The following is a 61,295-nucleotide window of genomic DNA, read 5'->3' on the forward strand; positions in this document are numbered from 1 at the left end:
AAAGTATAAAAGCACACTGCAACATATAACCTTGATTTTCCAGAAAATGCAAGTATGTGACTGTATGTGTTAAACATAACAACAAGCCAATATATGAGAGGCCATTCAGAATATAATCAGTGTCATTTGCCCTGCCAGTCTAAATTTAGTTGTCCAAGAAAACATGCATTAAACAAATGCTTTCAGTTTTTTCCTTCATTCTTTGATCCTTGAAGTGATGATGTAAACTTCTGTAGTAAATCATAGTATTGTGAATAATGCACAGCAAATTCTCATTGTCATTTGGGGACTTTAATAGCATTTTAATAAAGTTTTTGGAAGTGATTTGCTGTCTTTTGTACCTAGGAAAAAAAAGGACCATATCCCCTGTGCTTCTTTATTTTGTTGATCCAGAAGAAATTAATTTTACAAGCTTGAATTCACATACTGAGGAGGCATGGAGTCCTGCCATGTTTCTCATTAACACTTTCCACATGCCAGAAGGATGAATAAGTTTGGTATAAAAATTGAGGATATAATATCCTGATCTGAGAAAGCATCTGAGCATGTGCTTCTATGGCTGAAGTAACAAAATAAAGAATGAAGGCTGAAATTATATTTTTTTACCATCAATTAATAAAAATGCTAATTGACTCTTTATTTTCCCTGTATTTTCAAAAATTTATTTTAATATTAAAGAAATACAAATATTGCATCTTTTATGAGTCTGTCATTAATGCACTTTTTTTATAGTTCACATTTCTAAGAAAAGAACGGTTCCCAAAATGTTAAGTATGAGTTTACATCAAGTCTGTTTAATAGATTCTTTACATCTCATGTTGAAGAAAGATGAAGTAATTTTCATTTGCAAATGTGAGATGTTTATCAAAAAGCATTGCTTCTTGACTAGAGTATTATTTTGTTCTGACCATGAGGGGGTGCAAATGCCTGCAAGTGTTTATGTCTGCATGGGAATGCAATGTCTTGGTTATAAATATTATTTTTCTGACCAACAGATATTTCCTGGACTGATTCTCTCAGACATTAAGCCTGCCAAAAGAATGAAGTTCAAGACAGTCTGCTATCTGCTTGTTCAGCTCATGCACTGTCGCAAGATGTTCAAAGCGGAGATCCCTTTCTCCAACGTCATGACGTGTGAGGATGATGATAAGGTAGTCCATGTGGGCTGAGTGCACTCTTTGGGTATCAATTCCAGGACTGCCTCAAGCAGACCATCTTTGAGAACATAGGGGATGATGTTATGAACTGATAAAAATTATGGTGTTCCTGCTGGAGCTAGAAAAATCTAATTCCCACAGTAAAAACCAAATTCAATTATAAAAGCCCTCAAATTTGGAGCTGCTCTTGGAAAAGCCAGCATAGGTGTCCTATGTGGCTTCTATTAAGGGCTTTTTTCACAGGAGCTGGAATTTCTGAGGCTGTTTCCATTCTTTTAAACATATATTCTTTTGCATATTTTGTCCATCTCAGTCTGAAGTTGATGGTGACAAATGCAAACCAACAGAATAATTTTGTTTCTCTAGATAGTTCACTGAAATATGAAAGGCAACTGATTAGCCAAAACCCCTTTTGTCCATAATACAAATCCTAAACATAAAAGTCCCTAATACAAATATAAATTCCACTTTCTTGGATGCCTGGTAATTCCATACATCAAAACTCTTTACATACTAGTAGCTTGGTTTGCTTCTCTTCTGTATATGGATCTACCTGTAAATTTATGGATAAAATGGTGAGAGTTGCTCATTCCATTTTCTTTGACAGCAGGTAGCAATATTACACTGGCCACTCCACCACTGAGTGGCGGCATGTGAACACTGGAATCAGTAATTCAGTTTGACTGATTGCTTCACATTTTTTTTCCTTTTTTTAAATTTATTGAAGTCTCAGTCTAAATCTTACTTTCAGAAAGCATTTGAACTTTCATATTTTGAGTTTTGTATGTGTTTGTGTTTCCTCTGAAGAAAAAGGGGAGAAAAGTCAATTAGTTACTTTTAAAAACAGTTTCCGTGGAGACTTTCAGAAACACCAGATTTTATTTTGAAATTGGCCATGTACAAGGCCAATTGGGATTTAGTCTTATGTTTGCATATTTAAAAAAAATAACCCACACATTCTTTGAAGGATATGCAATACTTTACATTGTGTCTTGTGTACATGTATGTATAAATATGGTAGTATACTCAGAAAATACCCATGTGGATTTCTTAGTGATCTGATGAAATTTTTTTCATGCCAGAACATTGGCATTGAAGTTCTACAATGCTATCTGTAGCAGAAAGTGTTGTTCTGGGCTTTTTGTAACTTTTATGTAACACATCATGGATTTGTGTTATATGATGCTAATATAAATACACTGTGTTACAATGTAGGGTTTCTTTAGAGTTTTCAGTACTCAAATCACATAAATAAAGTAAAACACGTGGGGGCTTTAAAGGCTTTGAAGCCAGCATGTTTCTGAGAAACATAAATACTGGATCTTGATCATATGTAAGACATGATGTAAGTCTACTGTGCAAAATAATAATAGAGGTAAAAATAAGAGACCTAGAGGAAATAATTATATGTAAGAAATAGCTTTTTTATTAAGAATAGAAACTTTAACCCTGTTTCAATATGGCAGAATAGATAATTTATTCCATATATCAGAATAACACCCATATTCATCTACCCTCATTTCAGGTTTTGATGCAAAGAAACATTTATTTAAATACTGTTTTCCTCCCCCCTGTTGTTATACGATAGGCTTAAATTTTAATTGTAAAAAGACGTATTTCTGCTGTAACTAATGCAATATGTATGCTAACTAATTATAGTTTATTGAGAGCAAAATTGTCTACTTCTGACACAGAAATTCCTGTTTCTATTATTTTCCTAAAAGCACTCAATTTCCTTACAAATTACTGATACAAATGTTTCTTCAGTAAAACAAATTTCTCTCAGTTTAGAAACACTAAAAATTGGTTGGCAATTTAAGCTCTCTAATCAATGTATGTTCCTAAGATTAGTTTTCATGTTGAAACAATTAGCTCTTACACTGAAGACAATTTACCAGGTAATGGGATCTGATAGCTTGAAGAAAAATGTAACCTTATAATTGTTTACTCCTGGTGTAACCTCCTGTCTACATATAAAGCCAGCAAAGCAAGGCTTGAAAAGTTACTTTATCTTTGTGAGGGTCCATTTTTCTTCTCAAACAGAAAAGTAAGGTATCAGTCAGCAGATAACCCTTCTCACTATTTATAAGGATTTAGATATAATATAATATAATAATAATAAGCTATGTAAGCTAATCAACTGCAAGAGTTCACAATGTGTTCACTGATGAGGTACTCCTAAGAATTTCTTGTGAAACAAAAAAGGAAACTGCTATTCCTGCAAGATTACTTAGATAGTGATCACCATCTTTTTAACCATCTGGATCAAAAGAATATGTTGTTTAGCCTCTAGAGTGGGTATTTAGGACTGAGTATTCTGAAGAGGGAAATTTTTCTTCTTTAACATCTTTCTGACAGACTCTACTTATATCCTGAGTAGACTTGTTATTTCATGTTTTGAACTGTCTTGAACTCTGCAGATGCTAGATAAAAAATATTCCTTTAACTTTACAGAAATAGTAGAACTTACTTGAGCTTTGTTGTCAAAACTCTTCTGGAAAATAGGCTTGACCCCTGTCCAGTCACAGAACAGATCTAGCCATAACGGTTTAGATTAAAGTGCCCTCAACTGGAGGTTGCCACCAGTGTGGCTGAGATGCTGCTCACTATGTACTGAGTGCTCTCTGTGAAAAGTGAGACAGCTTGTTTAAAATCCCTTTCAGTTATGCTCTGTGATAAATCTTTTCCACTGGAAAGGACTATGAGTAATTACCTTATAGTTGGGCTATCTTAGCCTTGGAGGAATCAGTTAGGCATGGTTTAGTTCTGTCAATTTGTTGGATGGCTCTGTCTGGATCTGCAAGTGCAGTTGAGGCATACTCAGGAGGTCTTAACAAGACAGGCAATTGGGTGAGTTAAAGATAACAACACTTGCGATTTCAGACTCTCTGTAGTGACACGTGGTTGTGGTCATTGTCCAAGACTTTAAGGTAAACTATCTTTTTAAAACATGTATTGTTACCTAGACAGTAGGACTTTTCTTGTGTTATGAAGAGCCTAGTTAGCCTGTCGTCAAGATGTCCAGAGCTCCATATCTTCTGTCAAGAAAACAAACCAATGTAAAACCATTTTGCAAGGTAAAATAACGCTACTGGGTACAAACTGATTATTTCCTCAGTGACAGAAGAGTGTCAGGGCCATATGTGAAAAGAATTTCCGGATTAAAATCTTGGAATGAAGTAGCAGTTTTCTCTTTGATTTGAATGATATCAGGATTTCAGGTAAGGAATTTTAAAAAGGTGACATTCACACAGAGACAAGAACTCTGTCTTTTGTAGTTGCTCTGCTTAATGAATTCCACATCCTCTCTGTGAGCTTGAAGTAATATGAACAGCAATGCAAAATCTCAGTGCTAATAAAATCTGTGCTTTTTTCTTCATCCATATTACAGAGGAGAGCATTAAGGACAGCCTCTGAAAAACTCAGGAATCGCTCCTCTTTTTCTAACAATATTGTATACAACACTCCGGGAACTCGAGTGAACAGATACATCAGCCGCTTGATAGAGGCCCGGCAAACTGAGTCTGAGATGGCTGACTTGAACTTCATTACCCTGAAGTATAAGCAAATTGAGCGTGAAAATAAAGTAAGGGAGTTTAAAATTACTTTTATTGATTTCACTGAGCATAGGCCAGCTAGCATTGGGGGGTTTTTTTGGGGTTCATGCAATGTTTAAATTTTACTCACTATCTTTAAATACTCCACTGGACTGTCTCTCAGTTAAGAGGGTGATGATATCTCTACCTTCTACGGAAATGCTTGAAGGGGATAAAAAGAAAGATTGGTATTTGTGGTAATCACATATCCTCTGAAAAGAGAGAGACATAGTTCTCTCCCAGGATTTTCCTGAGAAGCTGTGAAAAAGTTCAGAGAAGAGAATGAGAAACAATTCTTATCTCCATTTGCTGCACCTGTTGTTGCGCACATGTGGAATGTGTTTATGGAGATTGATTGGAAAAGGGTGGTATCTTAATTGGACACTGGATGGTGTTTGGATTGATTAACCAATTAGGTTAAAGCTGTATTGGACTGTCTGTAAGGGTTACAAGTTTCTTAAAAGTATAGTATAATATAGTATAGCTTAATAAAGCAATTGATCAGCCTTCTGCAATCATGGAGTCAATGCTCATTATTCCCTGTTCAGGGGACCATTGCCACGATCAGGATCCTACCCCATGTTATATATCCTGTGTTTTGGTCTTTCTTTTCCTTCTCCAAAATGAGTCGCTTGTTTAATGCTGTCTCATTGCAATGTGTCTGCCTACCTCACTCATCTGCTTTGGAGAAGTGTTATTGACAAGAAGATGCATAGGTAGCCTGATAAGTATTAATCCAGAAATTCTAGAAAATATTAAAAAAAAACCAAACAAAAAACCCCTAAACATTAACTCTCTGGACAACGTTGCAATATTATACTGGTGTGGCAGTGCTGAAAGCAGGGGATTTTCTCAGATCGTATAAGCATGCATATCAATTTACAATTGCTCCTATCTTGTAGGACTATTTTTTGTGAATACAAATTACTTGTATCTACAGCCTTTACTTTATGTGTTTGAAAAAAAAAAAGTGGTATGGTTTTGAGTTAATTTGGCAGTAACATTTATTTTTCCACTGTAAGTCACTATATAGTCTAAAATTTCAGGTCACTACTGCTTCAAGTTAGAAGGCTGTGTGCCATATTGGATACAATTTTGTCAGGTTTGAAGCATAAATTTTGGTTTCAATTTTCCAAAGTAATTTATTATTAGGCTGTAACTTTTTTTTTTTCAAAATAAAAAGTCTCTTCGGGTGTAAACGATATTGAACTTTGGGTCTTTCTGAGAAAACCCTTTCGTGTTTTGACCCCTAGAAAGCTTCCTCTTGTTAATACTGCAGCTTAGTGGAATCAGGAACAGTACCTGCTCCAAACTGAGCCCATGTATCTCATTAGTAGCTGCCTCCAAGTCCACTCATTAGAGTCCTGTCCTGAGCAGCTAAGGTGACAGGACTTCTTGAAAGCAGCAGCAAGGAGTCTATGGCCTTTTATTGTGATGAGTAAACAGAGGGAGGGCCACCCCCTTCTGGTTCAAAGTGGCTGAATTTTTTTCTCAAAAAGATAAACTTTTATCTGAGCCTAAACCAGTTTTGACTAGTCACAAGGTGAAAGAGAAGTCTGTCAAGAAAAATCTTGTGTAGACTTCCCTCATCTGTCTTTTCAGTGTGAATTAAGCCATCATGTTTTTAACTAAGTAGGGGCTTGTTTTATTTTAGGATGCAGTTCTTTCTTACTGAGAAAGGACAAGTGTGGGTGTCTGGGTATATATGAAATATTTACTGTCTTCACTTCTTCCTTTCTTTAACAGTACCACCAGCTTCAGGATGAGTACTTCACCAGTGCTGTAGTTCTCTCACTAATTCTAGCTGCCTTATTTGGCCTTGTCTACCTTCTAATAATACCACAGTAAGTTTCTGTCTTTTGCCATCATAACTCAAAGTGGAACATCCTCAGACATCCTGCACAGGCCAAAAATTAAAGTCTTTGGAACAGGAATGGGAACCTCACATGGGAGATTCTCTGTTAGTATAACCCTCAGTCTAATTGTTATCTCTTTCATTTGTCCACAGGAGACACTTTTCACTATATTTTTTTTTTCTTTTGTAGTAGTGTGCATTTAGAGGAAAAAGATACATTTCTGTGTTTATTTAAACATTCAGTGGTTATTTCTAACTTATTTAAAGCATTTCTGCATTACAAACAAAGGTGTTACTGCAGCTTTTCTAAATGTGTTTGTGCTACTTTGGATTAAGTACTTCAGGTATTGATAGCAACAGAGATAAAACCCTACAGAGTTTAATGGGAACAAAGTACTGAAAGTACCCATCCAGCTGCATTGAGGCCTGCATTTATAACATTCATTGAAGTTTTTGGTATCAACACTATCCCTACATAAACTGCCTAGTGTGTATTTTGGCTATGCACATATAACTTGCAGTCCAACCTTGACTGCACTTAAGTAAACATAACTAAATGGTGTGTTTGGGAGGTGTCCTATGCCTATTGTTGAGTGATTAGTTAGTGATTACCTCAGATTTTGTCAGTTCTAGATGAGTGCTTACTAAATAAAAAATAATTAGACCACTTTCAAATCTAGAGGTAGATAGAATTGTGTATAAGTTATAAAATTATGAATAATGAACTTTTATCAGATTAGAATATCAAAGCATTAAAAATAAACTTTACTCACTTTTATAACTACTTCAGTGGGAATAGAACTGACCACAGGATAATGCTTTTGAAAATTCCATTTAAATTATGGTCTTTTCTATTCACAAATCCCCAGTTAGAATAATACTTTTATATTCTATTATTTCTAGTTGAAAGATTGAAAAACAGTTTCTTCACGTTAATAAAATATAAACACTAATTTGTAATATAGTGCCTTTCATCTAAAGAATTCAAAGTAACTCAGTTATCATCTACATCATTTCCAAACTAATGACTCTGTTGACTAATTGGAGTATGATTAAGAAGTCTTTCACCTTCTTCTTCAATAAGACACAGCAATACATAGCACTTTTGAACAAGTAGAAACAAAGTGTATTAGTGTAGTTGAAACTACAGTGAATTTCCAAGAATCATATAATAGCCTTTCAAAAAACTACTGTCACTTAAAAACAGATGGGCAGAGATTCAATTTAAGAAGTGATCTGACAGACACACAAGCTCCAGAAGAATATCACCACAGAAGGTAATGAAGATGGACTGGGTTAGTTAAAGAAGCCACTCAGTGAATGCTCCTAAGTTCTTTCTTCCAGTGGCTGAGTGGTGGCTTCATATAGCCAAATTCTTCTTGGGCTCTTCCCTTGCTGTGACACATGCAAATATGAGCTAAATTATTTAAAAATTTAAAACTTTGAAAGTATAGGAAAATTTCCCCTCTTTCCAGAGTTTGGAGATTTAGGCTGCTATTTAGATTGCCAAAGTAGTTATGCATATGGCAGGAGAATGCAAAAGCCAATACAAGGCTTGTGATGTGTTACCCTAATGGGAGAAGTTATATATCACAATATTTCAAGGAGGAGGTTGATCATCTAGACAAGAAAATGTTATAGGAAAGTCAGTTACTGCATAGATATACAGAAATCAATAGGCTTGCTATTCTCACAATTCTTATCATTTGAGCAAAACAGCTTCTCAACTATAGACACATTTTATATTCCCAGATGGAGGTGGTCAGTGTAAGGCTATGTTCCTGTCAACCTACGCTGTCCAATTATGGAGGTACATATACGTGTAGCTGCTAAAAACCCTGACTATGAGCACTTCTAATGTCAGATTCTGTGTTTACTTACTAAAAAAACCAATGTAGCCCTTTTTAAATGCCAACCCGAATGTCTGTCAGGGTCCCACTCAGCACTACTATCAGTTGTCAGCTATTGCTGCGTTACAAGATGTTGTTGCAGACATGTCTCCTGCATTCTTTTCTAGCATGCTACCATCCTGAATACAAGGGAATTCTCTAAAGGCATGAGATCCTGCCTTGATTAATACTTGTATTCAGAGTCCCCACTAACAGCAGCCAGTCACCTTCCCATTCTGGGTACACCATACTACACCACAGAATTCTTCCAGTTCCTGTATCAGTACAAACAGTTACATTAATTTGAAATCAAAGTCAAATAGTTAGAAACTCTACAGGAGAATTGCACACTTCTGCTGTTAGAAGCCCTGTATAAACAATCTTTTCCCAGTAATTGTCAAGGGCACAGATACATAAATGCCTGAATCCATTGCTCAGATGGCTTATGGACTGACTGGTTTGTTCTCACAAGTTCGAAAAGAAGGTGTGAAGATCATATTAAGCTGCTGTTATACAGCCCTGGCATGGGACCAGGCTGTCCCTGAGCAGAAATCAAATGCATCCACACTGGTGGACTAACTTTTGTCAGCTTGCTCATATCCATAAGGTACTTTTCCAAAAGAAGTTTTCTGGAGAAATTTCTTGTTTTTCACCCCTCTTCTCATTAAGAACAAGCCTATTTTGATAGATCAGAAGAGGGAAGATTAAGAATTTAAGAATCATTACATCATCTTTGTGAAACTTAAGATTTGTCTAACCATTGAGAAAGACTCGAAATGAGGGAGTTTTTCTGTTTCGTTAGAAGGCAGTTTTTTCTGATTTTATTTGACTTGCTAAGTGTCTAAATTGAATGACCATTGATTTCTGAATCTTTGAGAAAGAAATATGAGACAGAAAAAGCATCTGGTAACTGTTAACACCACTGCTAAGGCCAAGTAATTGAGTTACACACTCCCCTTACAAGACTCATCATGCTGAATATTCTGCACTAGCCTACAATTAGAAAGTGTCTCTACCATACATTTAAATTTTTGTGGTTCTTTGATCTCTTTTCTGACATCAGAGTGGGGACCATTTACAAGAGCATTTACTAATTTCATAGTCTTGAGAGCAGTGGACATCACTGCTTAATTTGCACTGTGATGGTTAGTATAACAGCAAGGTTGAGAAGGACATCTTCCACCATTTATAAAATACTGTTTTAGAAGGACCCCTAACTGTAGTTTGTTCTCATCTATTACTGAGTTGCATTGCATTACTTCCATTGTGTTTTGATTCTAGGAGTACCGTAGTTCTTGTTCTCCTGGTATTCTGCATATGCTTCCTAGTGGCTTGTATTATGTACCTACATGTCACACGAGTACAAGTAAGTGATTTAAGATTTTGTGACTATTCTTCCCTTTGTGTCCATGATATGTTTGTTTTTTGGAATATGAAGTCATCAGTGTATGCTTCACAGATTCTCAGTCTGAAATTTATATGTTTAAAGTTCCTTAGTAAGTAATGTATTAGACATTTCAAAACCAAAGATCAATCATCTGAAAGTAGGCTTTTTACATGAGTAATTGTTACAGCAGTGTAGCATTCAGTGCCATTAAATTCTACACTTTGTTTTTTGCTAAATCTTCCCTGAACACCTACCACTAAATACTGTGTTTAGGTAAACTGCTTTAACCTGACTTTTACTCCTTTCTGACTACAGAGCACAATAGGTCTCCCTTCCATTCCAGGTGGTCTGGGTGTAAAGTCCTGCTAACGTCCCCTCAGTTTTCAAAATTTTTCCTGCCAATACAGTAGTTGTTTTGATGGTAAAGCACAGTGTTTTGTACACACAATCCTTGGCCTTTTCAAAACCTTCAGTAATGATTAATTCTCTTGCACTGTATTTTTACAACAGTAATGATGCAGAAGGTCATTTGGTTGTTTTAGGGGAGAAATAGGTCTGCCAGATCAGAATAAAGCACCTACAGGCTAATTTTCTGAGGAAAGGAATTTCTATTGAATTAATATAAATTTAGTCTTTTCAGACATATATCAGGAAAAAACACCTACTCAGTTAATCAGCTTTTTTGATTAGGACACACTAATTTTAGTTTTAAAAAGTGCCCTTTGGCAGAAGAAAAGCATGTGTTTTCATGGGAACATGAATAGTATATTAGCAGAGTATCAGGTGCTGAAAAGAACCTTTTTTATGAACTTACAAAATTATTTGGGAGTAACTTGGTTGATCTCTTTTTTTATTAGGGCAGAGTAGTTTATCATCTGTTCTTCTCTGTATAGATCGTAGAAATGCAGACTAAGTTTGCAGCAAGTTAGTTCTCTTTATACCATTTCCCTGGGGCTAGTGCAAACATAAGAAGTATTCCATGTGTTTTGTCAGTCACGAAAATTTGTATTTATTCCAGATTCCTCCAGAGATTCAATACGATACAGGATCAAATCCAGCATTAGAAAAATAAAGAAATATAAAACCTTGGAATATCACAGTTTAAAACTTTGTGGCAAAAGAAGTCTTATAATAATTAAAATTAATATGGTGTGGATAATGGATATACAGTTGTAAAATAATCATTCCCCTATTTTAATCAGTGTTATGGCACTTACTTGCTCTTTCACATTGCACAAGTGACTCAGCTTCTCCATGCTTTAGCATTAAATACCTCACTCATAGAACTACTTTAATAATGTTTTACTGTACCAGTTACCTAGAATTTTGGTAATTTGACACTACTTGTTTAGTTAATAAAAATTCCACAAATAAAAGAAAACAAAGAAAATGAAGCCCAAAATTCTATGCTATCATGAAAGTGCAGATACAATCTTAGAATGACTTAAAGTCAGAAGTATAAATCTTAATAGTGTCAGAATTTTAATTCAGACATGTCTCATGCCTTATCTTTTAAAGGTTTGTTTCCCATTTTAACCCAATAGCCTAGCATGTCAGCATTTAAAACATGTATGTGCTACACAGACCAAAAAAAATTGTCTGTGTTATGTGTCAGGACATGTGATCTTTGAATCCATATTTTGCTTTGTCCCTATTAACCATCCAGCATTATCTTCAAACCATGGGTATTATCTCTTTAATAAGCAGTAGACAGCTTATTTGGTTGCAAACTTAATTAATGGAATATATATTTTTTCTTCAAACAAAATTATTTTGTATTTTATTTATATGGATAAAACCACATATGTTCCACCTCATTTGTATATAGGATTCTGGTCTAGTTACGTCGACAGTTTGATGGGTAAAATAATATGGGGATAATCACATTCAGAGCATAGCACTTTATGGTTATACTTTACCTTGAAATCAGTAATAAGTGGGATACTACAGGAGTTTATCCTGGATCCTATCCTGTCAGACATTTTTATCAACAGCCTAGAGAAGGACATGGCAAATACTCATGTCAAGTTTTCAAATGACTACAGTTTTGTGAGAACAGCTGGCAGGATGACTATTGAGAGGGTCCTAGATAGGTTGACAGAATGGGCAAACAGGAATCTTATAAATATAGAATGTATAATGCAAAGTCCAGGTCTTGAGAAGAAATAATGCCATGCAATGACACAGGAGGAGTAACCAACTCTGCAAAAATGGCCCTGAGACTCTGAGGGTCAAGACAGACATTACTTTTGAGCCTCCTGAGGTCCCTTCCAATCAGAACTGTATGATAGTGATGAATGAATACAGAAATGGTCTTTTTTTCATAGTGTAATTTTGGAAATTGCTGTATCTCCCTTGAGACACAGCTTCTCAATCTCAGCTTCCTATAATCTGAGCTACTTTTTCTTCAATATGCTCAGTTTTATTAAAGGTGATATACCTCAGGTATCCCAATCTATTTTATTGATGCTAGTACTTACACTGGTGTAGAAAATTAACTCAGATCTATAATACAAATCTGCTACTGATATTATATTGATTGCTCCACACCTACATTTACATGTACTTAACCTATATTGAAGCCAGAATATATTTGTAAATTCATACTTATTTTTTTTTCTGTAATTGCTGTATTCTGAAGGCTACAGTAGCTTTTCTCTGACTACTTTGCTGCCTGCTTGAAGCTATGTTTTTGAGGCTGGTGATACCCATGAAATTAACAGCTTTTCTTCAAAACTGTTGACTTTTATCCAAAAAACAGCCGTTTGCTTGCTCCATTTAACCTTAAGTGAAATTCAACCTTGATAAATCTGAGCTTCCTCCTTTTAAAGGACACGGGATAGCCCCCACTTTAAATCTGACTATTTCTTGGATTGTATTCTTTACCCTTGAAGTCACTAGAAGAAGTCCTGTGGTCTGAAAGATACATCTAGTAGATAATAGATGCCCCAAACATTCTTAGTGCAAGGGGAAAGAAAGGAAAGCAGCTTTACCTGGAAGGAGAGTTGATCAGAATGGCTGGAACAGGCCTAAGTGCACAGCCTGACAGACTTACCCTTCCTCTTTCACATTCTGCCACAGGCTTCATAGCAGCAAGAACTTAACACTTAATAGTGTGACAAATGGAATCAGGGTAAAAGTGGAGATAAACAAAACGTTCACAAGACTCCATTTCACCAGATATTTTTGTTGCCTACTGCTGTTTCTGAAAAATTCAATGTTTTTATGAGTCACAATAATTAAAACTACCCTGGCATTTAACCTGCCTATTATAGCAGAAGACACATATACCACTCCAAAATTCTATGTTATCACAGTATGTTCTCTTGGATCACAATTTGCAAGGCAAAGGAGCTGAAAATTTGCAAGGCAAAAGTTGCTTTGGGCTTTTTCCCCAAGACAGCAAAATCAAATGCCATCCTAGAATATTATTTGCATCATAAGTAGACACACAACTAAAAATTTCTAAGAGTTTTAATTATAGTGAGAAATAATATATAGCAGTAGTAATTTCACATTTATTATCCCCAAAACTGCAATTACCATTAAAATACACCTACACACTAACAAGTGAATAACAGTTACTACACAACAATAACTGCAATTTCATAATTTGCAGTACAGGTGAAATTTCTGTATCTCTTATTCACTTCTCTTTATAGACTACTAAAAAAGAATGACCTCACTTTAAAAATACCTTAAATATTTTATATATAAATACCTTTTTTTCTTTTTAGTGTTTTCCAGGGTGCCTGACAATACAAATTCGTACCATTTTGTGTATTTTTATTGTGATCTTAATATACTCTGTGGCTCAAGGCTGTGTGGTGAGTATTTGAATCACGTTTCACTTAAGTTAGCGTTGTGTTTAAAGAACATGCTTGTGTAGATCCTTTAAACACATGCCATATTCTCATCTGATGAATTCATACTTGTTTTATTTTTCATACTTGCAGAGCATGCTTCTTCAAAATTAAACCCTTTTTCTGCAATTAGAACTTTCATTGGCCTGAGACAGTGTATTGAATTAGGAATGGCAAAGCCATTAGCAAATTACACAGATAATACCTATTCAAAACCAACATAAATTTGTATTTCAGACCTTAGCATCATGTAGACTGTTGGTGTCATGGACTTTATGGGAAAACCATTTTTAAATGTAAAGCTTGCTTACTAGTTTAATGGCTAATATTTTGTGACAGACAAGGCATGGTGTCAAAACAAGATTACTATTTCTATGTGGCAACTTATAGAAGATACCTCTGTGTAATAATGGGGATATTTTTAGTCCAGGCAGATCAGAAAGATAGAGAGATCTTAAAATATTGACAGGTTTGTGTAACAAGAAGAAGTGCTTACACTGTGCTACTGATATGATCCATTCACGTCTAATGTCTAAAAAGCTTCTGTTATATGAAGTGAATGTGCTCAAGACTTCTGAAAATTGAGCTTCATTTACTGTAGATTAGCAGAGAGTTCAACATGGTCAACTTGAATTCAAATGGTATTCAAACTTCCACCTAAGTATTTGTCAGTCAGTTGCCTTGACAAATTCCTAGCTCTCATCTTTAGCATTTTGGCTGCTAATGCTAATGAATTAATAGTGTACTCAAAGGAAAGAATCCACATAAAAATAGCACATGAAACACAACTGGAAATGCTGAGAAGGCAGATGTTTCAAATCATGCTTCTCTGGAAGAATTTGACAATGTGTTCTGATCATTAAGAAGACATGAGCAATTCTCAGTGCTGGGATGCCGAGCCCTGTATTTTGTATTTTGTATTTTGTGTATTCACTCGTCCCTGGACCTGCCCTAAGAACATCATAACTAGTTTATCCCCGTGAACTGGCTAGCTAGAGGGTCCCTTTTCTGTGTATTCCAATGTCCTGAGAGGAGCCAAGAACTGCTGATGTTGAGACATTTCTGGGAATTCCTGAACATCATCTGTGTGAGTAACACACAGCCCTAATAGCACACAGATGTATATACGGTTTCTAATGTGGACATAAGTGCAAAATGCATAGAGCTTTGCAGTGATTCCAGGCTATCTTCTCAGCAAAGTCTGTGTATCTGACTTTGGAACTGAGATTAAAATTATGACAGCCTCCACAGATCTGACCCTTACTTTGACCAAATGAAACAAGCACCATTGTTGCCACTTATGGATAGTGAGAATGAGAAACAGACATCGTAAGTCCTAAGGCAATGCTTAACAACAGAGGTAGACAGATTAGAATTCAGAAGTTCTGAACCTCCAACAAGGGAGTGATCATTCAGTTACAACTTAGAACATAACTTAATCCATTTCTGAACAAAAATAACTTGTAACTTAAGTAGAAATGTTGAATCAGTACAAATTATTAATTTCGGCAAAGTAATGCCCCTAGAATTCACATCTGTCAGAAGAGCTAGGTGTTGACATTCCAGTACTGGTTGTATAGCAGATGATATTTTCCTGGATGGATTCCAGATCACTGATGAAGCCTTCATGCATGTGTATGTTTTCAGATAAATGTAGTATGAAAGCATTTTTAAGGATATTGAACAAAATCCCATTAAAGGGGATTTTTCATTTCATTTTCCCAATCTCATTTCATGTTACCCATTATGAGTTTAACTCACATTTTTTTATTTATTATGTCTCATCTTCCTAAGTTAATACAACCTCTTCTAAAATACGTGGTTTAATCACCCTTCAGGATGTCAGTATGCTTTACAGCATGCTATAAAATTTCATTGTCAGTGGTCGGGATGAAATAAAAAGGTCTTATAATGCACTTCAAAAGAGATGCTTAAGTACAAGGCAGGGCTTATGTGATGGTGCCTGTTAAATCAATTTCACACTACCATCCTACTCTCCCCTACTTATACTAACTCTTATCCTTTTCCTTTGTAAGGGGTGAAGGCTGGACTGCAGTTAAAACTGGAGCTCTAGGGACTTGCACTATTTGCCAGAAATTCCCCTCTTCCTTGGGTAACAGCTCTGAGATATGTACATGACATTGTCTTTAGGAAAAGCAGGTTAGATTTCCCCAAATTTCCCATAAGAGATATATGAAAAAAATTTATTTCCCAGTGTAAGAAGGAAATGGAACTCCTTCGATAACTGAAATGACAGGGGTAATTAAAGATGAGTCCTTGTATTTGAAACATATGTGACAGCAGAAGTAGCTGTGAGATGGAAAAAGATGTTATGTTTAGTTTTTCACTCAATTAAAATGTTTTATTTTGTATTTAAGTAATTGAATTTTATGTGATTTACATAGTCAGTGAAACAATAATTTATTTCTGTGCTCTGTAAAAAAACTTTTTTCACCTGCATGGCCAAATAAAATGTTAATTGAAGTTCCTTAATTTTGCAGGAATATCCTGGCTTGAGAATCTCTTACATTTGAGCACTGAGGGAAACTATTCAACTAAGCCCACACCTAATTGGATGCCCTTATTGGCATCTAATTAACAAATTGTGCCTCTCCCCTAAAACTCAGTAGAGCATTGCAGGAAAAGGAGATTTTAATACAGCATTGAGCTGAGTGTGAACTCCACAGCCGTATTTTTTCCAGTTAGCAATGAACTACAGTCAGCCTCCATAGCAACTACATTTCTATTTATTTCATATTTAACTTTTTCCCTTCTCACCTCTCCTGTCTTTTCCAGGTTGGCTGCATGCCTTGGGTTTGGAATACCAATTCCAGCAGCTCAATAGTTATAATTTCTCCTGGTGGAACAAATAAAACAATGAATGAGCTTCCATGTGACACAGCCCACTATGCTTTCCTTTCCTGTGTAGTGGGGACTCTCACCTTGGCAATATTTCTACGTGTATCTTCCTTGCCAAAAATTATTCTCCTGGTTTTTGTTACAATTTTGTACATAGTTATTCTGGAACTCAGTGGTTACAGAAAAGCAGTGGGGTAGGTATCTTGCAAAATTAAGCAATGGGTAATTTTCTATAGATAGTCACACATTGACTATTTATTTCTGAATTGTCCTCTAGTGTTCAGTGCTGCCTCGGAGTAGAGCATAAGAAATACATCAGTCATCTTCTCCCCAGCAATTGTAGGATCTAGTAACATCCATTAACAGGAGAGCAGCTTTTGGGAGCTGGTAACTGTTGCCCCATTGTCTGTAGTTTTATGTTAATGTACCTCAGCTGAGCACTCTGCAGTCTAGCTCTAGCTATCATATGGAATAGAAAAACACAGTTAAAAACTTAACTACCGTATCTCAGGAGCCCTCAATCAGTCCCAATTTCAATAAAACTTGCCTCAAGGATTGCATGTTGGTGTGATGCAGCGATCAGATGTACTATCACCCACATCCCTGCCCAGATGAGCCTTTTCAGAAAAAGCTAGTGATTAGGAGGTACCCATGTGTTGTGAACTAAGGATCTGATATTAAATGTGCAGTGTTAAGTATTAGACCTGGAATAACACATTTATTTTCTTCTTATTTTTAAGGGGCGGCTCCTTTTATATGCGTGGCTATGAACCAATACTAGCTGTTTTGCTGTTTTCTTGTGCTTTAGCACTGCATTCAAGACAGGTGGACTTGAAACTGCGTCTGGACTACCTCTGGGCAGTGCAGGTAAATCAAAGGACTTCATAGTATCCATGCACACAAAATGATGTCTGACTTTTTGAATTGGTTTTCAAATACTTTCAGGACAAATTACTTGGACTCAGACACTCAAACTTTTTCATGTCTCTTGGGGTTCACAGAGAAAGATTATTTTAGAGCTTTCTTTCCACAGACCTATACAATTCATTTTTCCTGGAGAAGTGATATTTTTTGTTTCTTTGTAGTTGCTCCAGTATATCATTAATCAAATAATATATTTATATCTAATATGCATTAGGAATAAAATGTTACCAATATAAATTTGAGATAAAAAAAATTAATCCATGGGAGTGTTTATCTTATATTACAAAAATAAGTGAAAGTAAATAGATATTCAGGTAAACTGAAAAGAAGCAGGTAAAACTGATGAAAGGAAATGTTTAAACCTATATTACACAAAGAAACTATGGAACTCTTTCCCAGAGGAAGATCAGAAATTTATTTAGATACCAAGTGCAGGGACAATTTTTGAAAATGTATTTCCTAACTATCATAGATGCAGCAAAAACCTACAGAAATTATATTAGCTGTAACACGGGCATCAGGGTATGTCTACCTCCTGTCACACCTCTCAGCAGTCTAATTCCCACCTCCAAAGTGTTTTACACTGGCCCCCAAGAGAAGGAGAAAGTTGAATATGTAGGTTTATTTGGTGGAATTTGGAAGTTATCCAAACTTACACATGTGTTCTCACCTGCACCCTGTTAATTATTTTGTCAAGAGGACCATTTAATCATTATAGTGCTTGCTTTTACACATAACATAAGGACTGGAACACACGGGTTACTGGTTGACTGGAACATATCCCTGGCTCCACTGCATTTTCAGTACCATTTTGAAAAGTGCTTTTCATGTAAGAAAACCAAATGCCACTCTCAGATCTTTTCAATTGTAAATCAGAGACGTATGTGGTGCCACCTTATGTGCAAGATTTGCATGATAATAATGAGAAAGGAAAAAAATCAGTTTAGGTAGAAAATTCAGAATTTAGGGAACAACATAACTAGCATTCTTTGAAATCAGTATGCTGATTTCAAATTATTATGATTTCAACCGTTATGTTCTTGGCCTCTTAGATTATCTGGGCATATACTTTTCATCTTCTCAATTTCAAGTGGAAGACCTGTTCCCTGTACAGTAAGTAATAGTGGATAACATGTTAAAAGAAATGCTGTTCTGCTTTCCACTCTGTGTATTGGTTGTAAATTATATTGAGTCAAGGACTAATTAACATAACAACCAGGAGTACTGTCCATGATGGATGTTGCATGTTGCAGAAGTAGTTGTTTGGCTTACCCATTCAAATGAATAAGCAAAAAAAAAAAAAAAAAAAAAAAAAAAAAAAAAAAAAAAAAAAAAAAAAAAAAAAAAAAAAAAAAAAAAAAAAAAAAAACAACAACAACAACAACAAAAAACAACAAAAACAAAACAAAAAAAAACAAACAAACAAAAAAACCCAAACCCAAAACATGGTCTTTGCTAGGTTCAGGGAACACTGTTTATTGGAAATACCTATATGTTAAAGCTGCCTTTGAGTAGTTAGGCTACTAATTGTTCAGCAGCCTTTAAGAGGTGACAAATAAGAGCCAGTTTTCTGTAGCTGCTGGACTGCAGGAGCCCTCTATAAGGCTAAAAGCAGTCTTGGTCATGTTTCTCTACAGCCATAGTACTACTTACCACTGAACCATGTTGGCTTAACTTGGTTATATTTCTGATAACAGAAGTTTTACAAAGACCATTGACTTAGTGCACAGGTTCTATGGAGGTCTTCTGTTTTGCAAAGTGAGTGTGCTGATTCTTTGTGCAAACACTGAATTGCATGAACCAAATGCTAAGTGTAGATTCACATCTCTCAGTAGCCATTCCCTACTGTGTGCAGATATTCCTGTCATTTTAGGAGGCTTTTCAATTGCTGGCTTCCATCTGGGGGAATTTCAGACCCAAGGGCTATTCTGGAAGCTTCAAGCACTTTGTTTGCATACTTTTAGTAACATTCATTATTGGGCTAATCCTGTAAAAAATGTTCTCAGATGAATAAAAGCATTTGTGGCATAAGCTGTAATAAAAAGGATTTCATAGATAACTTCTTTTATTTCATCATGAACAACAGTCCAGTACTACTAAATGATACTTTAAACCGTGAAAGTATCCTGAAACCAATCATAGGAATACATAGGTACATATTCAGTGGTCTGTGCTAAGGTCTGAGGAAAGCATAATTTGACACATTTTTTTCACCCCATTGGGGGAAAAAAAGTACTTTGAAGAAGAGCAGTTTTAAATAAGAAAAACTGATTTAAGAAAAGTTACACAGTTTCAAGACAAGTTAGTCCAACTTCCATTCATCTAGGCTGCATTATCAGAACAGTGATAATACAGTAGAATTTGTGTACTTTGTGTGGAAAAATACTTTTTTATGGATGATATGTTTTTAAATTAATATAATATTTATATTTGTACCTTCTGTTCACAAATCAATGCTGTTACAGGCTCTTGTTGATTTGCTATGGGTTTTTTTTCTGTGCCAGATTTAACTTTTCTGAATATCACAGTATTTTCAGAAAATATCTGTTGGTTGTTTTCTTTATATTTTTAATAGGATGTGAGATATTTTTAATAGGAGAATTTCAGTTTCTGCATAACATTATTGTGTAACTCTGTGTTCCTCATATGACAGTAACTATGAATAGCAAATATAGGAGATCTTACTTATTTGTGACTGATAATCACTTTTGATTATGCAAATTATTTAATAGAACAGGGAGGGAAAAAAAAAGACTGGACAAATAAATACAAGCCATAAATTCAGGAAGATCCTAAAACTACCAAAAAATGTAGTTGCTCACTCACCCAGGATTTGCCACTGGAGGAAAACAAGAATAATACAATTATATTATATCATTTGATGCACTCAATTGGTGCATTATTTAGGGAGTACTAGAATATAATTCTGCTGTCTTTTCTACCCCATTACACTTGTAAGAAATAAGAATTTTACAACCTACAGGCAAAACTTGCCAGGTGTCTTAGGACTTCCACTCAAAAATCTGGCTCTACAAAAGCAGTGTGATGTGTTTGTTCCCTGTGGATGTAGTGCCATCTTCAGGTGCAAAAAAATGAGATTCCCATGGCACTGGTGCCCAGCTTCTTTTTAACTGAATCTTGAAACTGTATTGTCATGTGGTTTCTATTTAGTCAGTGACTATTCTACAGCATTTTTAGGCATATCAAACTGTCAAGTGATAAAACTGTTCAGACCACTTCCCAGACAGAGGATGGGTAACCACTTACCAACATGGTAAAAACTGTAGGATCATGTGTAATTATGTAAAATGCAGTAGATGTTAGTTAGATTGATATAAAAAGTCATAGTAATAAAAACATTTTAAATTTTGTCACCATGTCCAGTGCAAAAATAAAGCCTGCTATTAAATACTGCAGCTCTGCAAATACAGTTGGGTTCATACAGAAAATGACCTAGCTGCCACAAATACCAAAGATGTAAGCAAATAGCAGAATGTGAAAAATTATATTGGTCATGCCAATGCACTTTCTTTCTTGTTTCTTTTCACAATAATCTGTCTTGTTTTTTGAGCTAGCAGCTACTGCATAAATATCATGCTTGCAGCTTTCCTTAACTAACCAATGGGAATAGGGTCAAATAGATGAAGGTTTAAATGCCATTTAGCTGTTTGGATAATATTTCCGCCAGGAATATAAATACCTGTGATCTGTGCTATTTTAATCTTTCAGCCCCAAGTACTCCTTCTCCCTTCCCAGTGTCTGTTTTTCCTGAGAAAGAATTATGCCTATGCATCCTTTAATCTCATCTGCTCAAGAGTAGGCATTAGAAGCTCATGAGTCACAAGGAGGAAGGACAGTTTTCATTGCACTTCCCTGAAAGGCAGAAAGCGGGAAGCTGGAAAAAGGTCCAGAAAATACCAGTAATTGGCTTACTTCCCTCCTGTATTATCTCTGTGATGGGATAGAGTCCTCACTGTTGGACATGACCAGGTCTTTTTTTTACTTCACCTTTCCTCCTTTATTTTCCCTTGTGAGACATGCAAGGAGACATTTCCTCTTTACCCAAGCAGCTCCTGAGGAAATGAATAAATGAGAGCTGTCTTAGGCAGTGCAAGGCAAGAAGATAGATACTCAAGCTCTGTGCAGTAGTAGCAGAGGAAGTACAGTTCATATTCCTAACAGATTACTTCAGTAATAAAGCAGGATGTTAGGCATGGTGTGTGGATGATTTAAGAGCAGTCCATGCAGAGATTCCCTCTTGGGTACCAGGAACAATACAGCAGTATTGACCCAGTGCGTGGTCTAAGATAATATGCCTTTGCCTTTCAGCATGAGAAAGTAACTCAGAAGGAATGCTATGCTAATTCCATGAATTTTTTGCTTCTAGTTCTGGGACAAGATCAGGCAGTACTAACACAGCTTAGTTTTCAGGGCACTGCATTGCCCCACCTGAGCATTATCAGCACAAATTTCTCCCAGAACACATGGAGAGAGTGCACTCCTCTCTCTCTCTCTTTTAGCTAGGAGGTGCTTGGCCTCAAATAGTTCAGGGAACAAAAAAGTAAGACCATTCCCCTTGTTCTGCTGTTAGCATATTTTGCCCCCATTTTGGGTTTCCTTTCATTACCCCCTATGAATCACAGAATCACCATGATATTATTCAATGACTTTCCATGATGTTAGGGGTTTTTCATGTGAAAATGAAGATTTTCTCAAACCCTTAGTGTTTGATTAATCTGACCATGACTCAGGAAAGCTGAGATCCTGTTGCTTAAGCAGTCTGGCAGCACCTCCGGCTATGGGGCCCTTCACAGAGTAGTCTGCTAGATCAGAGTGTAGTTCAACTGATTTGTTCAGGGTCACACACCAAAAGAGAGACCTCCTTATGGGTCTCCACACCTTAACCCACTGCCATTGACTGCTAGCACCCTTGAAGAATCCACATTAACAGTTTGCAGATAACACTCTTTATTAATAAAAAACAGTAGCAAGAGCTTAATGTTTTAGGATTGCTGTTGATAGTATCTGACTGCAAAAATGTATTCAAAGCAATGTACAGACAAGCTCTAATCCCCAGTGAAAGCTCGCTAGAGATAATAATTCAGCATGCATAAAGTACACTTCTTACCCCATAGGTGTCCATATGGGAAGAAGAGAGGTTCAGCCTACCAGCTAATCCCAGCAGTTATGATGGAGTCTTCTCTCCTTTCTTAATTCTTCTTTTACATTTATGCAAAGCCTGAGTGTCATTAGTAATACATATTACCCAGTGAGGGATGGTCATGCCTTGGAGGCAGGTAACATCAGTGTAGTATCTGAGATGACCTTAGGATGGGGATATGTGTCAATCCAAGGAGGGTAATTTTGCCATAGCTGCTAATTCACTAGCAGGACATCTTCCTTTATCTCCCTAGGCTTCCAGTTCCTACGTGGTTTATCAACTAAAAAGAACCACCAAGTACCCTCTTCTCCAAGGGTTACAACAGAGCCTGGTTGCAGTGTCTCCACTCCACTCCACTCCACTCCACTCCACTCCACTCCACTCCACTCCACTCCACTCCACTCTCCGTTTAGTTCCCCCTAGATTGTACTATATGTGGAAATTTGGGTGTGCTGACTGTGTTCCATCTGGGGAGTAGCAACCCCTATATTTTCCATACTCTTATCTTTAATTTTAGCTCCAGTCTTTTTCCCACAATCTCATTTTTGGAAACTGAACCCTCTCAGATCTAAAATTGTAGTTAACAGTTTTGCATCCAAAAAGGGAAGAGACACTTGTTAGATGTGTTGAAATGTAGCATTCTGTCATTAGCAACGGTGACATCATTAATGCCTTTCCCTGCTCTTAGCTGATTTTGCCACCACCTCAGACATGACTCTGATAGATTTGAGACATTAGCTCTTCACTCAAGAACTCAGTTCTCTACTTCTTAGTCACGGGTGTTCTTTGCTCTGAAACTTTTACATACATAATGATGGATGTATTGGAGAATCTTTTCAATAATTTCTTCCAAAATGAACAGTTTGGCCCACAACTTGGCAAGGCAGATGAATTTGACCACACATTTCCACATCAGAAATGAACAACAGCTGCCAGTGATTGAGCAACATCACTACCCCTACAATACATCAAACTGATTACTCCACTTACCTACTCCTACGTGATTCCTTTGATTAGTCCAGAAATCTCCACACCTTCACTCAAAAGAGTATTCTTCTTTAGGAAGGTATTCTGCCCCATATTTTATTGGTAGGTTAACTGAGAACCTTAACATTCCGAGGAAGAAAGCAACAACAAAATTTCTTATTCAAAAAATAGAGGAATGGATAAGGAAGACCAGAATGGATATTTTATTGAGATCATCAATTCAGCTCACAAATCTATTTGCTGTTGTCAGAATAAAATTTTCCTCATTCCAGTGTGATGCAAGCTCGGTTTGTATTTTCAGCTGAAGAAACTTTTTATTTTTCCTGTTAAAACATTTAAATTCCAACAGTCAAACTAAATGCCAGAGGCCATTTCACATGTTTATAGAAAACAGTAAGTCAGAGTTATACCACCAAAATAGGGGAAGGATATTTTAAGAAAAGAAAATGTGACATTTAAACAGTGAAATAAGTGTCAAGAAAACAGCTCAGAAACAGGAAATAGATAGAATAAAAGCTTCAGGTATATTTCTTGCAAAATTAATTGCTATTTAAAATTTACTGATATTTCACTTTTAGAACAGGTTCATTTCTTATTACCCAAATTAGAGTAGGAGCTGAGAATTTATTTTAAAAGGCAACAATTCCTGGAGGATTTATGTTTATGAAATCAGTTCTCTTTCAGAATTCTTTCTACTTGTAAAGAAATTTTTAAATGCAGAATAAACTGCAGGCCAAACAGACTGTGTAATCTGAATAAAAACATTGTTTCCTAAGTTTTGTCATGGAAAACAAAACTTAGTTACCTGGGAAAAAAATCACATGAAATAATATTGTTAGACTATACAAAAGCAAGAGGTGACTGGTTTTCTCCTACTTAAACAGGAATGGATACTGAGAAATTATGTGGACTTTGTAATAGATCAGGATACCAAATTTCAGATATAAATGGGACACCAAGAAAGATTAGAACAGGTTCATCAATGACTTATGTGACTGAGGTTTCTCAACAGTACTTGAGAATTTGGCTTTCCAGTCTTCTACTGACTGTAATTAGATAAACAAAATCACATTGGGACCAGAGTAGATTATTTGTGTGTGTGACTGAGGAACAAAGAATAAGCTGTGATTTCTGTGAGATGAATATGATACGGATAAGTGTTTTCTAATTGAAATCAGTGTGAGGCCAAAAGTCACTCTAAGAACAAGGAGCAAATTCCAGTAAAGTTATTTTGCACATGAATCTACAAAAGACTAGGCTGGAATTTGCAAACATAGGAGTTCCAAATGAGATTCCTAGATATTCAATATTTTTCAAATAAGGGGTCTGATTTTTAAAATAATTTCCTAATATATGACTCACATGAACTCTGTGAGTCGAGCACTTGTAGTAAGATGCCAGTATCTTGGGTTAGGGACCTCAGATGTGTTAACTCATAAGCACTCTTTCTGAATGCTGTCATTCACATCAATAACAGAATTTCTGTTGTGAAGGAACTATATATATTTTCATGTCAAACACCAACATAATTAAAACAATCTCTAGAAATGTTAACTACTTTTATATAACTTTTTTGAAATTGTACATCATTCTTAAGGATGCACAATTTTAAAATATTTTTCTTAGTTGAATATATAGTCTTATCAGATTTGTTTCAATTTTACTGCAAAGTACATAGGTTTGCTTTAAACACTGGAGAGTCTCACTGGCTTCTTTTGTCTGAGAGATGGATCAAATACTGCTGTCACTGTATTGAACTGCCTGGGAAGTAATTGGCCCCCAAGGCCAATGTGATTTAAGTGGGATTATTCTGGTTTACTTTGTAAACATATAAAGTTTCTATTTAAAAAAAACAGAGAACTACAGAAGATACCAATACACTTAGCTGATCAAACCCTGAAAACAGCTGAGAGACTTTAGCTTGAATTACTAAGGATTTAAAGGGATTTTGCCTAATGTGGAAGCATGGTACAGGAGAATTGTTCTCAATCTACATTGCTACTCTACATTTTGTTCATTTTCATTCCAAAGGATGAATTAATATAAGCTATTTGAAAGGCTCAGCTAAGTTTTTGGTTTTTTTAAAGTTTTTTCTTTTCCTCTATTCCAACAGGCGGAAGAAGAGAGAGATGATATGGAGAGAGTCAAGCTGGATAATAAAAGAATTCTTTTCAACCTATTGCCAGCCCATGTTGCACAGCATTTTCTTATGTCTAATCCAAGAAATATGGTAATTCAAGATAAAATTTAAATACATGCTGTAAGGGCCTGTGTTGCTTGGGCCACCTTACACCTATGTGTTTTCAAGAAAGGCTTGGAAAAAACTTTGTTCATGTAAAAATAGCAGCTTTGTAAAAAATTTGCATTCAAGAATTAGTTTGAGATTATTTCTTTTGCTGTATTGTCCTCCTTCTCTGAAGAATTTTAATAAAATTCAGGATAAGGGAAAATTGTCATTCAACATCAATGTAACCAAATACCTGCATGTAAATCACTTTTTGTTTTCATTTTCCAATCAATGAAGGATATTGGAATTTATCACAGTGTTGCATGAGCTCAGTTTGGTTCTGAATGGTGAAGTGTATGAACTTCCAGACATGTATTAACCACTCTAGTTCTGGAAAGTATGCCACCATTACCAAAACCATCTATTTAAAGTTAAAAACAGAGAATTGTACATACTTAAGGAAGACACAGATTAACATAAAAGGCTGCAGTGACTAAACAAGTTGGTTCAAGAAGGCCTTATGAGAGACCTTCTGGTCATCTGAAAACCTTGAGCACTGGAGTAGCTGTAATATCCATGAGATATTCTTGAGAGTTTGGCTCTAAGTATTTGAATCTCAGAAGAGTGATTTTGCTTTCTTTGAGCCTTCCAAATTTTTAAGCATAAACATTACCATACAGAACAGCATTATATTATATAGGACTCCACAACACATGGAAAGACTTGAAGGAGTGAAGCCATGTACCACAGGATAAAATTGGTCCATCTCTTATTTTACTTATGTAACAAGATTGAGAAAACGTAATTATTTTTCTCATACAATAGAAGTTCTATAATTCTTACAACTTTGTCCAAATTTTGGCTCACTGCTTCTATGTCTAAACAGAAAAAAAAAAAAACCAAACCTCTAAGTTGTTTTAAATTGGTTTAATACCTTGGGTGTTAATTTTCTATTGTGGTCTTAAGTGAAGATACCTTTCAACATTATTTTAAGAAGTCTGGTTTTCTCTTTAGAAAAACTGGTGGCCTTTGTCCTAGCTATTGCTTAGCAGTAGAATAAGTAGTGTAATAATGATGTTTAGTTTAGATTAATCTTTTAAAATAAACATTACATCTGCTTATGAACTACAGGACCTTTATTACCAGTCATATTCACAAGTGGGAGTGATGTTTGCTTCCATCCCAAATTTCAATGATTTCTACATCGAATTGGATGGCAATAATATGGGAGTGGAATGTTTACGCCTGTTAAATGAAATTATTGCTGATTTTGATGAGGTAAGAAGGTCTAAACACTTTGTCTTTTGACCATACCAGTTCTACCAAATAACTATCAATGAGAATATCTGAAGTAAATCAGTGTATCTTAAAATGTTTAATAAAACAGTACTATAAGCTTCCTATTTAATCATAGTTTGTGTCCACTAGCCTTCTCTAAAGTACCAAATTTGTACTTTTAGGCACATGACTCTGACCTAAAATTTTGCTTCTATAGAAGCGTATCAGAAATGAAAGTTAAAGGCATTTTTTTTCATTGACCTCAAAGTGGGTAAGACTCAACTTAGCAAATATGACATAAATTTGCACATACTATCTGATAACTATGGTTGCTTCTCTAAAATATTATGTAATATTTAACAGTTTTATGTTTTAAACAAAGCTTATGGACAAAGAATATTATAAGGATATTGAAAAGATCAAAACAATTGGAAGTACTTATATGGCAGCTGTGGGACTCGTACCTACTTCAGGAACTAAGGTAAGAAGATTTTATATGCCAGTCTTATGTGAAGGAACCATTTTCCTTCAATTTCCAGAGGAACATCAAAAGCACAACTATTTCTGTGAGATTACTGATAACTTTTATGACTTCTTTACAACATTCTGAACCTGAATTTCAAAGAATAGCTGGAGCCAGAAAAGGAAAACTGCCACACTTGCTTATGTGGCTTCTCTTGTGATTTCATTGTCTGCAGCTTAGAATTCCCTGCAAGCTGGTGCCTAAAAGCCTCTAAAACAGTGATAGTGTTTTAAACCTGGTATCTTAGATGTCCTTGTAAGATGCAGGGAAAGGTAGACTCTAGGTGTAGTGAATTGCTGCAAAACAGAAGACTGTTAAAATGCAGTTTTTATATATATTTTTAATTTTGAAATCTGAATGTAACCTACAAGTAAAATGAACATCCTCTCCCAACCCCCATCATGGACAGGAACTTTGTGCTAGGTACAGTGCTGCACTGTACCTGGTCTCTCCAAATCAGCTCTTCTTCATCTCTACCATTAGCATTCTATTTACCACTTTAATTACTCAGCAATAAAAAAAGTCTAAGTCATTTCAAGCCCATTAACTCTGTGTCACAGTTCTTCTGTATCCTCATCACTATCTCTTATAATATTATTCTTACATTAAGTTACTATCTTGTAACAGAAATTTCCTAGATTTCCAAGCAGCATTTGGAAAGTCAGAAAAAAATTGTGGGCATCATATTAAATGCATAGTATACAGAGTACTGTGCATGTTAGTAATTACACTAATAAAACTAAATCATAAATATTTTATAAGATTAATAATATAAGAATAGTATGAAAATTAAAGCAATCTATTCACATTCTTTCAGTGTGAACTAGCTAGTTCTACTCTTTCATCTACTCATCTGAGCAGATGAAATCCATTCATCTGCTCAGAGTTTTCAGACACTTTTCCCTTGTTCTGATATGCATGTAGATATGTTGCAGACATATGTTGAATACATAAGTGCATGTGGTTTAGCATTGAAAAATAATACAAAATTAAAAGGCAAAAGCAAAAAAAAAAAAAAAAACAGAAGAAGTCCTGTGGACTTTTTAGCACCAACTATTCCTGCTAAGTAAATAAAAAACAAGACCACATTTCAATCAATAGTTACAATCATTTGGAGTATATCACACAACTAAACTTCTGGTCTGCAAAGTATTTCCGGCTGATGCCTTCCTTTGTATCATTCCTAGAAATCTATAAATTACCAAAAAAAAGAGGTATTTTTAAAAATCTGTTTATCCTAAAATGTTTGACTCATGGGTTCTGAGACAGCAAAAAACCACTTATCTTTAGAATGTTTTCAGTGTGTGATCTGAGGCAAACAGGCAGTAGCATACTTTTGTGTCTGCTATAAATGCTCTTTGAACTATAATCCTCAAAACAAGTGTGTTATTGGGTAACTTTGGCAGCATATGTTCCAAAACCTAAACATGTTTTTCTCTTGTATTTTATAGTTGTTGAGTGAAGGGTCAGCTGAGTTAGTCCAGTACTGAAGATACTGTTCTGAGCTTATGATAGTAATGCATTTTAAATCACTGCAGAAGATCTTGTACAGAACTGTCTTCCTTTTAAATCTTGGGGCAAATATTGATTTATTTTTTTTCTATATATGTAGAATTTATTAAAAAGTCTGTGTTGCAGAATAATTGTCTGTCGTATGAAGCAGACAAAAATTTATACTTTAACTTAGGGTTTCAGCTCTTCTGTGATCTCTTCTTACTGTTCACGTGATGCAAATGAATAGAAATTACTCACATCCTCTTGCCAGTTTCGCAGTTCTTCAGAATACACCTGTATATTAGAAGTCTGATAATCTTGGCTGGCCTGTCATGCACAGACAATCACTGGCAGCTTCACACAGTCCCTGGGCTGTCCTATGGAGTCATATGTGTCAATGGGGAACCGTAAGACACGCAAGTGCCTCTGGTCTGCCCTCTGCCAGGAGTGTTCCTGGTTCAACAGATAATCTGGCACAGCCTCTGATTTTGGATCACTAACTTCATACCAGGATTTGGACATGAAGAGAAAGCAGTGGATGGGGTTAATTGTGCTGTTAACTGAAGATATTTGTACTCTTAAGAGCCCAGCACCCTGACAAAGTTAAATATTTAAATCCCATATTTTACTGGACTCCTGTTTCTGCACCTTGACTTCAGCAGGTGACTACAGTAAATGCTTATTGCCTCTATTGCAGTGACTTTGCTATGATGCTCTGGGCAGTCTTTCTAGTAACTACTCTGATGTTTAAATAAATAATTGCTTGTTCTATCAACAGGGCAGCATAGAAACCAAACTCTCTGTAGATCTTTTACACAATATAAATTTATTTTATCTCTTTTTCACCAGGATCCTGACTTCACCAGGGTCCTAACTTTGTGTTCTTCAGTGCAGGTTCAAGACTTTGGCCCTAATCCTATTGAGAGGCATCTGTCACCTGCAGTGCACTCAATATTTGTCAACAGTCCTTTCTCCTGCAACTCTGAAGGGCATTGCAGGAAAACAGAACATTCATCAGACAGCAAATAAATGGAAGAGAGGAAACATAAAGAAGATTAGAAATCAAATAAAATTATGCACTGCTCTCTCCCTACTCTTGACATTGAATATTTTATCCTTCTCTGTTGGAAATATATCCATTAGCTCTTTAAGCTTAATTCTTGTTCTTCCTTTGTGTTGGTGATTTTGAAAAGAGTAGAACTAGCTAGTTCACATTGAAAGAAGCAGAATTCCAGACATCCAGGCAGGTAAATAAAAATATCCTTTATCCTTCCCAAAAGTTGGGACTGGCACAAGGATGACTTTCATAATTTTTTGGTAAATTTCCTAGCCACATAAAGCAACCCTTTCAAACTGAGATGAATGAAGGAAATAGCAACCTGTTTCTCAGTTTTTTCAGCCATTGTTTAGCACTGCATTTATAAAATCTCACTATCATGGCAAAAACTCAGCAAGCTTTCATCTCATGCCAGCTTGCACAGTCCTGTTGTGTAAGACCCTACGGAAGCTGCCACTGACCTTGCATTTCTTTCACCATATCCTACCTTTAGCCCACTTTCACTTTTCAAATTTGTTTAAAAATTCATATTTCTTATTCAAATAAGAGCAGAGCATAAAAGCAGTGATACTGACTTGAGTCAACGGTTTATTGTGGTAACATGTCTTTAATTAACCAAGGTTAGATCCTTGGGGGAGAGCATGAGTTACCAAATAAATATACAAACCTCTCTTTTCCACTTTCTAATAATATGCTGTTTAGATTTTTACTTTGTCGCAAATATTTATTTCATGATCTTTAGAATTATGTTAGAATCTTGCTAAGTTTTGGAATCTACAGTATCCTCTGAAAATTAGCTGCACAGTTTAATAAGACTGGATTTGTAAAAATTATTTTATTATGTTTGGGGTTTTATTTACAAGTTAATCCTTCACCATTTCATTTGATCCCTTTTGGTCAAAAAACATTAGTTCATTTAGATACATTTGATAACCCCTTCAACTTGCCTGGAAAGGCAAAACACAGGGGTGTTCTGCACCTCACAGGATTAAACCTAACAGGAATTTTGTCAATGGGAACAGTATGCACCCCATGGAAGCTGGGAGCTAGCAAAAGCCCAAAGGGAGAAGAGGGCAGAAACTGTAGTTATTAATAATCATCAGGCAAAGTAGTTTTTTAAGAAAGCAGGTTATATTCCCTGCCACACTCAAAACAAACATCTGCAGCTCTCTAGCAACAGAACCACTTTACCATGGGAACTTTGCTTTCCATTCTTCCCAGAAATCAAAAGGAGAGAGAGAAGAAGAAAAAATAGCAGAAGAAAAGAATGCATGTGCTGCAGCTACCATCAAAAGTTTCCCTTCACAAACAAAAAAAATTGGCTAGATTCTTTTCCTAAGACAGCTGTTTGACCTTCTCATTATTTTTCACTTTAGTATTTAACCTGCATCTCAGTACCATACAAATCTAACATGCAACACTATTTTGTTTCTAGGCTAAAAAATCAATTTATTCCCATCTGAGTACACTGGCAGATTTTGCAATAGAGATGTTTGACGTTCTTGATGAAATCAACTATCAGTCTTACAATGACTTTGTCCTACGAGTTGGTAAGTCATGCTTCTACAATTATCACACAAGCAGAAGATGATTGTTTTTCGTTGGCTTTTCCTGTGCTGTCAGCAAAGGATTACCTGTCCTGCAGTCATGATTAAAACTGAAAATTCTCCATTAGTGAGAGAGTCACATCCATGTAAAAGGTCAGCAGTCTGGATGATGTGCATTATAGTAAGGAATTGTAATTCCCTCCAATTCCAGTGTGCTTACTTAATCCATGGACCCCTAAAAGGAAAGTACACCATTAATTTTCTACAATATTAAGAGTGTACCCAATCTTGTGGCTTACACTTGGAGGCTGGAACAATAGCTTGCCTCTGGGCAGAGTGCGAATTGAATGCCCAGAAGAATCTACCCCAAACACTGAAAAAATACTTAAACAAGCTTGTCCAGAGCCAAAGGGATTTAGAGTTGCAAATTAACACTGCTGAGGGAACATTGCTAAACTGCTGAAAATTGGGTCTTACTGTATTACGCTAAGTTGCATCTGCAAAAGCTTTGTTGGCATTAAAGTTGCAATGGGAGCTATTTCTCCACAGACACCAAATCACCTTAACCAGTCCTGTTTTCTCCAACAAATCAAATCCTCTGGTCTGCACAACACAACCCTTCCCATGCAATCCTTTACATGTTATGTGTTACCACTAATTTCTCTCAGCCTTCTTAGAGATCAAGTTCCCTGCTTCCCTTTCTTCATGTATCTTGCTCCTCTGCAGTGGTACTTCTACTGCTGTTCTCATTTTATTGAACATTCTAACGCTGATAGTTTTCTTCAGCTTCTTTCTCTATATATTTTCATGGCTGACTTGTGAGAATGAGCTGGGCTACAGGAAAACTAGGAGTTGCTAGCAGCAGAAGATTTAAAAAGACCAAAGACATCAAAGGCAGCAACAGAAGAGTTATACATCTTTGACCTCCTGTACATCTTAATAATTATAAACCGCAAATTCTCTTTGAACTCTGTTATAACTTGTTTTTCCAGGTTCACAAAGGATCAAATATCTAACCCTCATTCTACTGCATAAATTGCCTAGAAAAGCCCTTGCACAGAATGTCATGCAGGGTTTAGTACCTGCAACTCTTCAGGGCACTCAGAAGGAACATACTCTTTTTTCTTCCAAACAAGATGCTGAAATCAGTCAGAAATGTAGAATTGAGCTCTGCAGTTTCCAAAAAAATATGCTTGAGCCATTTTCACATACTTTTGTCGTCTTCTACTGTCTCTGGGATCTGAGTTGTCTAGTACTAACAACCAACTTGACACACTTCCCTTACCCCAATCTTTGTGTATTCCAGACCATTATTTCTGTTCCACTTGGAAAACCTCCATTAAAACCTCCATTAAAAGGCTTTACATATGCAACTGCAGTGGAAGTTAGAGGAAACAATTAAAGATCTTTTACAGTTTGTCCCATTTTCAGCTAAACTCTGCGCTACCACTGCTTTTCTTCTTTTCTTTACACAAACATTGGATTTTTAAAAAATCCACAGAAAAATCAAATTTTTTTGTTGTCAATCACATTACATTTCCAATAAGATATCCCAAGGAATGTCTTTGTTATGTTTCTAAGACTTTTACAAATGCAGAATCTACTTGGCATTAATTTAGTCACAGAATCATGAATATGCTAAGGGATCATCGAGTAAGGGAGCCATCAGGGTCATCAAACCCAACTCCTGGCCCTGCACAGGGCAGCCCAAAAGTCACACCATGTGCCTGAGAGCATTGTCCAAATGCTTCTTGGATTCTGTCAAGCTTGTTGACATGATTATTTCCCTGGAGAGCTTATTCCAGTGCTCAGTCCCCCTTTGGGTGAAAAACCTTTTCCTGACACCTAACCTAAACTTGCTTTGACTCAGCTTTATGATGTTAACATATATTACTGTATTACCAAAAAAAAAAAAAAAAGCTAAGACACTTGTGTCAAATCTGTTTTGCAGGATTCGTGTTTCCTTTTGATAATATGCTGTAGTGAAAACCAAACTCGTTGTTTAATTTTAGGTATTAATGTTGGGCCGGTAGTGGCGGGAGTCATTGGAGCCAGAAGACCACAGTATGATATCTGGGGGAACACTGTGAATGTTGCCAGCCGGATGGATAGTACTGGAGTGCAGGGAAAGATTCAGGTGAGTGCATTCTAAAACAATTTTGCAAACTCTACAAACTTCCTGTTTTATGTGTGGTTACATTTTCAAGAAGACTAAGAAAACACAGCCTCTCTTTGTTCTTATGGAGAGGGCAACACTCTCCAGATGACTCACCATTGGAGGTCAAACAACCATAGTTGTTTTCCATCTTATACACTTCACTCCTTAGAGAAAATGAAATCCTCAAATAAATAATTTCTCATCAAAAGAAACAAGAGTTCTCTGCTTCATTGCACATAGTTGAAGGTCAGCCTGGGAATGTAAACACTGCCAGTCTTTGTGCTGTAGAACTTTTGCCTAAATAAGACCTACAAGGAAAGGATCTATGCTCATTTGCATCTTACCACATTTTATGTAGCTCTAAAAATTGCTTGGATACTTTGGATTGGAGAGGTGATGCAGACAGAGAACATTGTTATTCTACTACTAGAACCTGTGGTGTTCCTCTCAAAAGTTCAATGAACACCTGCAGTACCTTATCCAAAGTATCTGTCAAATCTCCAGGGATCAAAAGGTCTTCTGCAATAAATTAACATCACTAGAACTGATACAGCTTACAATTTGGTTACATATCTCTGTTGGATGGAGCTTAATCTGCCTGTGTATTTATATAACTCAAGACCAGCAATTCTGCTTTTCAGATTCCAGTTTTATCAGTGATCTTTACTTCTTAAAGAAAATTCTAAGTGAGCCTGAGAGCAGCTGTAGGTGATAGTCGATTCTGTTTATGCATATTTCATGACTAAGAAGTAAAATGGAGAGGGGTGGGCTACTACATGAACAGAAAAAAGTAACAGGTTTGTTGTTTTTTTTTTCCTGTCTTCAGGTGACAGAAGAAGTTCAGCGGATATTAAAAAGATGCAGTTATGAATTCGTGTGCAGGGGTAAAGTTAGTGTAAAGGGAAAAGGTGAAATGTTGACCTATTTCCTGGAAGGAAAGGCTGATGGAAATAATTCCCAAACACGGTCATTAAACTTAGAGCGGAAAATGTATCCTTATGGGAGAGCAAACATTCAAACAAAACTGGGCACCAGCTGTCCATCGATGTCCTCAGTTACTAGCTTTACTGTAAAACCTGCTCTTGGAGCAGGTCAAGCATCTGCCACTCAAACAAACCAAACACTGCATTATCTTCCTTCTGTGCCAGCTGTGAAGGAGGCATAGAAAAAAGGAGATTTGGTTGTGCCACTTGCAGTGAACTTAGAGAGCAATGGTTGCCTGAATTTTTACTAAGAAGTCAGAGGTCATAGGCCATGTCATTAACCAAGGACCACTACAACCCAACCAAAGAGAACTTGGGGACTGTGTAATGAACTCTTGGGATGGAACATATAAGGGCTAGCAATTCTGTTATGAAAAGTCAAAATGGGATTTTCTGGAAATGAGGCATATTTTCTTGTCATTTTTAAACAGTAGATGAAAACAGAAAAATGTGCAAGCAATTATTTATGTGTGTGTGTGTATATGTTTTAATCCATATATGCACACATACAAACAGTTCTGTGTAGACTTAATAGAAATTTATAGAGATGAACATAAAATGTGTATTTATTTACACATCCACCTGCAGAGACATAGCAAAGAGATTTCTCTTTCTGTCTTAGCCAGAATTGTTGGGTCTGGGATTAGCAAAGCTGCATTTAACCATGGAATGTGGAACACCTGGAGACTTTCCAGGGCTACAGTAAGACTCTGAGAAACTGTGCTCCCAGTGTATGAATTAATTCAACGAGAACAGTGTTTGTTGTGCTGTCAATGGCAGATTAATGAAGACTGGATTCAGTTAATTACAGAACCCTAATATTATTTTTTTTTTTTTTTTAGTTCTCCTTGCATGCTACAAAAACTTCCAAAAACTTTCAATCAAACCATTACACTAGGATATAAAGTATATAAATCACAGAGCTTAAAGTTTAGGCAAAAGAACAATATATATTCTTTCCATTTAAAAAAATACAAGAGTGGTAGAGCATAGAATTTACTGCCCCTTTGTATGTCATTTGACTCTGTGCAAGACAGAGCAGCCACCCAGCAAGCACAGCAATATGCTTCTGCAATATAGAAACATTCCTATATGTACAGTGCTGATTCCTGTATGTACAGTGCTGATTTTACTGAGGAGCAGAAGGATGGTATTATTTCAGGCTTTTAGAAATAGCACAAGTCCTGTGGCTCAAGTCCAGGATTTACCATTCTAAACAGCTCAAGGAACAGTCTTGTACTGGTGGCAAACATGCTGCTGCTAGTTTTGTGACATTTGTATGTTTGCCAACATAGTTTTATATATTAATTGACATTTAAATTTATGCCACACTCTGGCATAAATTTATGCCAGACTCACTCTTCAAAGCTGTACAATTATAGAAAACTATAATTCTGAGAAACAAGCACAGTCAAACTTTGCCAAATGAGGAGAACTGGTAAATGTGCCAGGAGAGCAAGCCTGCGCTTAATCTGCATAAAAAGGAAAATATTGTGGCTGCTTTTTTCTCTACTGCTGCCCACATAATATTGTTTATGGTCTAATACTGAAGTGATGAGCTGGATGTGAAATATGGAGGGCAACTCCATAGCTGAGGTGACAGCAGTTGAAGGTTCATCCTGCTGAGGGACATGTACTCCATGGACATGTGCCATATTGTCCTGATGGGGATTCACAGGCTAGCTAACCTCGTCTGCTTTCCAAAAGAGAAGTAAAACTTTACATTGCCTAAAAACATGCAAAACTTCCTTTTAACAAGCAAAAGAATCCACACCTCCCCCCCACCAAAAAACCCCCAACAAGATCAAAAACCAACAACAAAAGCAAAAGCCAAAAAAACCCAACAAAAACAACCCACAAAAACAAAAATCTCACTCCAGAGTGCAGAAGTTGTACAGATTGTACAATAAAAAATTTTCATGCAGTAGGTTTCACACTTTCCTTTGGTGTGCCTATTTTGCAACAGATTTGAGTGGAAAGAATGTTCTGAGAGAGTCCCCTCTAATCAGCTTTTGCTTTGGAGCAGTAATTTTTTTGTGTTAAAAGTATATGATAGCACTGTGTCAGTAGATGCAAATGGTTAAAGAAATGTTGCAGGATTTTCTGTTCTCCACTCAGGATACTCTGAGACTCCAGTGTTTTTCAGCAGAGTTTTAAATTAATTTTTATGTACTCTGTCTGCTGGGTGCTTCATTACAAAGCTGGCAAAGTTAGTCTTATGATTAAAGTGACTATTAAAACCTGAGAACTGCTTCTTAATTGTACTGTTCAGGTAATATGCACCCTGACTGAGCTGAAGAAAGTCACTGCATTTCTTTAGCTACCCAGTTCACAGATATTCTTCTAGAATAATTTATTTCTGGTTTTGAGACTTTCAAATAATTTAAAAAATATACACGTAGGGAATACAGATTTAAAATAATAAATATTTACATAAATAAACTGAGTAAGTGGTATTCATGTAAAGCACACTTCACATTTATGCTCTCTAACAGGTTTATAAGAACTAAATAATTACATGGGTAAGTTAAATATTTAACCAAGTTGGAAAACATTATGTGTAATAGCATTAATCACTTAGTTCCTCTCTCAGAGAGTCCATGCTACACAATTTTTGAATTCAATTAATTTGGTATAATTTCACTGATAATAATGAAATAAAAGCATCTTCTGATCCTAGAAGTAGATCTGGTAGTATGTGAACATATCGACCTAACACACCTATTGGCCCACCCAAAAACTTTCACAGTGAAGTTACTTATTTCTTATTCTTTTTATTGGGCTCAAGATATAGGCGTCTTGCCATTGTTTCTTTGATCTTTTACTAAGTGGACAGTGAGCACAAATGAATTGTCCCCTCTGCTGGTATTTTTGTGACTTTTCTCCTTCCCAGACCCATTCTCAGTCTGATAATATCAGTGGAAGATCATGCAGCAAGGCAAATTTAGGTCATTCATGTTAATATTTTAAATTATTAGCAGGTGATAATTAATTAAAATTGGTCCAAACATTATCAAAGCCTGATCCTCTTTTCCAAATAAGGCATGTTACTTTTGTAAGAATGTTTTCCTTGTTGAATGGAAAGGATCAGACAAAGGCATAGTCCATGATCAGCTTCTCATTTTGTGCTTTTGGAGGAAGTCTCTGCCTCCCAGAGCAGCTGAGTGGACCAGGATGGCTTCTTGGTACTGCAGGCAAGCTGGTGTGTACGTCCTAGCTTACAGAATCAATAATGGTATATTTGGAGTTGTTTTCTAGACTTTAAGTCATAGATTTATAGAATGCTTTGGATAGGAATGGACCTTAAAGATCATCTAGTTCCAACCCTGTTGCCATAGGCAGGGACACCTTCCAATAGACCAGGTTAACATCACTCTCATTGAGTTCATTATCATTAACATAATTATCCTATCATTAATGTTTTTTCTATTTGTATTATGTTGTTGCTGGTTTTATCATGGGGAAAATGATATATTATTTTGTAGTCCTGGACTGAGCAATATAAATTTATGAAGAAAGTTCAGCTAAGGCACAAATTGGTCAAATAGAATTTAAAAATAATTGGCCAGGTTCAGCAGCTATTTCAAAAATGAAAGCTAAGTGTCCATTGAAATCATGATATAATGAAGCTGTGCTCTTATCTTTATGCTTTCCCTCCCTATTCATATAGTTTTTCTGCATTTTCTGTTCTGTCTACATTTGTTTAATTTCAGCTCTTGTGTGATAGCTTTAAATGACATATTTAATCTCAGCTCTTCTGAATTCTTTGACATGTTTAATAAGTTTTATACATGGAAAGAGGGGAATATATATGGAAGTAATACTTCTGAAAACCTCATAAATGCACATTGTCTGCCAAATTAGAGAAGATTGTAAGCAAAATTTTTATTGGCAATTGTCCTAATTGCCCATGTCCAAGTGGGCATGTGGCTCACTCCAATATCCCTGAAAATCATCAGAAGGATTTCCCTGGATTTCTGTGGGATTTGTGTTGTGTCCATCTTATTGCATGCAGTTGTATTTCCCCTCTTGCATATATTAATTTTCTGGTCAAGCGCTGTGACTTTTGCCTAAGTAACCTTGCTGTAGCCCTGTCAAGGTGTCTGCCCCACAGCAACCAAAAGTCCCGAGTGTTCATCTGAGGATGATAACTTGTTGATTTGTGGGCAGAATAGCCTCCTGTACTTCTGTTCACTGTTTTGTGCAGCTGTTAGCTTGAAATAACTAACAGATACAAGCGCTAAAAAAAAAATTTATGCCATTTTGGCATGTCGATGTCTGTCAATAGCAAGCACAATATTTCATGTCAGTTTTGCATGCTTTCTCTTTCAGATAATAGTAATAATAGAAGTCTTTAATTCTTTATATAAACATATAAGTGTCAGAGATCTTTAGTCTTGAGAGCTAATTTCTAAGTATTCCTATACTACCTTTATCTTCAAACAGTTTTTTAAGTCATATTCTCTGCTGAGATTGCAAACTGGCATTCCATTGGATTACTGGCTAGATATTTCCAAACATATTCCATTTACATTGATTCGAAATCTACTTTACCCAGCCTGTGAAATGCACAGTTTTTTGTAGCTCTTTGCCCTGTGGCTAGTGACACTCCCTTATCTTCACCAAACAAACACAAATTTTCCCGTGCTTTCCCTAGGTGAGACTGAGAGCTAAAGCTTCAGTTTGTTAGGGCTGAATCTGCATCCCCTTATGTATCCACAGGCCTGCAGCAACCACCAGTTCAGTATGCTTGTAAAGGTCAGGAGCTGAGCTTCTGGAGGCCAAGTTCTGCCTTGGGTTATAGCAATGTCTCATGTCAATACTGAACTGAATATTTTACAACACTGTATGCAAGAGTAGGTCATGCACTGAAATCTCTTTCACACTCTTGCCTGTAATTTATCTGTCAGGCAAAATAAAGTAGTTGGGTGTCACTGTTTGAATGGAAACAGTATATGACCTGTGCCATTTCAGCGCTTTGAAGAGTCTCAACACATTAATAAGTAGTGTGAATCATTTTCCTGTGTTGGATTCCTGCTTGTAGCAGAAATAATGAATTTCCTTTACATCAGCAAGTCTGTATATGTTCTGCCCAGGCAGGAGGACTATTTAGCCATAATATTCTTTCAAGTTAGAGTTTTGTATTACAGTGAAAACCAACATTTTTTTAATTTGTGATAAACCTGTATTATAATGCCTTATTTTTAATCTTGTACAGTGTTACAAAACAACAGAAAACATTGGCCTTTCATGTATTATTCACTTTAAAAGATGTATTGTATTATGAAATTTTGTACATAGTTTTAGCTGGGACAGGTAGTTGCATGTACACTTGTATAAAAAGAAGCAAAAAGGCACACTTTTAACAAAAATGAATGATTTTTGTAAGAGGCATTTTACATGTGCATGGAAATGATATATCCTTTTAAAATGGATGTCTTTTTTGGTTTTCCTTGCAATCTACTGCATGCCATTCATGCCTGACTTCAGTAAAACAAAACAGTAAGTTTTCCTAAATGTTTTTGACATACCACTTCTGGCACAGTTAAATCAATAGTTGCATGTGCATTCAGCAAACCAAAATACAAACAGCAAATAAAGAAGAAAAATAACTTCATGATTGTGATCTGCCATCCTCAGTGTTTCAAGGTCCATAACACAGCATACGAAAAGTGTTATCTCTAAGCTGTCTTCATAAGGTACCTTCTGGTCATTAGAAGCAATAAACTACTTTCTGTAAACAAACCAATACTCTAGATGAAAATGGTGTAGTATCTGACATTCAGTGGTTATTTTCTGATACTGCAACTGATGTATCAAGGACTAGGTGTCAAATCCATCTTTGCTGTATGCAGGTGCAACACTATGGAAGGCAAAGAAGGTGAATTTGGCCCATTAATGTTACCCAGAGTACATTTCTAATGCGATAATAAGTTATTGTATATGAAAAGTACATAATTCAAATAGGTGGTTTTCCTGGATTCATACATACATATATATATATATATATATATACACATATGTGTGTGTGTGTGCATATAAATATATATATTTTAAAATATATATATGCATATATATACATTAAAAAATTAATTTTGTTGCCTTATTTCTGTCAGTTTTTTTACTTATTTTCCAAATAGTTTATGTTGGTAAGCAGAAAGTATGTAACAAAATATCCAGAGAAAGTTCATAGCGTTTATCTGGCTTTGAGCCATCTGGGTTCTCTGCTGATTTCATGCTTCCAGAGATGCATCCTTTAGGCATCACAGCCTGACCCACAGCTTGAGGCTGATGTCAGCTAGTGACATTGAAATAAGAAATCAATTTCCAATCCTATATCTGGTTTTTTTCCCATAAATCTGATGAACCAACTTAAAATTCTGAAGGAAAACTTAAAATTCTGAAGGTATTTTGCACACCTCATTTTTAAAGTTGTCATATCCATGTCACTACAACTCAGGATTACTTCTCAAATTACTTATATAATTGCTGTATGACAAGTAAGGAGTATTTGAGGAGCATAACACTGAGTCTTGTGGCAAAGGGAAAAGGGTGTAGACTGAATACTTTCTGCTTTGGATTTGCCTTTTACAATTTGGGCTAGTGTTATAATAGAACTCAGAAATCTGTTAGTTTTTTTGCTTAATCAGGTGACTGTTGGGTTATCTAAGCAGTACAGCTTTTGCAAGTACTTTTGTCATCCTAAGAGGTAGGTTCATACAATATATACTGGTTGCCTGCATAGAAAAACCACTACCTTGTACTGACAAGTGTCTTCATTATAGTAATTAAGGATTTCTAAGAGTCACTAACTCATCTCAAATTCAGTGGGTCTTACATCTCAGTGTGGTGTAATTGTTGTGAATAATGACAATCTGGACACTGCTGCTGTATCCCAGCCTGTTTATGATTGCTGCTTTCCAGACTCTGTATAGACAATTTTTAGATCATTGTTCATTTTAACTCCATCTCTCACTGTCAGGCCAAATCTAAATCATTAATAAATATATTAAGGTAAATAATGGGAAAAGTACATATAAGGGAGTGGCTGCTTGTTGCTCTTTAATTCCTCTTCAAAATATCACACTGCTTGGGTGGCCTGATGTGATTTACAATCTGATCAGTGCAAGGATAAAAAGAAGGAAAGAAGGGGAAAAAAATGGGCAAAATTAGCAAGAGTACAAAAAATCAAAAAATGTAACCTGTGAGATAGTAATTGCTGAAAGAAAAGGGGGGAAAAACCAATACTCTTCTGAAGTCAGCGTAAAACTCAGTGACATGGGACAGGTCTGAAGTATCTGATCTGGAAGTACTTAGCCAGATTCATAGTGCAACAAAAATAAGGCTTGTGTTTAATTGCATGGTCAAATCAGTTTCGGAGCTTTTGTGTCAAATTTACAAAAATATTCAAGATGTCCTGATGAACCACTTCCAGAATTTCAGAAGAAATTATTAGAAATATTTGAGGGTTGTCACCTTTAATACCTATTTTTTGATCATTAGGAAGCACCTTGGAATTCAAATTAGCACTGGTTAACGCACATAGTGTAAGTCCTGAAAGAACTTGGTTTTGTTTGTGCCTTACTGCATGGTGGAGGATCTACTTCTTTATATGAGGATCCCTATTTTATGCCTTCTGTGGCATCAGATATAACACACCTACGTAAAACTGAAGGAAAAAAAAGTGCTGCATCACTGTGAAGATTTTTTATTAATTCCTTTCCTACTTTGGTTTACTACCAGTTCAGCTATGTGGAAGCAAGGAGTGTTCCATTTGTTTGTGGAGGGAGGCCATACACAGGTATATGTGGGTCCAAGCTGAAGAAGAATAGGATTCCTAGAAAGCTCCGCACATACAGTGCAGAAATTCTGCAGAAAATATTTTCAGATAGTTTGGGACTCCTTTCACAAAGCTGGCTACTTTCCCCTACAGAACACCTTGTAACTGCACTGTCAGGTTTGCTAGATGTAGGTTAGCCTGCTGGTGGTAAAACAGCTAACAAACAGTTCTTGCTGTGGGCTAAAGTGGGGTTTCATTACTGTGGTTATGCACATTATCATGTCTTACTTTCAAGTGCCTGACCTTCTGCTTTAATCATACATCTATCTGTAGTGGCATCAGTTACGAAAACCTTCAGCTGGCACATTGAAGTTACTTAGGTGATTTCCCATGTCTTTTGCTCCTTACTGCACATGGGTGCAAAGGTTGTCTGTTTCAGACAGATTTCACATGCCACTCAAACAATATATCAATAATTTTTAGTGAAATGTAAATGAAAATTAATTATCTGTGCCATCAAAATTGCTTCATGATAATTATATTTTTAATTGCTACAGTAGAGATTCTTCTTCACTTAGAATTTCTGCTTTCTTTACAGTAACATTACTAGGGCTCAATAAGGAAAAACAAAGAAGAAAAGAGATTGCATAACTTGCTCCCATTTACAAGTATAATTGTCAGTACAAAACTGAACTTAGATAAAGCAAACGGTTTATTTTCTGCATTCAAACACCTGGTTATTACAGATAAGTAGCTTTGAAAAATACTAGAGAATACAATAAGAATGAAAGCAATGCTTACTTGTCTAAAAACTAGAATCCAAGAACAGCTACCTTTTCAATAAAGAGAATCTTAAAACAGTGATATTATTTTCTTTGAAATTCTGACAGAGGTTAAATTCTGACATACATTTCACAGTTTCAAGCAGATTCAGTCAAATTCGACCTATCTCTTAAAACCCCTGTCTTTAAAACTTGTGTTGCAAGTAACATTTGTCTGAGCTGTATCCTGCTGGTAAGTCCTTCAACTCTCTGCTGTCTGGAGGTTAACTTCTGCTCTGCTGAGATATGTACATAGGTTCTGCTTCAAAATAATATGCTCAGCATTTTTCCAATCTGCTAATTGAAAAGATGTAAAAGTGTTTTATAATTAATGTTCAGCAGCCTAAGGTAGGAAGCAAAAGACTATACAGAGCTTGTGTTCTATAAACAAAATTAGTCTGCCTACACATTGTGACAGTGAGTCCATTACAGGTTTATCCATAATTTTAAGCATCCTAGAAATATTTAAATGTAATAAATATTGTAGCAATAAGAGGAGATGATGCTAGACATACCTTCCTGCCTCTTAACACCACATAAGTCTTCTTTGCATGTAAAATATGACCTACAGCTCATAAAATAGTGCTTCTTCAGAAACTGGTATCCCTTCTACCCTTAGCTCACCCTCAGTTGTTCAATGCCATCATATTTTTGTTCAGGGGTTTACTGTACACTCAGGCCAGCTTCACCATCTCCCTCTGCAGGTCCTCTGTCACATGGTTGTCAAACTTCTTTTTCAAAAAGAAAATATATTTTCAGAAAGTTGATTTTTTATATATAATAGATGTTTAGGGGAAAAAAAATACATAATACATAATCTCATTACGAAGCACTACATGTGATAACAAACCTGAAAGGGCATATAAACATAGTCTGTGGTGGGAGTGCAGGCACCAGCAGCTGGCAGCAAGCTGGGCAATAAGGCTTCAATCTGTCGTTAGCAAACAAGGCAGCATCTCTGCTCAAGGGCCTGAAGAAGAGACACAGATAAGAAACAGTGGTGTAGCCTGATTCATGTTCCCTAGTAGTTTACCAAGAACATGCAAATCCATTTCAAGAGCAGTCATGTTGTCTGTGTCTGGATACCAGTCTTTACTAAAATATTAGAAGAAACATACAGTATTATAAGGCTGATTGAATTGGAACATTCAGTAAGAAGATTGTGCAAGAGGAATTTTAATATACTTAATCTGCAGATGTTTGCAGCAAATTCTGCATTGCTTCTGGACCAACTCAAATATTTGCTTAGACATTGAGGAAAAAAGCATTATTTGCATCAGGTAGACATAGGGGAAAACCAATGTATCCTTCTCTGTATTTATAGTTATAAAAGTTTTCAGCAGAACTTTTAGTCTTGTTTACAGCCCAGTAAAAGTAATGAAAATATTAAGTTCAACAATTATTGAATTTTTAGATTAATTAATTTAGATTTTAGATTTTGAGATTTTAGATTATTCTAGTATCTATTCCTCTGCCGTGTCAGATGGGGTATGACCAGTGACTTCAAAAGGACCAGGAAGCCTACTGTATCACAAAAGAAACATCTACATAGGTAAAATGGGTAGTCCTAACTTTAAGAAGTGAACAAGTCAAGATGTCATTATTCCAACCTCTATAGCCCACTGAACCTATAAATAATCTTTTTATCTTTAAAGCTATACACTATATATATATATATATGTATATGTACATGTATATTCATACTACAATACAATAACTTAACACTGGGTAACTTCTAATGATAAATTTTCATTAATAATACGGGTCTATTTTTATGTAAATATATTATTGTAGAGTATCTTCCAGTCTTTTTCAGGATTGTTAAATTGAGAAGAGCAATTGAATATTTGTCCTATTTTTATGTTAAAAAGTGAATGGACTGAAATGTTAAATGTGAATGTAAATTTCTTATTGCAACTTTTATACTGAGTGTTTGCACTATTATAATTTCTGGAATCAAATTAAAAATAAAGGAAAAAATTGCTTGAATAAACAGCTGTATGAGATTGCTGTTTTGGTTTTGGTTTGGCTTTGGGGGGGAGGTTGTTTGGGATTTTTTCTGTTTATTTTTTAAATCAAGTTATATTCATTACTATAACAAAGCTGCCTCTCAGAGGGTCCAGCTACAGCTTCTCAGTCAGGCTATGAACATGCCTCTAGAAATGCTGCAAATCTGCTTTCAGAATTGCTTTGAACTAAAGAATCTCTTGAGAACAGTTCAGGTCCCTTATGAGTTTCATTGATTTTCTGCATCGACCACAGTGTAAGCCAGCTTGGACCAAGAGTACTGTTCACTGTGCAAGCAGAGGAGAGTAAATATGCAATGACCAGCAAAATACCAGCCACATAGACTAGAAGAAAGTGAGGGAAAGCTTCTCTCTCCCTTTTCACAAGGCAGAAATTATTGGTTAATTTAGGCCAAGTGTAGATTTTGTAGTCATTTTATGTTATGCAAGATACAGAGCCAGCCTGACAGCAAAATAGCATAGGTTAACTTAAAATTGATTTTAAAATGGATACATTTTTGTCAGGTAATATGCCTCGCAAAAGAGTTGCTAAATTTGGGTAGTTCAAAGTAATTTGACTGTACCACTTCCAAATGACAGCAGACTCCCAACTGGCCGGCTCAGAGAAGAAGCAGAGGTGCTCAGGTGCCTCATTCCTGCCCATGAAGATATGCCCTGAGATACCCTGGAAATGTAGGGTCCCCTGTGATATATAACAGCCTAGGCTCAGATGCAAGGGGTTTCAATCCAAATGCTAGATAGCATCTCCTCAGATGTTTTTCTTGCAGGTTAGAGAGCACAGTGTTAGTTGTACAGAACTACAGCGCTGTGAGGGAGTGTGATGGAACTGTTCTTGGTTTGCCCTTACATTAGTGAGAAGTGTTTGAGGCCTTATGTAGAATGAGGCAGGATCAGTATTAGGTTGTTACCCCTGTGGTAACACTTTTGGTGATGAGGAATTCCATACAGCATTTCTACAGCATAAACCACCCAGGACTGAAACTGAGGTTCTTGTCCAAAAATATTACCAGATGATATTTTGATTTTCAGAACAGGCAGAAGGGGAGAATAGAAAATGAGAACATTGTGTACATTATCCATTGTGTACCTTGGTGCATTGCCATTTTATCTATGTCAAAGTCTTCCAGTTTTGCAGCCATTCCCTAGAGCAGTGGGTCTCCTAATGCCATTTCTGCTGGCAGAACATGATGTTCAATGGAAGGGAACAATTACACAGGTATCAAATCATGGACCATATTCTTGTTTGGGCCATTATGATGGAAAAAAAGAGTCATAGCTGTAAAGTGAGCCATGTATTAGAGATTGTCTGTGACATTTTTGGCTCTCATGAAACCCTCTGAACTGTCAAGAGAGCATTTAAGAATGGGGATCTTGAGGTATAGTCAGGCTGCTTAGGAATCCTGGTCTGATCCTAATATCCAGTCTTGTGCAGGTTATTTCTGCTGTCAACTTCAGCAGTAGTTTGTGTAGGTTTCCAGGCTCAAAACTCAGAACAGAAACTGATTTTTAATATTACATCAATATGAGTCTCCCAGGCTTACACTGTTCCTGTATTTATAACCAGGCATTTGTTAACTGTTACTAGATTTAGCCATAAAGAGCTAGAAAGGAAGAAGCTAGTGATGAAGTTGTCATTATTATCAAGAACCTTTTCATTTACAAGGCACACTCTGAAGATGCCAATGATGTCTTTCATAGAGATGCTGTAACATAAATTACACAATCACAGACCAAGCAGATGAGCTTCTCTATCAGAAGTGCTCTGCTTCACTAAATCAGTGTGACTCTTACTGATTAATTAGCTTTCCCCCAGCTTAGACCACCTGGGGATTCATCTGCACAATTCTAATGCCGCAAGAAAGAGCCATTTATATTCACCTGGCCTTACTTCCGGCACAGGACTATACTCAGTCTGGCCATGCTACTGCACTGCACAAACACAGTACTTTTAGTTTATTATTGGATGTAATAAAGTAAAACAAATCCATCATTTTCTGGTTGCTGAGAGATTTGAAGCTAGACATTTGTTTGGCCAAACTCGGCTCATACTGTTGCCAAAGGTCATGAAAGCAGCACAGACTGTTTTCTCCCAAACTCTATAGTTACTCTGTATGTTTATTGAACTTTGGTGATACTGTTATATGCTCCTCAGCAGCTCTGCCAACATAATTAAAAAGGAGCATTTGTATCAAAAAGACACAGCAAGTTACTGAGGAAAGGTCTCAGTTGAATATTAACTCAGATTGACTTGTGGGGTGTAGAAAAACGTAGAAAGTGTATAGGACACTGACAAGCGAATAAACAACATGCAGACAGAACACATAGTGGCATTCTGGTAAGACAAGAGTGTAATGAAGAGGAATCATTGACGCAATTATAAAGGCAGTGGTAACACATTGATTTTATCAAGGTCAATGATCTCTACTTCTATTAAAGTATACCTGACTTCTTACTACAGAGGTAATTAGATTTTTTGAAGTTAAATATTGATCCTCCAGACTTCTACATAAAAAAGTTAATTTTTTTTCAATTTGAAATCCCCCACAATGATTTTAGACTGGCTACTTGTGTATTATAACCTTGAGAGACAACAATTTTTAATGCTTTAAGCTTCCATAATTGATCTTAATATTGTAGCATCTTTTTATGTGTGCAAATTAATTTTCCTTTTACATAGACACCAGGACTCTATCTGAGGGCAGAGCTGGTCCAAGCTGAGAGAGGACATGGAACTGAACTTTTCTATGAGATGTAAAGTTATGTTACTTAAAGAACTTGTTTCTTCAGCCCTACTATTACATTAAAGCAGAAAAAAAAAATGGCTGTTTTTTCCAATTGCCTGCAACTGGTAGACCTCGGTGAAAAATTTATATTGACACCAATATTAAAAGCTTTTAAGGCTCTTTGAAATGGTTCAGATACAAAGAGCCAAGCCTCATTGTTCCTTAAACTCTTATTGAAATGGATCATATGGAAGATATTTAGACAAATAAGGGTTTGACTTTCTGAGCAGCCATGAAACCCAGTAAGCAGTTCAAGATCATGGTTTTGAATGCACAAAATTGGATTTGTTGTCCAGTTAGACAGGTCCAGTCATAACCAAAACCTGTAGAAACACATAACCTGAAGCAAACACCATGACTTAGTGTATTGCTAGTTCAAAGCCATTTTTTTTACTGAGAGGTTATGAAATCACAACACCTGTTTATCCAGGGTTCCCTAAAGCCATTCTCTCAGGCTCCTTATGAGGTGCTCCTGTGATCAGATTGAATGAAAATTATGCTGTATGTAACTCTGTTCCTGGACACTGTAGACAGACATTGATCTTGCCTCTGTCCAGGAAAAAGTCATTGCCGCACTGAAAAATGGAAACCTCCAACACTTGCAAAGGTACCACTTTCACATTATCACCATAACATAACTGACATGTGAAGAAAGTGTTCTAAAAGGCAAAACTTAAAAATTTCTGAAGAACAAGGTTGTACATAATGCTTTTCAGGCACTGAAAAGTTTGTTTAACAGACTACAAAGGATTGATATCATCCTTGATTTCTGAAGGATTCAGTGAAGGTTTCAGTGAAGGTTTCAGTAAAGGTTTTGCTGGGGAAGGGGCTGGCAGACATGCTAGGCTGAGGACACTGGTTTTGTCTAGGTTGGAGAGAAGGAGGCTGAGGGGTGATCTCACTGCTCCTGACAGATTCCTGAGGAGGGGAAGGGGAGACGGAGGTGCCAATCTCTTTTCCTTGGTACCCAATGCCAGGGCATGTTGGTTGGGGGATGTTTAGACTGGACATTAGGAAGCACTTATTTACCAAGAGGGTGGTCACACACTGGAAAAGGTTTCTGGTTGATTCTCTTTGCCTGTTAGTGTTTAAGAGTCATTCAGAGTCATTCACCCTTAATTATATCTTTTAGCTTTTGGTCAGTCTAAAGTGTCAGGCAGTTGGACTGGATGAACATTAAAGATCCCTTCCAACTGAAATATTCTATTCCTTTCTATTCAAATCTGTTATTTTCTATTCTACTCTAAAGTGTCTTCCAAACACATATATAAAATGCCGGTCTCCATTATTTACCCTATCACAAAACTCAGGATTCTCAGTGGTGTCCAGACATGTGATTCCACTGAAATAAGTAGAAATAGTGCTGAGGTGCTTTTGTAAAGTTTGCAACGTTCCACTGGCTCCCTCTGTGCAGCTTTATACACTTGAAGAGATTAAGTCCACAGAATGTGTTGCAGTGCTTCCTTTTCAATGTCTGTGGCTGCCAAGGAGCTTACTGTGGCAGAATCACTTCTCCATTTGCCCACTATACCATAATGCCTTCCAGTCCCAAAGGACTATTCTGCAGAGGTTTGTTCATTATGAGACTCCCTGCTCATTTTAGACTTCACATTAGCAAATAAAGTGTTTCACTCCTATTATCACTAAGGAGCTTGGTCTGATCAGCAACTCCTAGAGCACTCCTGATTGACTTGCCTATATACAAAACTCACACACAGGAAGAATAGTTTATGTGAATTTGAATCAGATTTATATTTTTACCTCATGGAGGCACTGGCACTGTGCCAGTGTCAATCCATGACACGGAGTTTCATCCATAAATAGCTTGTAATTTGGGCCCAAGTCCTCTAAATCACTTAGGAAACAAATTTTTTTTTGTTGGTTTTGTTTTGTTTTGTTTTGTGCACTCCTTTTATCTTTCTTCTGATTTATTCTTTATAAGAGCCTAAATTTAGAAAATCAGTTCAACATTTGTGTCCCTCTCTTAATTTCTTCTTTTCACTCTCCTTTTGCTCCTCACCACTATTTCCATGCTTCCTCTGGCTCTTCCTTCTTTCTTATAATGCTTTGAGGGTCATTCCACCATGGGTCATCACACAGAGTAGAATTACCAGCTCCTATTTCTTATTACATACTTGGAATCACCCTATATGCCTAAAAACATCAGACTAGTAGCAAGAATAGGGAGAGAGCCTCTTAGCGTTCTGCCTGGGAAAGACTGTACCTAGCCATTGGAGAGCATCTAACTTGGAGACTCATGCAAGATTTGTGGCTTTACACACTAGAACTGCACATCCAATTCAAGAAAATATGTTAGGGAAGCATACGAGTTAAGGATTGGTTCAGAATACAAGTTCCCTTCAGGAGAACTGTTTGGCAACATCCTCAGACTAGAAAATGAAGAAATTAAAAGAGCAGCAATTGAGGAATTGCAGTCTCTCAAAACAAACCAGAAGATGGGAGAAAGGCGTCCATTTTTGTCCTCTGTGTATATTATTCCTTGGTAAACTGAAAAATAATTCCAGTATTTTTCTTTTCCAGATGAAGCCTCTCCAAAATTCCATGTCTTTGAAGTGAATGTATGTATTTGAACTGGAATAAAGGGGCTGAAATTTGAACAAAACACTGTGCTGTTATTATATTCCCCACTTTTGTTGGGTTTGGAAGTAAAAAATTTAAGAATTAATGTTTAATTTAAGGGAATGCAATAACTTAAGTAGGTTTTGCATTTTTTAAATAAATTTAGAAAGAAGATTAAATTATCTCCTAAAATGAGATCATCAAAAGGATCTTTCAAAACATAAACCTAAAGCAGTCAGAGTTTGATACAATATATATGAAGGTGTATATTAACATTGCTAGAATAGAGTGCCATCTTGCATTATGCAACAAATGAGAGGAATTGAAATATAGGCCAAAATGTTGTATCCAAATCTTTGAAGTTATTGTTCAAAATACCAAGTAGACAATGCTGAGGATAAAGATGATAATTCCAAGGAATGTAAATTTAGTGAAGGAATTATTCATAATGAATAGGTCTGAGTGCAGGACACAGTATGTGTCATTCTTTGAAAGATGCAAGAAGCTTTCAAGGTGTCACTCAAGCCACAGTTTGCATGTTTCTTGTTTAGATACAGAACACATCTACAGATACACTGAGACCAAGGTAATATCATCACTGCAGATGTTCTACTGAGCTCTGATTCTTAAATTAATATTGGACTCTTTTCTGTCTTATCTTTGTACAGTTATGTCTTTCCTATTCTCTGTAACATCCTGCCACCACTTCATAAAAAGATGGATCTGTAGGACGTATGATAAACCATTATTAGCAGCAAGAACGATTTACAGATCTCTTAATTTGTATCTTGAGAATACTTAGCTAGAAAAAAACCAGAAAGAAAAGGCTTTTTAGAAAAGGGGGAAGTTGTTTTTTAAGAGTTTTGCAGAAAAGGCCATGGAAGGTAGACATAAAGATGATGCAGCTACAGACAGCCCTTGCAAACTGTGAGATTCCATGGAAAAGGACACAAAAAGTGAGGACAAGCACAGCAAGGGAGGCAAGGCCATGTGGTTTTGAAGGGGTCCAGTGAAATTATGTCCATTTTCTCAGCACCCCACAATGCTTCTCATACAGATTCATGCTGCTCAGTGTTTGCATCATTGCCCTGCTTGGAGAGGTGATACTATGTGCCACAGTACAGCAGGACAGCACAAACATTGTGACACCACGTCAAGACATCACTGTGCTCTGTGCTATATAAGGAACTGCCTTGCTGGGCCTGCAAGGCACAGAATGACTGGCCTGGTGGATTTGTTCAGCAAGCCACAAGGTATGAAAACTAACTACAAATATTAAAACTTAGGTAAAGATTAGTCTGTGTTTATAAAGGGCTGAGATTTCCCCCCCCCCCCCCCCCAGCCACAAGTATCTCAAAATAGTTTTTGTTTAATTCTCAAAATATTACTGTAGGAACTTCCCCTGGGAGTTTAGAAAATAAATAGCTCATTCTGGACAGACTATTTATTTCCAAGTTGTTTACTCACGCAATCCATGTGATTGTAATGTGCCTCCATTTCTCAAGCTCTCTTTCAGCTCCTTAGGGGCGCATAACTTAAGCCTAGAAACTTCATCCATATACTGACAGACTGTTACTTCTAAATTTTGAACTGGTAGCTCCAATTCTCTATTCATAGTAAAACTATTAATGTGGCAAGAGAGAGTGGTTTATGAATATGTTTGAAATACCCAGACTCCCTGGAACCAAAAGTTCAAATTCCTGCGAGATCAGTGCTTTTGCCCCTCTGTCTGCACTAGATGCACTCTACAACCCCAGGTCATCCACATAAAGCCATGAAATTAGGTCTGTCTCATCAGCTTAAAGGTCCACAGGTCATGCTTTGTCAAAAGGGGCTACTCCACTATTTCTGCACATGCTCCCTCACACCTGTTCTTGCCCTACAGCATTGTGGTAACAGCTGTTTACTGTCAGCCACCACAGAGCTGACTTGCAATTCAGGACTGGTGTAGTCCAGCTGCTTTTCAGTTGATAAAAATTACAGTCCTCCACCTAAACCATACTGTTCCAAACGAATGGAATTCTAATCTAGGAGCTGATACTTTGAAAACATATGCTTCAAGATACCATACCAACATATGCTGCAAGCACCATGACATTCACACTGAAATTTACAGTTTTTCAGTTTATCCTCACTTCCTATTTTCCCAAAAGAAGAGTGTTTTCATGGCAGATTTAACATTAATTTCCCATTTATTTTTGAACAAGAAAAGCAGTGAGAAAATAAAATCAGGATGGCAATATACTCCATCAACATACATCCATCTTGCAGCAGATCCTCAATGTGCCTTAAGCAGCCATGTGAAGCCAATTAACCACTACAGTATTTTTGTGATTGAAATAGGCAGCATACAGCAGAGATTAAATACCAATAAATATAGCATATAGATAAGTTGGGTAGCCCATTTTCCTATGACTAACTAATCCTAGATTTCTATTTAGTTATTTATTCATTTAAAAGCAATGTTGATACTCCCAAAAAATGCTAAATGTGTTAATTAGGGAATGTCTGTAGCAAATGATGGCCAGGATGAACAGGCTTATAAGCAGAGAAGTAGCAGCTGAAGCTAGATTACTTAAAAAAGGAAGATATCAGACAGAACCTGGTAGGTCTGGTAACCCTGCTATATTTTGTCAAATTTCCTGCAAAATGCATTCTCTGTTATATACTTTGATATTCTCAAATAGTTTATATTTCTCTGTTGTTTTTAGGCTTCTCTCCTTTATCTATAGTGGTGTTGGAGCAGAAAAACCTGTTGCTTATACATATTTATCTTTCTAAAACATAAAGAAATGTGAAAAGAAAAAATAGTTGTTGTTTTCTACAATAGCTTTGGTTGAAAAAAAATTGTTAAAAACTAATTTAAGAAATATCTGACCATTTAATGATGAAGAGGAAAGTACTAAAATACATAGCTGAGGACAGGTTTGGGGGAGGAGTGGTGGCTGTAAAGTCCTCCTTATTCCCTTTCTAAGCTTAACCATGTACACTTCTATGACAAAGACTAAAGGAAATCAACCTGTCTAAACAGAAAAGGGGAAAGGCAGTGTCTGTAGACTGAGTGCCTATGTGTCACACAAGATAGCACTGCTAAGAAGTGTGAGAATAAATGGGTATCCAAATAAAAATAATTATGGAGTATACCTCCCTCTTTCTGAGGAAAAAAAATATCCCACAAAACATCTGACTTCTGCTGTATTGAAGAGTCAGTGCCCTATATCTTGCTGCCTCAGTGTTTAGAAACACAAAGTGGATGTGAAACTGTACTAGAAAACTTAGACACTACACAGGTGCAAAACATTGACAAAGAATGGAGAACTAATACCTTTTACTTCAGCAAATATACTTCCCTGTCTTCTTGTGCCCTGCTTCATGGTAGTCCTGTTTTGCCCCTCCAAGGACACAATCTATATACAGCTTAGAATGTGGGGCAATCAACCTGCATGATATATCTGAACAACCTCATGAAAGCAAAGATTTCAACATTTACTAGGAGTACTTAACTGCTCACCTGCTTTAGATATTTACCTTAAATATATCTCAAATCAAATCTCTTTGTCTTGGGCTTTTCTGCCCAAGAAGTAGCAAGTGTAAGAAGCAGAGTTTCTTTTTACTGGGGGTTTGCAAATGGAGAGGAATAATGCTACTAGCAAAAGCAAGCTTGCCATTGTAAATTCAGTTGAAAGTAGACTTGCTCAGAACATATATTTTTTAGAATCAAAGCTTAGGGTCAGCTGAACTAAGATAAATGTCAAGTGAATAGAAGGGAATTAGAGGTTTGTGGGCCACTTTTCAAGGAATTAAGGGAAACAAAATGGCAATTTGATGATCATTGGTGAATCCACAAATTCTCTGCCCATCTCTTTTAGAGCACTTGATTTCTTGCTACACAACAGTAGTCCCTCTGCCATCTAATGCTTTTCAGCTGCATACAGAGTGTTAGCAGCTGAAACCCAAAAGTATATTATTTATATACCTGAAAGGAGGAAATACTATCTTAATGATGTTGCAGTTAATGAAAGATCTTTAAAAATTCTAGCACACTTGGAGCTCCTCATGCAGAAGGCTGAGAGAGGAGTTGTAAGTGTTAGATGTGTGACCAGATGTGTTCTCATGTTCTGTTTTCAACATGGCTGTTCTAAATGCTTGAACACTGATCTATATAAAGGATAAATTCCATGTAAAGACAGAATATAGACATGAAAAGAGAAACACTTAGGATTTGATTTAACAGCTTGCTGCTAAAATTCAGCTTACATTGCATCTTTTACAGTGTGAAAAATGACACAATCTTCTTATTTTCTTAAAGCAATAAACTTGACTTCAAGATGTCAGAGGAAGATGATTCTTTCCTGAATGTTAGAAGATCTCTGAAAAAGAGAAAGGTGGAACATAGCACCCCAGTGCACTCAGTGCTCTCAAGAACAATTCCATCTTCTGTAGATCTGTCAAATCTGTCAATCAAGGACCATGATGCCACAAAGAGAGTCTATGGCTCTCCAATGCCAAAATCAAATCTAAGTAGATTGTTATCTCAAGTATCATTAGTACGTGTTGATGTATACATCCCTCCTTCGTCCCCAAAAAAGCTTTCAACAGCATTTGATTTGCAAGAACTAAATAAAGAGAAAAGCCAAAGCTCTCGGCTTGTATTTTCTAGAAAGAGGCTTTCCACTGTGTTAGCCTCTGATGAATCAAATCAAGAGCCAGCTCACAAGATTGTCCCAAACACAGGAACTCAAGCTATCACCAGAGCATTTATGGATTCTGCAGTAACTCCCAAAAGTGGACCCTCATGGCTTGTTTCCGGAATACCAGGGATAAAAGACCCCTTGGTAGCGAAATCCAGAAAGAAGAAAATTGATAGAACTCTTCAGGTAAAGACTTTCATTTAGTTATTCAACAGCTAAGTTACACAAACTTCTACCAACACAGAATATATACAGATATTTCTAGTAAAGTGGGAATAGTTTACTAATGGAACATTTCTGTAACTTTAACAGTGAGGACATCTGTTTATGAATTGTGTCATAACCTGGTAAACTCTGTGATACCATTCCTAATCACAGACAGGATGCCCTGCAAACTTCCACACTAGTATTTTTTGCTTCAGCTTGTGAGCTGGTATGACTCATTGTGTACCCAAGTGAGAAAGTATATTTTTTAATGTATCTTTCTTTAGAAGATATTTAAGAATAGGAAGAAATCAGTAATTGAAATTCTAAAGTTTCTTAATGTTAGCAAGTCAGATCAAATTTGAGGAACAAATAATCTACTCCTTTTTCTGTTAAATCCAAATTGTAGTGCTTTGTAAAAAGAACAATAGTCATGGCAAATGGGATCTTGCAAGCAGTCCTTTTCACTAATGTAGGGTTTTCTGGGGAAAGCTTAGATTACTAGATACTCTGCAGGTGTTGGTTGCCTGTGGCACGCAAGAACTCCATTTCCTGAAACTTTAATTATTTGCTAAGGGCTGTGGAAAGCCCATAGAAAGCACAGGAAGGCAGCAGATTTAGACTCTGAAGGTTGTCATGTCGGTGTGAAGCCATCAAATTCTTTTCTGGTTTGGTTTTCTCTTTGTACCGTACTGTTCTTGAGTGTGTCAAGAAAACTTGCCAGCTTTGAAAGTAAAAGTTTCTTTGCTTAAAACAAATGGAAAACTCCAGCCAAAATTGAGTTGGGTCATAAGTCCTTTGTGTAGGTTGTTTGTTTTTGAAAGCAGGTGGTATCTGAATAGATTAGCTTGATTAAACACTATTTTTTCTTCTGTAACAGAGAAAGAAAGAAAGAGAATGGCTGCTTCGTCAGCTTAAAGACGTTGAGGAGGCAACTAAACATGAACTGACAATTGAAGAAGCTTGATTGGGCTACCTGTGGGATAAGTGCTGTCACATCTGTCACGTGGGAATGGCGAGTTCCAATAAATCACACTCTGTTATAGTGCCTGTTATGCTTCCTCTTTCCTTCTAAAATGATCTTTTGCTGTTGTTTACTTGTTTTGTCATTCTTTCCTCTTAAATCCAGGAGTAGCCAGGTATAAATTAAGATGAGAGTTAAGACGAGACTAACTCTCCTGTAGAGACAATGTTAATTTATAATGACTGAAAGGCCTAGAACAAAGAAGGGAGGAAGACTCATTCTTCATCCTTCCACAGCCCTCCCTGGCCTTAATCTTTCGTGTAGCATTTAAGTCTTATAGGGTTGCTTATCTTTATTAACAAGAAATCACTAGACAAAGTCCTAGTGCCCACACAGAGTGCAATCTTGTTTAGCCAAAGGAGAATCTCTTTCAAAGCTGATGCAATCTGGAAAGTTTTTGCTGCTACCTGGTGAGATGAGGAAATACTGAGAGGCACCGAGGATGGCGGCCATTATTTAGAGATTACCAATTAATGACAGCTTATTTTGAAGTTTTGGTTCAAAATCAGTTTGTCCCAGCCTTAGATTGTAAATGTAACTCACTGTTGTATTGGAGATGCTTAATCCTTGGCGGTGTGTTTTGAGAGAGTATGCGGTTTCTATTTTTTTTTTTTCCCCCTCTGGAGCTGCTGCATGGAAGTCAAGAAGGGTGTCTTACCTGATAGCTGTATTGTTAAAACAGAAATTTAACTCGAACTGAAGCATCAGTCAAGAATTGATGCAAAAAGCACAACATTCATGTTCATTTCTACTGCTGTCTGTTATTTAATCTCTAGATTATACAGGCAGAGTTTATAATTTCTAAATTATCTATGGAGTGTCAGCAGCAGGAATCTTTACCACTTACATACACGTACTTCTGCACTTCTGTGGCTCTAGCATGTGCACTTTCCTAGTTTACACTTGTTTTGCAGCTGTTCCAGGCACTAATTACGCCAAAGGGGAGAGGTCCTATTTAAAAGAGCTGCCAGTTAAGAATGGACACAAGGGGCACTTCTGCCTTTCCATTCCACAAACTGTAACTTGTAATATCTCACATCCAAGGTGGCAGAGAAGGAGAAGTATATCTCATGCCAATATTATGAGACAGGCCAATCGATAGCATCTGTGTTACAGCCTGAAATGTAAAAGTGGATTTGTGGCTTTACAATCTCTCTCAGGATTTAAAAGGAATTAGGATGTTTTTGCTAAAGATTCTTGAAGTGAAATTCTTCAGAATTTCTCAGGAGAACAGCCCTATCCTCAGACCTGGCTTTCTGTGTAGCCAGGCAGTGGTGTGATGCTGTCCCTCAGTTCATGAGCCAAGTCACGCTCACTTGGTTTCAAGTTTAGTTAATGTTCTGGAATTTGTTTGTGTGTGTTACCCCGGCTGCTTGTCTGGCCTCCACAGGTTCCTCTGGCAACCAGAGAGCTACTGGCTGGTGTAGATCCCAAGCTGTTTTTGAGATAAAATAGGCATGGTTGCAGATGTGCTGCTATTTCCCCCTGAGTCTGCAAGCATTTCATCAGTATCTGTGATTTGTGCCAGGGGCTGAACTAAGATCAGGCAAGTGCAAGGTTAGCGTCAAACCCTCCTCTACCCCTGGGAAAAGCACAGATTAGTCTGGCTGCATGACCCAATGCTTAATCCAAATGACCCAGTTCTGCCTCTTGTTTATTTGTACCTTCAGATAGTCAGTTCCAGTTGCTCCTTCTTCAGGTTTCTTATCCTAGTCTCAGGCAGTCTTGATACTGCTTCTGCTTTTCTTTCTCACTGTTGCCTCTCAAAGGCACTCTTGGCTTCTGCCCATCCAGTTTCTCAGTCTTCAAATATCTTCATTTAATATCTTCTCCAATGTGGTCTCCAGCTCTTTCCTTCCTTATAAGACATAGATATCTTTTCTCTTTAGTGCCTGCTCTTCACTGTTGGATTCCTTGCCCATCTGATACCCTCTGACATCTGACACTGGTCTTCTGCCAAGACTCAGACTCTGTTGTCATGCCCCAAAGTGCCTTTGTCTACTTAGGTTGATGCCCTCCATGATGTTAGGCCAAGTGGAAAGGTCATGTGGGACAAGTTCCAGACCTTAGGAGGCCAGGGGTGTAGTTGCTGCAAAATTCCTTCTAAAGCCCTGCTTTGGGCTACATTAAATGCAAGATTAATCCAGGGAATATGGCTACCTAATGTCTAAGGTATCTTTGGCTTCATTCCAAGTGCAATGCAAAACTTCTGAAATTCAGAACACAGTAAATGATGGGAAGGTTCTTCAGGGAGCAAGGGTGCCATCCTGTCAGGTTCATAGAACTAGGTGGTGCCAATAAAATCCCAGTGGAGGAAAACAAATTGTACTGAATGGTAACACAGAACTGACTTTGAGTCTTTCCAAGTTTTCAAGCTCTATCAGGCAGACAGATGTGAAAAACCAAGGGGTCTCATGATTTTTCAAACTACTTCTATTTCCTCTCCAGAATGTTTAAAACTAAATAGAAATGACTATATAATATTTGTTTTGGAAAAATTTAGGTGTTCATGAGTTTGCAAAAGTTATAAAACTGCTTATAGTACTTAATAAGAATATTAATATAATCAACTGGTTCTTCAGGGGTTTTACAACATGTGTCTGATGTTCTGCAACCACAGTATCAATGGTTAATTGCAGGTAACAATCCCAAGGAATTTCAACCAGCCCTGTATAGTACAGACCTTAGTGAATGGTGTTCTCAGAGAAAGGTTTGTGTCTAATTTATAAAATCAGGATGTTGGAAAATGTGAAACTAAATGTATTGAATTATTGAATTGCACTTACAAAACTATACTGCTATAACTATACTTCACATATAAGAATATCCATAGGGGAAAAAAATTTAAAAAACCCCACCAAACAACTAGTATTTCTTTCTTCTTCTTTTTCTGTATTTGTTTACAGAGCTTGAACTTCCTTTCATTTCTCCAGCAGACTCATAAACCTATTGGAATTAAATTTTTAAGTTTAAATTATATGGCCAGTTCTGTCATACTATGTATGTATACTTTGAAAGGAACAGACTTTGGGAGGAGCACTACTAGTATGCAGTTTCACTTTTTTTTAATATTCATCCTCTAGTGGAAACAATGGCAAATTACTGTTTGATTAGTGCTTCTCTTCATGCATAAAGTTCCTTTATGAGTATTTATATTACAATATCATCACAGTGCAAAAAAAAAAAAAAAATCTTAAAGGGAGCTGTAAAATCCCTTTAAAAAAGAAGTCTTCCTAACTATTACAGACCTTAAGTATGGATTTCGGCTGAGGCTGAAACAGGTTAGACACCAGATCCTTATGAGAAGAGAATCCCCAAGACATCCTGTTCTGTAAAATAAAAAGCCCTTTTCCTGCATGAATGAATGTGAATCAGAGTTGCTGCTCTTGAGCTTTGGGGTTGTCCTGACTTTCAAATGCAACATGGACACAGTTGTAAGTTCACAACAGCTTTCTCATTGAGAGTGTTCTTTTAGGGCAGTATTTTTCCTTTTGGAGTGAAGCTATGACCTTGACCTATGGAGCTGTTTTCAGTACACTTGTCCCTGAATAGATATTACACAACCTACCTGCTGATGGTGACTAAGCATGATGTTAGAGGAGAAGAACAAAAACACTACAAGAACAGAGGGAAGAGACAGAAATGTCTTCACCCTGGATTTATGAGCTCAGCCTTGTTCCCACTGAAGCAATGGTAGTACTCTCATTGACAGAGCTCAGAGTGCTCTGCCCAGCTGTGGTGCTTCTGTAGGAGGCCAGTTTGAAGAGAAAAATGTTTAGCATATGTATTCAACATATTTCAGATTTATGTAACAGACAAATGGAAACTAGGTGCTTCCTTTGCTTATCACAGCTGAACAATTTTAAAATAACTGGGAAAAGTGGAAAACTTAAATAAAACCAGATTTTTTTCCCCCCCTCTAAGTTACAACATAGTTACATTCCTGCTATGGACAAAACCCTGAGTAATAAATCACACAACCATGTCACTGACCTGTACTTGGTTGTGTTTTGTTCTATAAGACATACAAACACACAGGTCTCCCTTAGCTCCATCTGTTGATGCACTCCACCATGCCTACTAAAACAGCTCCCTCCTCAATATTTCCAACTTACTAGAAACAAATGAACAAACAGTGAGCCTAGTAGCACCTAGAAAAGTTACAGCACTAGAAGCAACTGTGTAACATTTTCAAATATTGCTGAAAACTTGAACCAGGCACAGATCTTACCACTGCCTTTAGGATACAGACCTGAGCTGCTCACTCTCACCCTGCCAAAACTTTGCTCAGGCTTTCTACTACTACGTAGCTACCTAATGCTTCTATGCAATTAAATGGTGCTTAGCAGTGCAGCCAGTCCCAACAGGCATGTGAATCCTGTATAGCTTGACAGCTGCCAGTCTCCTGGGTATACTCTTACATGTGGCTTTGTGGCACTT

The 61,295-nt window shown here is 36.6% G+C and overlaps 2 protein-coding genes across 2 annotated transcripts; both read left to right on the forward strand.

The window, feature by feature from the left end:
• Positions 1-995: 995 nt before the first annotated feature.
• LOC121356124 (adenylate cyclase type 1-like) lies at positions 996-35,127 on the forward strand (the record flags this gene model as incomplete). The annotated part of the gene is made up of 13 exons (XM_041472221.1): positions 996-1,151; positions 4,549-4,743; positions 6,500-6,597; positions 9,779-9,863; positions 13,622-13,711; positions 16,544-16,800; positions 17,347-17,473; positions 25,792-25,908; positions 27,037-27,183; positions 27,566-27,664; positions 31,693-31,807; positions 33,817-33,941; positions 34,789-35,127. Coding segments are annotated over 13 exons (1,950 nt in total), but the record flags the coding sequence as incomplete, so codon positions are not given.
• A 20,137-nt stretch (positions 35,128-55,264) lies between these two features.
• Positions 55,265-56,798, forward strand: LOC121356121 (coiled-coil domain-containing protein 201-like). The gene is made up of 2 exons (XM_041472217.1): positions 55,265-55,813; positions 56,712-56,798. The coding sequence occupies exons 1-2, from the start codon at positions 55,265-55,267 to the stop codon at positions 56,796-56,798; spliced, it is 636 nt and encodes a 211-aa protein (XP_041328151.1).
• The last annotated feature ends 4,497 nt before the right edge of the window (positions 56,799-61,295 follow it).

Source organism: Pyrgilauda ruficollis, unplaced genomic scaffold (assembly GCF_017590135.1).
Source record: "Pyrgilauda ruficollis isolate IOZ18807 unplaced genomic scaffold, ASM1759013v1 scaffold285, whole genome shotgun sequence".
In the NCBI taxonomy this organism is placed as follows: domain Eukaryota; kingdom Metazoa; phylum Chordata; class Aves; order Passeriformes; family Passeridae; genus Pyrgilauda; species Pyrgilauda ruficollis.

What these genes read in the sequence shown, in the direction of transcription:
- LOC121356121 (XM_041472217.1), top strand. Translation starts at nt 55,265, where the DNA reads ATGTCAGAGGAAGATGATTCTTTCCTGAATGTTAGAAGATCTCTGAAA. An exon ending in AAATTGATAGAACTCTTCAG is followed by an intron (nt 55,814 to 56,711) that starts GTAAAGACTTTC and finishes CTTCTGTAACAG; the next exon opens with AGAAAGAAAGAAAGAGAATG.